The following is a 72,089-nucleotide window of genomic DNA, read 5'->3' as shown; positions in this document are numbered from 1 at the left end:
TACATTATCCTTGGCCGGAATGCGTGCAACGATTTCGTTGGGAAGGGTGTTATATAGTTGTATTCTCTTCTAAGGAAAGTTAAGCTACAACAGTTGTAGTTGATCCTCGATATTCTGGATATTGGCACTGTGCTGTAGTTGGCATCCGAGCTAGTACCGTGCATGTTTCATCATCGACTGACTACAAATCGTGCGCCCAAAACCCCTCTACTACTACTACCAGAATCCGTCTGGCCAAGGGAGTATTTCAGTAACATACAAACAGTTGAAGGAGAGACACATTATGTTTGTTTACAAGTAGTGTCCTGTTCAGATATGGTGCTCATGAGAGGGTGAGACCTCTGTGACGAGGAGATGCTAAGTCAGAGTTTCCTAGACCATCACCAGCGGTGACATCGGCTCATTTATTTATTTGTTACAATTGGTTCACTATCTATATAATAGTTTGTGGCCAGTATTATTACTAATACAATTCTGCTAACACAATTACTAATGTGACAGTGTGTTAACAACTGGAATTTCTTTTTAGTTCTTTGTTAATACAAAAACAGGTTACAAAATAAAATACGAAGACTGGACAACATAAATAAATAATGATTGAAGAGAATGCAAATAGTAATGAAAGGTTTGAGGGACGTTAGTGAAAGAGAAAATTTGATCCTGAAACAGCTTTATAGGTATTTGGTTTTAAAACTGGTAACTGTTGCTTTACAGAAAGTTTTGGCTTCATTAATTGTGTTATTTGAATTAATCCTAATCTAATGTTAACTACACAGTTTTTATACTATTTTATTTGTTCTATTGTCAGGTTCTGTTATATCAGTTTGGTCTTTCGGTTTTGTAGGGATAATTACATTAATATTTGAATGTCACGTTCACTTTCTGTATCTGTTGTTTCATCCGATTCAATATCAGTGTCAGTTTCATTGTGTGTTTCGTGCCACGTGTTTTGTGGTAGTGCTCGTGTTGCGTTTTGTAGTGTTCTTAATATGGTCTATTTTGTCTGTAAGCTTCACGGGGGGTTTGAGATAAGTCTGTTCAAGATGTACCATTTGTTCTGATCTCTTATTTTCCTAGGTCTTGTAACTCTACATTCGGTCTTATTCACCACATACAATTTATTTTAGACCTAAACGATGGAGATGGGCAGCATATGGGCCATGGGTTATTCCTCTTGTGGGGTCAATGTATTTTTGTCTCACGCGTCCTTATACATTAGGGACTAAAGAGCAGACACGTCGTCCCTTGTTTGTCTGGTCCCATTCCTCCTGCCATGTTTCAGTCAGCCATATGTTGAGCTGTCTTCGGACTGTTACGTTCCGTCCACGTATGTCCTGTATTGTGTCTGGTATGCCTTTCTTTAACCACTATGTCGCTGCTCGGCGAGGAATAGTGATATCCATGGAGCACGCACACGACCACACACAGTGCCCCTATGGATGTTGTTCTGAAAGCTCCGGATATTCTGATGATCACGCTCGTTCGTTCGCGACTTACAATGGTTTTATATGTGGTCAGTCTGAGGCGGTGTGCCCAGGTGCTCGCAGCAAAACAAACTGTTGACTCAAAGAGTGCCATGTGATAGATAGTATGCTGAGGAAGTCTAAATTGGGTCGTGTTAAGTCTAGCTAATTTATGCTCTATTCTCATCACTTTGTCGGTAATCAGTCTTTGGTGTTCGTTGAAGTTCAATTTATTGACCAGATGTATTTCAAGATATCTAGTTACTTCCGTGTTCTTAATTGAGATATTGTTTTGTCTTATTACAGGCTTCCCTTTAAGACCCACTTTAATAACAGGTACAATGTTTTGTTAGCTGTTATAGAAAGTTTATTATTTGGACGCCAACTGTTAATATAATACTTTCAAGGAGTTGTGTGGCCTTTGTTCCTAATTATAGTGGTCGTTGGCGTATGCCACCACCTCTTTTGCTCTGAGATACTCATTGATTTTATTCAACAGAGGTTCGCTGGCAATGTCCCAGAATGTTGACCGCAAATGGACCCTTGTGGACAGCCTTTATTAATGGTTTGATAACCTTCCTGTGGCCAGACTTCCATTCAACTATTCCGTGGTTGCAGTAGTCTGCCAGACTATTATACAAAGCTGATGGAGTCCCTATATCTCTTAGTCTTCCGAAGAAAGCCAGCCACCAGAGACTGATGAAAGATCCAGCAATGTTTATCAATATAGCCGTTGATATTTGTCGTCAGTTGTCTATATTATTTCTGTTACTTTGTTTATTGCGTCGTCTATAGATCTGCGGTGTGCTGTGCCGTACTGTTGGGGATTTAGTCCGACTAACTGTCTGACTGCGTTGGCAGTCTTCCATAATTTTGGTATTCTTCCCTGCAGTAATGCGTCGTTTAGTAAGTCTGTTAGGTTAGGTATAACTTGTGGCGCGGCGTTTTTGATCGTTTCCGAGCGAATGCCCTCTGGGCCCTAGGCTTTCCTATTGTGTAATTTTCTGATTGCCAAAGTAATCTCTTCGAGTGCAAAAGGGGCAGTGACTCAGTTAGTTGCGTATGGATCAGTTAGTTGTCTGCGTAAGTTTGTGTGTTATCGGTTGTCTTGTGTATAACTGTCATCGGGAAGGAGTTCACTCAAAAGGTATTGAGCAGAGCACCCCGAACCTTTTGTGAATGTGCCATCCGGTGTTCTAAGCGCTGACATTACAATTGGACGGTTTCAATTTTCTGTTTGTATCTTAAAAGGTGCCCACCAGATGTTTTTTTGTGTGTTGGTCTTTACAGATTTGTCCCAGTGATCCTGTCTGCTTTTAGAGTTCGTTTCTGTATCGTTGTTTTGCGTCTAAGTAATATTGTAGTCTAATGGTTCTTCCCTGAGCTGTCTTAAGTTTTTCGTAGTAGTGTCGTTGGTCTCGCGTTTCTTTTCTCAGTCTTGTTAATGTGGTTAGCCACACTACAACTTATTTTTGTATGATTTGTGTTGTTGGGATTGCTTGCTTTTGTGCTTGAGGTAGAATATTTGTTATGCCTGCTCGGTAATCGATACCGCCTCGAACAATGGTTAGAGGTGAGGTCTGTTTCTTTAAGTTTATTCCAGTCTGCTTAGTTTAAGATTAGTCGTTTCTGTAGCATGTAGTGTATGTTTGTGTTACTAGTTCTCAGGTGTATTACAACTGCATTGTGGTCACTTTGCGTTACGTTGTCTGAAACTTTCCAATCTGCTATATGCGTAATTGCCGTAGTCTTTTCATGTGAGGGGTCTATGTTAGCTTTATTTCAAATGTTATTGCTGTAGGTCGACGGTTGAGCAGGTTTATTTAGAACAAATAGAGTGTATTCATTTATTACGTCCACCATTACGTTTCCTTTTTAGTCCATTCTATTTGATTATCAGAGAGTCACGTGTGCTGGAATCATTAGTCGTTTTCCATTTCCAAATCGTGCTAGATCTTTCATTCTGTCTACGAAGTGTTCTAAGTCAAATAAGTTTTGTGTATATATTGAGAAAGTCACCCAATAATTATTCCCTTGTGTTATCTCAACTGTTGTAATATCTTAAAAATGGATCTAAGCACTATCGGACTTAACATCTGAGGTCATCAGTCCCCTAGACTTAGAAATACTTAAACCTAACTAACCTAAGGACATCACACACATCCATTCCCGAGGCAGGATTCGAACCTGCTTCCGCAGCAGCCGCGCGGCGGCGGACTGGAGCTCCTAGAACCGATCGACCGCGGCGGCCTGCCGTAATATCTTCCGAACATGCTTGTATGATTAGTGTAGCTGTGGTTTTATGTTATATACTATGATTATTACCTTGCTGTCCGATCTCTAGTCTATCGTCATATAGTGTTTTGGAAGGTCAGATATTTTGCCATTTTGCCATGGTTCTTGTAGACACACTACGTCAGCCTCTACTTCTTCCACAACCTTCAAAAGATCTTTAACGTCTATGGCACTTCTCGTGCAGTTTAATTGTAAGAAAATCACTACGACCGCATGGTTAATACAAAACATCTAGGACCGGTCGACTTATGGTCCAAGTATACTCATCCATGTGCCCTTACAAGGTCTTTGTACGCCTTGTCCAAGTTCATTCCTTCATTCCTCCTATCACGTATCTGTAAGAGCCCTTTTTTGTCTGTCGGTATATTTTCAGGTCGTAGGATCATTCGGTCAGCTTGCTCTCTCGTCGTTTAATAATATAAAAGGTGATTATAGTTAAAGTTAAACTTTCAAAACGCAGTAGAAATAACACCCCTGATCAGAATAACGTCAAATTGCAACGGAATATTATCGGAAAAGGGGGAAAAACGTATGGCAAAAGAAAAAAAATAGTGTGAAATGGTTCAAATGGCTCTGAGCACTATGGCACTCAACTGCTGTGGTCATTAGTCCCCTAGAACTTAGAACTACTTACACCTAACTAACCTAAGGACATCACACACATCCATGCCCGAGGCAGGATTCGAACCTGCGACCGTAGCAGTAGCACGGTTCCGGACTGCGTGCCTAGAACCGCGAGACAAACGCGGCCGGCAACATAGTGTGAAAATTGATCAATATACGGCGGTTTATGTGTCAGAATGCGTCAATGAAAACATCTGTAATGCGTACGACCCATTGAAGTTGGTATAAACCTGCCGGGTACACGGCTTTTCATCCTTTCGCATCTGCGACGTTCTTCACGACTGTCTCAATGCAGGATCGCGCTCTGCTGTATTACAAGAATGATGACTGTGCACACGTCGCTCTGCAGAAGTTCCTGAGACTGAAGGGTTCGAAAATAGGCTTTGGTCCGATGACTGCCATGGGTCTGGAGAAAATAATTCGGAATTCGAAAAGACAGGTTCTTTTGGTGTGCAACCTAGTAGAGGGAGGAAACAAATTGATTCGACGTCAGTGGAAGCAATGGCCACAGCAATGCAGGAAGAGACGAGTGGCGGTGTGCAAACGTGTAGTGGACGGAGAATTACCCGAACGTTGGGCATACCCGTGAGCACGGTGCGTAAAATCCTATGAAACTTCCTTCTTTGTATCCTTTCAAAATTACCCATGTGCACGAGTTGTTTCCTGTCGACCTGCCAGCAAGAGACCTTTGATTTAGAATTTCTTGCTCGCATGGAAGTGGATAATGATTGGACGTGGAAGATTTTGTGAACAGACGAAGTCCACTTCCATCTCAATGGATATGTCAATACACAGAATAGTCGAATATGGGCAACGGGAAATCCACACGCAGATCAACCAGTACCACTTCATCCTGAAAAGGTCAGTGGGTTTACGGCATCATTAACCCTAGGTCCATATTTTTTCGAAGAGACGGGTGCCCCGGTCCTGTTACATGTATCGTCACTGGTAAGCGCTAAGACTGTCTTTTGGGCAACCACGTCATTCTAGCTCTCCAACATCATGGATGTGTGGATGCGATCATTTTTATGCAAGATGACGCACCTCCGCACTTTGCAAATCCAGTCAAGCAGCTGTTAAAGCGCCATTTCGGGAATGCTAGAATTATTAGCCGCCATTTCCCTGCTGCCTGGCCGTCCATATCACCTGATCTTAAAACAGTGTGACTTCTGACTGTGGGGCTACCTGAAAGATGTTGTGTTTTCCGATTGCAAACGTTGCTGCACTGAAGGCACACATTCTGAACGTGTCCCTGGAAACACTTCGATCAGTTGTCGAACATGTTGTTTCTCGATTTCAACTTTTTGCAGGAAACAGTAGACGACAGCATCTCGGACATGTTTTGCGGCAGTCACACGGAGATTAATAATCCAGTTTGATTTTGAATGAAGCGTTTCTTGCGTCTTTTGGGTTCAAGAACGGTTCAAATGGCTCTGAGCACTATGGGACTTAACAGCTGAGGCCATCAGTAACCTAGCACTTACAACTACTTAAACCTAACTAACCTAAGAACATCACACACATCCATGCCCGAGGCAGGATTCGAACCTGCGACCGTGACGGTCGCACGGTTCCAGACTGAGGCGCCTAGAACCGCTCGGCCACCCCGACCGGTGCGGTTTTGGTCTCAGGAAAATTAAAAACCGATGTGATTCATTCTTTATATGCGGTTTTTTCCTCAAGACAATTAAAAACCATTCTTCCCATCCGATGTGATTTGACCTTGCCGCGGTGGATGGGCTTACGTAACTAACAGTATCACACCTGTACACCCATGCACACTGCGTTGCACAGTTTGTTTAACTTCAGGCGTACATCTTAGGCATTTTTGTATGAACCATTTGTCATTTGTAGTCGACCACTATTAAATTATGATACTTACAGCCCCATCTATTGCTACGTTTTATGACTATTTATATTTCTTCTGCCATATGTTTTTCCCCTTCCCCGATAATATTCCGTTGCAATTTGATGTCATTCTGACCATTGGTGCTATTTTTAAAGGGATTTGAAAGTTTAACTTTAATTGTAATCGCCCAGCATACTGTCTCCATTTTCATGATTTAACCTCTCTATGTTCCAGTCTACAAAGATGGATGTTATTTGCAGTGTTACTGTAGCCTATTGTTTGTTCTTTTAGGTTGTCTGTGACATTTTTGTCCGTTTCTTTTAGTTCCTTTTTTTTCTAGAGTGGACCGGGGGGGGGGGGGGGGGGGTCAGACATGTTGTCCATTTTCTGCCTGTATAGTGCCTGTTTTGTCTTCTGTGACTGTATTTGTGTCTCTTCCTTGCACTGCCGTTTCTATTTTTGTTTTTGTTAAAAAATGTGAAGCGTGTAGGTTTAATGTACTTTCACATTGGATTGTGATATATTCTCGTTTTGTTGTCGTCATAGTTTCATCATTATTGGCTTTTTTATCTTTACTTGATCGATTTTGTTTATGCTGCTCTAAATGTTTTGAGTATTGTAACGTTTGCGAGCTAACATCCCAAAGATGTTCGGGCTCACAGGCGGTTCCTTTTCGTCGAAATGTTTTGGCTCTAACTCGTCTAGGGGTTGAGCCGCACGTGTCGCATTACACACCCTAAATTAGACACTTGTGACCCTTTGGTTAAAGTGTCTGGCTGATTGCAAGTTTGCGAAATACAAAGTCAACATAACATATAACAGTAATAATAACATCGGGAACTAAATTAACGACCCATAAATGATGTAGGTCATTCAGTTGCTATTGGTTAGATTAATGTTTATTCTGAAAGCAAACTAATAGCGAAAGTGGTCGTATTTAGAATTACGGTTATACTCGAGCGCATATCCATTTGACACAGTTCGATCATTCACAATCTCATCCCGAAATACAAGTTATTTACGCGTAACGTTAGAGTTCACACCAGGCGCGCGGCTGCTCACCCCTCAGAGACAAAGTCCCGCAATACCACACGACGTGAAATTTTCTAAGTTGTTTCACTTCCTAGCCGACTAAATAACGACCATCCATTTTAGCGTCTGCATCCGAACTGTACCCTTTGGTGCTTCCAGCCAGACTGTCCGCTTTCGGGTCTACACCAGCACTCCCTCTGCCCGCACCGGCCGCATTTCCCGCGTGCCGAATATCTTCGCTCAACTGACTAGGTCACTTTTCTTTTCTGGAGCCATCTATCTGATTATTCTACAGCTTATTCTACAATTCTTTATATTTTAAATATTTAAATTATCAAAGCTTGACCACTTTCACGTTCTAAATAAATTAACAGTAACATACATTACATAATAAACCTTAAATTCTTTTACACAAATCCAATATCCTTCTTAACTTTGAATGCCACGGCCAGTAGCTTTGCACCAATGTGCTTTCTCATAAATAAATAAAGAACAAAAGTAACTATAATGCACTAAACTTTACAACAAATATTCTATTACCTAGTGATTCAATAAGGTGTCATGCTGTCATCGTTCAACGTGTTCTGTTTCGAGGAAATTGATGGTTCCCGATCTTCCCCCATAACCGAGTCCACCAACATGAGGTAGTAAATATGAGATAGCCAAGGAGGTGGAAACGTGGGTTCTACTATCCCAAGACTACTTGGAAGCCACAACAGGAAAACACAATTAATTAGCAGAAGTACAGAATAAGAAAGTATTTATTACTTTACTTTGTTGTAGCCCATGATCTGCTTGTTGACAATTATAGAAGACGCGACTAGACTTCGCGTCTGTAGAATGACATAATTTACAAGTCACTAATCTTTCAGTGACGAATTAATCTCTCGTAATCTTGAATGCCGAATCCGGTGAATTTGAAGACTAACTTGGCTGTCGACATGACAGAACGTAGAATTGTTTATAACTGCCAACTTAGTACTGTTAACGTTACTGTAGTACTATCACGGAACTTTACAACTGGGCTACAAAGACTTCATGGCAGCGACAGGGCTGCAGACGATGACTGACCAACATCGGCGCTGGCTGACCACTGAGCGCGGCTACGGACTGTAGACTGGCACAACTGCACTACTCTCCTGCTGCACATGAAGTGGCCTAGCGGCGCCTCGCGGCGAGCATGAGTACTGCGACTGCCTGTGTTCTCTCTGGCTAGCACAGCCGCTCTTCTGTTCCGCTTAGTGAGAGAATCGCATCCGGCGGATCGCCCTCCCAGGCGGTGGTTTGGTCGTATGACTGACGACATCACAGAAATGATGATCTGATGCTTAACTGTAAATGCTGATAATTTAAATTTACCATGTCTTTTATCCAAAAAATAATTACAGAGTTGATATTTACAACGTTTCTCATTTTAATGATACGTTTCTATACGAAATGTTGATCGTTAAGTTCGACCATAACGCTCAGATTTTAGCATTCAGGTCTTTCTTACAAAACTTGTTAATTTCACTTGAACAGTAAATCCTAAACTATTATAGATATTTTCAATATTCAAGTTTTATTAGGATCACCATGAAAATTTATGGAGGATGGCAGATTAAAATTACCGTGGCTTGATTCCTTGCATTACTACAGAATTAAATAGTTTTCATAAATGTTTCCCTTTATGGTCGATCTTAGGTCCGCCATATTTAACACTGCTACGTCTCCTTGGCCACAAAGGGCGTCTACTGGGTTTCCCTCTGACGCAGGTTCTTTAGTCTGTCTCAGTCGCACACTTAGGACTCAACAGACAGTAGACACTTATGAGTTTCCCCATCTCGAGAGAAACTTGCGCCATTTGCGGCACGCGGTCCTGGACGACAGGGTTCGTTTCACAATTCCTGTAGGCTGACTCTTTCGGTCATATATTTAAATGAGAGCGCAATACTCGTTACCTCACACGTTTCTTGTGTATTTCTTTCATTGGAGCGTGGATGACTATGTTTGTGATAAGGATCCTTTGTGCCGTTTTCTGTGTTCTGTATTACGTCCTCTTCTATTTCTTCTACCCTCATAAAACAGCTGTTTGTAAAATTATTCATTCAAAAAATCTCATCTTTTGGGTGCCTTGCCATAGTATTGACTATGACGCCCGCCCAGTTAGCCGTTCGGTCAATCATACTGCTTTCTGGGCGGAAAGGCGTGCTAGTCCCCGGCACCAATCCACCCGGCGGATTAGTGTTGAGGTCCGGTATGCCGGCCAGCCTGTGGATGCTTTTTTTTGGCGGTTTTCCATCTGCCTCAGCGAATGCGGGCTGGTTACCCCTTATTCTGCCTCAGTTACACTTTGTCGGCGATTGCTGTGCAAACACTGTCTCCACATACGCGTATAACATAATTACTCTACCACGCAAACGTTGGAGTAGCATTTGTCTGGTGTGAGACCTTCCCATGTGTGTGTGTTTGTATGGGGGGAGGGGGGGGGGGGGGCGAAAACCACACAACAACGCTGGGTTCGGTGTGGGGCGGTGGTGGGGTGAGTGGACTGCTGTAGCCTGTTGTGGGGTTGTGTACCACTGAGGATATGGCGGGGACGAAGCTTCTCCATCGTTTCTAGGTCCCCAGTTCAATACAAAATAGTGCAATACAATAGGCCATGACACCTTGCAGACATGCGTCATTTATGAAATCAACAGTATGTAAATATTTGCTCTTAATAAATTCACATGTAAGAAGATGTGCAAATTCCATGTCATTTTCTAATAGTCCTCGCTGTTTTCTCAATGCCACTACTCGCCGTCAGGTACTTGTGCTCGTGGATGGAGGTTTGTATTCGTGTTTTGATCTTATTTCTGGATTGTACTCTAGATAATTACCTTTGATATTAGCAGGGGATGGGTGTAGTAGCCTATCGTTTTTGTACTGCTTAGCACACATTATTGGAGACGTCATATTCAGTACGTTATATCTGCCTTTTATCTAGTTCTTTACAGATCAGATTCACTCGACCTACGGCATTATCTCAAATTCTATTCTTGTACTTGTAAGGGATGCATCCCACAGCTTTCTCCTCACCACATTCGGATTTCTTGTGGCCTGGCTTAGAACATCTTCTGTAAACTGGCTCTTTATCGTAACGTTTGGTCGGGTGACCATATTCCTGACTTTTAAAAATTTCTGGACTGATACAATGTCTCTGACGTGTAATGACTCAAACTGTATGTACACTCTATCGGCTTGTAAAAGCAAAAACCTGACCCTTGGTGTAACCTCAAGATCACTGTCCACAGTTCTTTTGGCTCTAGGACCTGTCTTAAATCTGATGTTGACTTGTTCCGGAAATTTCTCAAAATGGTTCAAATGGCTCTGAGCACTATGGGGCTTAACATCTGAGATCATCAGTCATCTAGAACTTAGAACTACTTACACCTAACTAACCTAAGGACATCACACACACCCATGCCCGAGGCAGGATTCGAACCTGCGACCGTAGCGGTCGCGCGGTTCCAGACTGAAGAGCCTAGAACCACTCGGCCACACTGGCCGACGGAAGTTTCTCTTTTGAGCAATATGCTCACTAAGGTTATTTCATAAAGATCGTCAAGGTATTCTTCATCAGTTAGTTATGTAGGAACTTGATTTACTGTTGATAGTGGCCTACATTTTTGTGGCTGTTGGCATCGAGTGTCTTTTCATTGTGCATTTGTGGCAATAATCTTCTTTTTGTCTGCCAAAGATCCTGTTTCCGGAATCAACGTGCTTTCTGTCGCTCTGATTGCCTTGATCTTTATCTTATCCTGCTTCGGTTTTTTTGATAGTATCTTGAACACGTCTGGCATCTTTATTTTTTTATTATTTTATTTTATTCTTTTCTTTTACTGGAAACATAGTGCACTTATTTGTTTAGCCTTTGAATATTGGATATTTTCTTCCATCTTACTTTTTGGCTTGACCTTTTGACCTGATGCTGCTACTGCGGCGAATGACATGGGAGCAGTTTTGCACTCATTACTTAGTCTTCCGTTTCCTGACGTGAGTTCAGCAGTTTCGTTTTCCAGACGTCTTCTTTTGTCGAGAGCATCAGTGTTGTTCGCTACTCCTAGGTCCCTGCGCAGTCTGTGGTTTTCAGTTCGAAACTTTACGTTTTTCCCATATAATCTCGCCTTCCCATCGCCGAGGACCATATCTTGCTTCTAAAAGATGCTCCTATTGCAGCCGAAACTTGTTTATTTTTGAGATCGTCCTGCAATTCTCCCAAGATGTCATCGACGACTTGTACCATTTTGGCCTTCATGTTGGCACTTTTTGTTACTAGATCTTCTGACAAATTAGTTTGACAGCACGTGATGTTCTACCAGTCGGCATACACAATATTTCCCCACACCTTCTGGCAACGCGTAACACCGGTGTCTGTCCACAATATTGGCAGAACGTGTTCTCTGCCTGAGCACCACCATACTCGGACAGGACGATCATCTAAAGCAGTGGAGAGCCGAGAGTCATCGCTGAAGCTGATGTGGCGCCACGCGTCAGTAGTCCATGCTCTATGTGCATGAAATCACTCGAAACGAGACGATCTGTGTTGCCATGTTAACGGCAGCCTACGTATAATACAGCGGTTTAATAGCCCACCTTCTCCTAATCTGCGAACAATGATGCAGTGTCACACGGTGTGTTGTGATGAGTCCTTTATGTGTTCCCAGATGCAGGTCCAGATGTGGAGAACTTAAGATGTGTTAGGCGAAAACTGGTTCGATTCTCCCTTGGTGTGGTTGTACTCCATCGAACAGAATCCTGATGCCTGTGGTGACGATCTCATTCTTATTTCGCACATGTGAAAGCCCAATACGAAAAAGAATAAGATACTGCTTTATTCGACTACGCGGCCACATGTAGACCCTCCCCCCCCCCCCCCCCCCCCTTGTTAGAGGCAATAAGTAAAACAGGGTGGATAAGTTAGTTCACCAGTGGAGGATGGCAACAACATACGACCTCCACTTGCACCATAGTTAAGAGAGCCGAGTGGTGCTCAACCAACTCACTGTGTGAGTGGAGTATTCCTCTTCTTGTCTTACGCGTCTTCTTGAAACACAACTTAAAAATCTCTATTATCAGACTAATACGTATAATTTTCAGCTGATTTCTAGTTTCTAATTCACTAGTCAAATTTTGTAAAATCGTTTTGCCAATTATTAATTTATTTTATTGCTCCATGATTTGTGGGTGTATAATGTTCAGTACTTGGTAAACGTAGTTAAATTCTTTGGTTCCTGGAAATTCTTTTTTTTTATATATTTCTACCATTATGCAGGCGAATATGGTAGACAGGTGACAGATATAAAAAATTAGTGGATTAAGAGCCAGAGAACTACATTTCACCCCCGAAACCTTGAACAATGTATAGTACACTACATAATCGAAGGCTTTCGAACAACCTTTAGTGGAGATAAACACGGGATCTGTTCACCCTTCGCCTTCATGACTGCTTGAACTCTGCGGCGGACTCTTTCAATGAGGTATCAGAATGCCTGCAGGAAAATGGCAGCCCATTGTTCCTTAAGAGCCGAAACCTGAGAAGGTAATAGTAACAGACACTGAGCTCTGGGCTGAAGTGGACGTTCTAACTCATCCAGAAGGTGTTCCAGAAGATTCATATCGGGACTCTGGGCAGGCCAGTCCTTATTAGGAATGTTATTGTCCACAAACCGTTGGCTCACAGATGCTGCTTAATAACAGTATGATTTGCCATGCTGACACAAATTTGTCCTCATTTTTCCAAAGTTAACGTTTTCTTAAGCACTATAACTAACAATAACACCCCAACCACGAAAAATATCCTCATAGGGGAACACCAACTCCTTTCTACTTTTCTGTTGTCACTGCACGTTGTAACAGGTAAGGTGCTCCAGGAATTTATCGGACCCAAACCCTTTTATCGGCTTGTCAAGGTAATAGCATGCTTTATCACTACAAATCACTCGTTTCTAGTCGCTCACGGCCCAGTGGCGTCGCTCTATTCACCACCTCAACAGTCGCTTGGCACTGCTATAGAAGTTTGGGGCTTATGACCGTTGTACGTCAGTATTTCAACTCCCCCCGCACAGCCATTACGCTAGCTGGACTGCTGGTAGAACTTTGAACTCTTGAATGATTCCTTCCACCGATTTCATGAGATTATGTACAATTAGCCTCTGCTATGTTCCACGATCCCTGTCTGTCAGTATGCGAGGTCTGCTCTGTTTTGCCTTACCTGTGACTGTTCCTTCGCAACACTCCTCGCCTCCTTTTATACTGGCGGGTCTGTCACTCGTGACATCTGCGGATCAGTTCTGCATTAAAGAGGCGTGTCCGATTACTTTTGCTTGGATGCCTTATGTGTGAGCAGAATGATTTCAAGACCATTCTGCAACATGATTACGCCAGTCTTATGACTATTACAGTTCATGACCAAACTGCTGTGAACAATTTCGCAAATGAATACAGGCAATCATGAACGAAATAAAACTTAACGTACCTGCTAATTGAGGTAAGGGGTAAAACTTATCTGCATAGTTGTTTCAAGTGCACGTTGAAAGTCTACGTTAATTATCAAAAAATTTCTAATATGTTCATTATACCTATTGCGCTGCGTATGTCTGCTTTTCTGGCAAGTGTGACACTCCAGCCATGTTACCTTCTTCATAAATACGTTTTCTTCGAAAAGAACGACCCCTGTATTTGAATCATGTAGGTAAATCACGGAAAACCTAACTCTGGAAGTGTGGACGCGGATTTTAGGCGCAGTCCTTCCGAATATTGTCTCACCACTTCATCGCCTCGCTCAGGAGCTGTACGAGGATTTGGAAGTTCATTATCAGAGATATTCTTGTGGATATACTTAATTGATTGTGAATTTCTCGAATTCCTGTAGGCAATGGTTGATGTCACTATGCTCTTTCAATGGTGGTTTCTAGTTTGAACTATGGAATATGTTTATCATTTGTACCAAAGATGACTGCGGATCTTATGTCAAATGAAGAGAAACCACTGTTGCACATCCTATTTCCCGTCCAATGAGGTAATTACCACGTACGTCGGCATGTTTCACAATATACTGTTATTGCATTCCTCACTTTTACTATCGAAAATTATGATCAATCAACTGCCGCTACGGTGCGAAAATAAAATTATTTAGAAACTATTTGTTTGCATGCTAAAGAGTATGGTACTAAATTCTGACTTAACTTCAAACGAAGTCACTTCGCAAATTTTTTAAGCTCGAACTTAAAATATAATGCACTTATTGGTGACTGTTGCAGTGTAGACGTACAAGAGCTTCAGTCATCACTGGAAGTAATCTAAATAAATAAAAATGTAAATGTTTGTTCGTTCAAAATTTAAACATCCGAAAAACCTTCACCGATTGCTCTGAAATTTTTACATGGCGTTTCATTCGAATATGCACGTTTTTATATACCTACTGAAGCGTCGTAAATAATTATTTAATACAGGAAGAGGAAAATTTTGTGACAAATTGACTTGGAATTTTTACAGGACGCTCTAATATATCTGACAGCGAGAAAGAAAAAAGCTGTACCTTGCTCTTCTGTAAATACTTCTGGTTTTCTCTTCTTTCTCGCAGTTGCTTTTAACTGCGATAGAAGGTCATTAAAGTGATCATAAAAGTACGACATTGCAGTGCCTGTGTTATACCGAAGTACGATGCAACGTTTCGACTTTCAGGTAAAATGTCTCCCCTGTTAGCAAATATGCTTAAATGACGCATAAGTACAGGTTGTAGCCACATGGTTGACAACATATGGAAGTTTGGAGGACGCAATGCTGGCCTAGCCGCGGAGCTCGTCGCGATTGTGTCACGTCGTCGGCCGGGTGTCGCTGTAGCTTGTGAGTGCAACGTAGCCATCCAGTTATGGAAGCCCAGATTAGGAAGTCTACGTTAAAATTTTCGTTCCATTTCGGGTATGACAGGCCGAAAGTTTATGAAATCGATGACTGGTTGTTCGAAAGGACAGGTTTACAAGATGATGACTTTCACGGTTTGGCATATGATTTCCTTGATTATGCAGTGTATGTTTAAGTGCGAGACGTTGGAACATGTACCCGATTCTGACAGAAACAGGTGGTTTGGCGAACTTTCTTCATTGCTGTGGTGAACCTAGTTCAACCTCAATCAGCTAAGCCTCAATTGCGATCTGTGAACATAGTCAACCTTCCATTTGAACTGAAGTTCCATCTCATTAAACAAGCGTTAACACCTTATGGAGTGGTTTTGCAGGTAACTGGTAGAAACAGACGGTCAACAAACATTTTAATGTTCACAAGAGTGTGCGAAATGTTAGAATTGATCTTTATAAGCATATCCCGTCGTGTATTATGGTTCAAGACTTCAAAGCCTTAGTTGTTTATGATGGACAACCAGGGACCTGCGTAGTATATGGTTCCACAGATCATCTTAAGGCAACTTGTCCCCGTGTCAAATCTTTGCGAAGGGAAAACCAGGCACTCACCTCCGCGGGCGATGTGCGTTATCAACAAAAACTGCCGTATGCGGAGATCTTGTCAGCTACAGCACAGGAAACTGGGAATGGGCAGGGCCCTTACATATTACTTCAGGGAGCAAATGAACGAAATCAGGATTCAACTGCAGGTAGCATATTGACAATTGAACAGATCTCAACGGTTACTCTGCCTAAATGTTCGAATCAGGCCTCTTCAGGAGAGGCTAATACCTAGACCTTAGACGGTAGCAAGGCATCTGGAATAGAAATTACTATGCTGTTAAACATCCCGAGGTACCACTACGTTGCAATCCCGATGATGTTCCAGTGTCATCAGTAGGTAGTGACATGCTAGTTGACGAGGACACAAATCCAAACAACCCAACATGCAGCGATCAGTCTGATCACCCACTATCATGTAAGGACAATTCAAAAAAGTCGTCTAAACAAATGAAACGGCCCCCTAGAATACAAAGTCAGGAAGAGACACAGGAATTAGAAAGGAAAAGATCGTACACAAGAGAAATCTTTAAGAAATCTCAGACAGGGGAAATGGCGGTGGCTGGTGCAATTAGGGTAATGGCTCCCATTCGGAATGAGAGCATTCAGATGAAGTTAGACAATCACGTGAATACAACCCTGTTAGCATCTTCCGAGTCTTATCCGGTTCCGAGTACACTTTGGTGGTAAGTTACTCAGCAGTAGTAAACAGTTATATGAAGACTAACAAACTGACTACAGTTAATGGCCGGCCAGAGTGGCGAGCGGTTCTAGGCGCTGCAGTCTGGAAGCGCGCGACCGCAGGTTCGAACCGTGCCTCGGGCATGAATGTGTGTGATGTCCTTAGGTTAGTTAGGTTTAAGTAGTTCTAAGTTCTAGGGGAGTGATGACCTCAGAAATTAGGTCCCTTAGTGCTCAGAGCCATTTGAACCATTTTTACATATAATGTTTCTCGGATAAGTTCGGCGGAAAAGTTACAAGGGTTGAAAGATTATCTTTATGCCGCTGACATACATGTTGACATGTTACAAGACGTTGTAACAACTAAAGTAGTGGACGAAACAGGCTATAAAGCCATCATCAACATCGGAAATGAAGGAGGAACAGCAGTTTTATTCAAAGACGGTATCGTGTATCGAGCTCAAGATATTTTAGAGACTGGTCGGGGTATAACTGTCCAGCTTCATGACCTCATTTTAAGTAACGCATATGCACCGTCTCGGAACAATGAAACACGGCACATAAGTAACTTTTATCGGAATGAGACAGTTGAACTGTAAAAGGACGTTGGGGCCACCGACATGCTTGCCGAAGATTTTTACTGTGTGTTGAGACGTGAAGACCAGACGCCCAATTTTAACCCTTGTCAAGAGCTACAAACGTTGATGACAGAATTAGACCTATAAGACACCTGGACTTTCTTGAGTCCACACCATACCGGATATACTCATGCCAGTAGCAAGCAGGTTGGACAGAATCTGTGTTACTAAAAAATTCATGCGCAATATTGATGATTGTGAGATATGGCCTATAAACTTCTTCGACTATTGTGCATACCATATTTCATTCACGTATATCCGACAAAAGACTTTTCGTGGCCGTGGGGTATGGCAACTTAACGTCTCACTATTGCAGGATGCTGAACTTTATCAATAGATAGGACAGACTTGGCGCAAATTCTCACGCTCCCGAACGAGGTATAGGGAACGGATCATTTGGTGGACCGAATATGTAAATCCAGTATTTCGTAAAGCCATCACGCAGTATGCAAAAGCCCAAGAATATTGGCGCGAACAAACGGCGGAGTATTATTTTTCGTGTTTGCGAGACCTTTATCTACAGTTTCGGCTAACATACTCAACCCTGCCCCCCCCCTCCCCCCACCTAGAACCCAGGGCCTCCCAGTTGGTGGGGAGACTTGCGTGTCTCCGCGATACAGACTTCCGTACCATAGTGCAATCACAACAGAGGGATATCTACGGAGAGACCAGACAAACGTGTGGTTTCTGAAGAGAGGCAACATCCTTTTCTGTAGTTACATGGGCAGTAGTCTGGATGATTGACTGATCTGGCCTTCTAACATTTAACAAAATGACCTTGTTGTGTTGGTACTGCGAACGGCTGCAAGCAAGGGGAAACCGCAGCCGTAATTTTTCCCGAGGGCATGCACCTTTACTGTAGGGTTAAATGATGATGGCGTCCTCCTGGGTAAAATATTCCTGACGTAAAATAGTCCACCATTTGGGTCTGCGGACGTGGACAATTTAGGAGGACGTCGTTATCAGGAGAAACAAAACTGGCGTTCTACCGATCGTAGCGTGGAATGTCAGATCCATTAATCTGCCAGGTGGGCTAGAAATTTTAAAAACGGAAATGGATAGGTAAAAGTTATATGTAGTGGGAATTACTGAAGTTCGGTGGCAGGAGGAACAAGACTTCTGGTCAGGCAGGTGATTACAGGTTTATAAATACAAAATCAAATTGGGGTAATGCAGGAGCAGGTTTAATAATGAATAAGAACATAGGAACGCGGATAAACTACTACGAACAGAATAGTGAAAGCATTATTGTAGCCTAGATCGACACGAAGTCCACGCCTACCACAGAAGTACAAGTTTATAAGCCAACAAGCTCCGCAGATGATAAAGAGATTGGAGAAACGTATGATGCGATAAAAGAAACTATTCATATAGTTAAGGGAGAGGAAAATTTAATAGTCATGGACACTGGAATTCGATAGTAGGGAAAGGAAGAGAGTGAAAAGTAGTAGGTGAATATGGACTAGGGGTAAGAGATGAATGAGTAAGCAGCCTGGTATAATTTTGTGCTGAGCATAACTTAATCATAGCTAACACTTGGTTTAAGAATCATGAAAGAAGGCTGTATACGTGGAAGAGGCTTGGAGACGCTGGAAGATTTCAGTCAGATTATATAATGGTAAGACAGAGATTTAGAAACCAGGTACTAAATTGTAAGACATTTCCAGGGGCGCATTTGGACTCTGACCACAATCTATTGGTTATGAACTGTAGACTAAAACTGAAGAAACTGCAAAAAGGCAGGAATTTAATGAGATGGGACCTACATAAACTGAAAGAACTGGAGGTTGTAGAGAGTTTCAGAGAGAGCATTAGGGAACGATTGGAAAATACGGAGGAAAGAAATACAGTATACGAAGAATGGGTAGGTTTGAAAGATGAAATATTTATGGCAGCAGAGGATCAAGTAGGTAAAAAGACGAGGGCTAGCAAAAATCCTTGGGTAACAGAAGCGATATTGAATTTAATTGATGAAAGGAGAAAACATAAAAATTCAGTAAATGAAGCAGGCAAATAGGAATACAAACGTCTCAAAAATGAGATCGACAGGAAGTGCAAAATGGCTAAGCAAGGATGGATAGAGGACAAATGTAAGGATGTAGAGGCATATATCACTAGGAATAAGATAGATACTGCCTACGGGAAAATTAAGGAGACCTATCCAGAAATGAGAACCATCTGTACGAATATCAAGAGCTCAAATGGAAAACCAGTCCTATGCAAAGAAAGGAAAGCAGAAAGGCGGACGGAGTATATAGAGGGTCTATACAACGGCGATGTATATGAGGGCAATATTATGGAAATGGAAGGAGGACGTAGATGAAGATGAAGCGGGAGATTTGATACTGCGTGAGGAATTTGACAGAGCACTGGAAGACCTAAGTCAAAAGAAGGCCGTGGGGTTAGACAATATTTCATTATAGCTACTGATAGATTTGAGAGCGCCAATCATGACAAAACTCTACCATCTGGTGCGCAAGATGTATGAGAGAGGCGAAATGCTCGCCAGGTGTGTAAATTACCGAACTGTCAGTTTAATAATTCATGGCTGCAAAACACTAACGCGAATTCTATACAGACGAATGGAAAAACTGGTAGAAGCCTACCTCTGGGAAGATCAGTCTGGATTCGGTAGAAATGTTGGAACACGCGAGGCAATACTTACCCTGCGACTTACCTTAGAAGATAGATTAAGGAAAGGCAAACCTACGTTTCTAGCATTTGTAGACATAGAAAAAGGTTTAGACAATGTTGACTGGAATATTCTCTTTCTAATACTGAAGGTGGCAGGGATAAAATACAGGGAGCGAAAGGCTACTTACAATTTGTACAGAAACCAGACTGCAGTTACAGGAGTCGAGGGGCACGGTTCAAATGGCTCTGAGCACTATGGGACTTAACATCTGAGGTCATCCGTCCCCTAGAACTTAGAACTATTTAAACCTAACTAACCTAAGGATATCACACACATCCATGCAAGAGGCAGGATTCGAACCTGCGACCGTAGCGGGAAGCAGTGGTTGAGAAAGGAGTAAGACAGGGTTGTAGCCTATCCCCGATGTTATTCAATCTGTATATTGAGCATCCACTACAGGAAACAGACAAAAAATTTGGAGTAGGAATTAAGATACATGGAGAGGAAATAAAAACTTTGAGGTTTGCCGACGACATTGTAATCCTGTCATAGACAGCAAAGGATCTGGAAGACCAGTTGAAAGGAATGACAGTGTCTTGAAAGGAGGATGTAATATGAACATCAACAAAAGCAAAACGAGCACAATGGAATTCAGTCGAATTAAATCAGGTGATGCTGAGGGAATTAGAATAGGAAATGAGACACTTAAAGTAGTAGATGAGTTTTGCTACTTGGGCAGGAAAATAAATGATAATGGTCGAAGTAGAGAGGATATAAAATGTAGATTGGCTATGGTGAGGGAAGCGTTTCTGAAGAAGAGAACTCTGTTAACATCGAGTATAGATTTAGCTATGGTTAGGGAAGCGTTTCTGAAGAAGAGAAATCTGTTAACATCGAGTATAGATTTAAGTGCCAGGAAGTCTTTTCTGAAATTATTAGTGTAGCCATGTACTGAAGTGAAACATGGACGATAAATAGTTCAGACAAGAAGAGAATAGCAGCTTTCGAAATGTTGTGCTACAGAAGAATGCTGAAGATTAGATAGGTAGATCACGTAACTAATGAGGAGGTACTGAATAAAATTGGGTAGAAGAGAAATTTGTGGCACAACCTGACTAAAGGAAGGTATCGGTTGGTAGGACACGTTCTCAGGCATCAAGGAATCACCAAATCAGTATCGGAGGGAAGCGTGGAGGCTAAAGCTCATGGAGGTAGACCACGAGATGAGTATAATAAGCAGATTCAGAATGATATAGGCGGCAGTAGTTACTCGGAGACGGAAAAATTGGAAATAATGATCTTACGGCATTGTTAGCCGGGAGGTCCCAGTCTCGTTCGGCCGCCAAGTGCAGATCTTATTTCAGTTGGCGCCACACTGGGCCACGTGCGGCCGGTGATGAGGATGAATTGATGATGAGAGCAATACAATACTCAGTTCACAGGTGGAGAAAATTTCCAACCCGGCCAGGAATCGAACCAGGGCCACATACATGACAGGCAAGCAAGTCACCACCTAGCTAAGCAGGCGGACTCGGAAAGGAAGAGACTTGAGGAGGATAGAGTAGTTTGGCGAGCTGCATCAAACCAGTCTCTGGACTGAAGACTACAACACTCAAACTGCAACGCTTTAAGTCGAAAATAGCCGTCCCAGCCGTGCGGCGTCTGGATGGGGTGCGTACGCGATCTCGTGGCAAGAACGATCTTATGCAGGAACGTACGTCGTTATACCATGTAATAAGGAAGACACGTAGATGTAAACAGAGAATAATAACCACGCTAGTGTACGATGACGGAGGACAGTCACTACTCAGATCACCATCACACAATATGTGAGAAGTATTATAGGGACCTCTACACAGGAACGAAAATATATAGACCGGACGGCGGACAACTTTTAGGAAACCTTACAAGGGGAATAAGTGAGGAGGATAATTCCAGTCTAATCGAACATATATCTCAGGACGAAATAAAAACCATAATTAACGACGGTCCGAGGAACATGTCGGCTGGTGCCGATGGGCTCCCGGTCGAATTTTATGTACGCATGTGGGACGTAATAGGGAATGAGCTCTCAGACACGTACAATGTGTTATTAACTAACCAGACGTTCCCTCCTATATTTACGGAGGGAATGATTGTACTCATTCCTAAAAAACCAAACAGCAAGAGGATTCACGATTTAGGACCACTCACCTTACTCACCGCTGCATTTAAGATTCTCACTCGCATCCTGAACGGAACGATGAAGCCCCTTCTGCAAAATGTCATAGGTCATTGCCAAACGAGTGCAATAAAGGGTAGATCAATGCTAGATACCTTATGTGAGTATAGGGACGTCATAAATTTTACTTGGTTACGTGACAATAATCTTTCCTTATTGTTTTTTGGATTTTTATAAAGCCTTTGTTAGGATCAATCATGACTTCTTATTCAGCACGAAGCAGATGATGGGTTTCAGTGACCATTTTATAACTGCCATACACAAATGTATCAGTAGTGTTTTTTAAAGGATTAAAATCAATGGACAGCCGACTGAAACATGTAAGAATGTCCACTGTCTATGATATTATATGCGATCGCGGTGGAACCTTTGCTTTCGACAATAAACCAGAAATTGAGAGGACTACAAATCTTCAATATTAGGACAGTTTGTCACTGATATGCTGACGACGTAAGCGTTATTGTAAATTCGAATAGTGAGGTCACACTGGTTGGATGTAACTGAAGAGAGACTCCAACTCGGATTGTGGATAAGGGCGAATCCCAATCACATGGCTACGAGCAATTGCTAGGGAAACTTAATGTACCATCAGAGCCTTCCTGAAGGACCACAAAATGCGATCGTTAGAACTGTTTCAAAAATTTCAGTTTATAAATACATTCATACTTAGCAAAATATATTATGTCGCACCAGTCTTACCGATACCGCACATCACCGCACAAAAATTAGTAGCAGCACCATGTTAGTATATGTGAAGCTAAAATGTCTTCAAAGTAGCCTTCCACACAGCGACTTTGCTGGGGCATAACACGAGACTTGGAATTGAAAATTTTAAATCTAAGTGTGACAAACTGTTTCTAACTCGTGTTTTTAAACTAATACATAACATAAAGACAGGCATCACGAAGTTTCTATTCTTCTCGTTATATCATGGGGAGAGGAACGCTACTGTTAATGTAGCACATATAGATGCCAGGCTATATTACTTCCGAAAGTACTATTTCGATTGGAGCTACACTACGTGATCAAGAGTATCTCGACACCTGGCTGAAAATGACTTACAAGTTCGAGGGGCCCTCCATCGGTAATGCTGAAATTCAATATGGTGTTGGCCCACCCTTAGCCTTGACGACAGCTTCCACTCTCGCACGCATACGTTCAACCAGGTGCTGGATGGTTTCTTGGGGAAGACAGCCCATTCTTAATGGAGTGCTGCACTGAGGAGAGGTATCGATGTCGGTCGGTGAGGCCTGGCACGAAGTCGGCGTTCCAGAACATCCAAAAGGTGTTCTATATGATTCAGGTCAGGACTCTACGCAGGCCAGACCATTACAGGAATGTTACTGTCGTGTAACCACTCCGCCACAGGTCGTATATTATAAACAAGTGCTCGATCGTGTTGAAAGATGCAATCGCCATCCACGAATTGCTCTTTCAACAGTGGGAAGCAATAAGGTGCTTAAAACATCATTGTAGGCCTGAGCAGTGATAGCGCTACGCAAAACAACAAGGGGAGCAAGCCCCCTACATGAAAAACACGACCAACCCTTAACACCACCGCCTCCAAATTTTACTGTAGGCATTACACACGCTGGAAGATGACGATCATAAGGGATTCGCAATACCCACATCCTGCCATTAGATTGCCACACTGTGTACCGTAATTCTTCACTCCACACAACTTTTTTCCACTGTTCAATCGTCCAAAGTTTACGAACCTTACACCAAGCGTGGCGTTTTCTGGCATTTACTGGCGTGATCTGTGGCTTATGAGCAGCCGCTCGACCATGAAATTCAGGTTTTCACCTAACTGTCATAGTACTTGCAGTGGATTCTGATGCAGTCTGGAATTCCTGTGTGATGGTCTGGATAGATGTCTGCCTATTACACATTACGACACTCTTCAAATGTCGGTCGTCTCTGTCAGTCAACAGACGAGCTCGGCCTGTAGACTTTTGTGCTACACGTGTCCCTTCAATTTACCACTTCACTACCACATCGGAAACAGTGGATCTAGAGATGTTTAGGAGTGTGGAAATCTCGCGTACAGATTTATGACACAAGTGACACCCAGTCACCTCACCACATTGGAAGTCCGTGAGTTCCGCGGGGCTCTCAATCAATCTCTCACGATGTCTAATGATTACTGAGCTCGCTGATATGGAGTACCTATCAGTAGGTGGCAGCACAATACACGTAATATGAAAAACGTATGTTTTGGGGGGGGGGGGGGGGGGGAGTGTCCGGATACTTTTGATTGATTTATTTATTTATTTACACGTCAAGTTCCGTATGGCCAAATACAGGAACAAATCTCCAAGGGCATGGAACGCGTCAACACATGAAAGTGCAACATAAAAGTAATAACAGACAAAAATAAATGTTTATGAACCCGAAAAAAGTAATTCCGTAAGTTTAAGTAAACGTAATCAAGAATGCAACAAGAATCATCTTAATTTTTCAAGGATCTCCTCAACAAAATAGAATGAGTGACCCACGAGGAAACTCTTCAGTTACGCATTTGAAAGCTCGTGGATTAGTGCTAAGATTTTTGAATTAGAATGGTAGTTGTTTGAAAATGGATGCTGCAGTATACTGCACACCTTCCTGTTCAAGAGTTAAGGAAATGCGATTCACATACAGGTTTGATTTCTGCCGCTCATTAACTAAGTTAAAGATGCTTATTCTTGGGAATAAACTAATATTGTTAACAAGAAATGACAGCAAGGAATATATATACTGAGAAGCCACTGTCAATATACCCAGAAGCGTGAACAGGGGTCGACAAGACGTTCGTGGACTTACACCACATATTGTTCGAACCGCCCTTTTCTGAGCCAAAAATATCCTTTTAGAATGGGAAGAGTTACCCCAAAATATAATACCATACGACATAGGCGAATGAAAATAAGCGAAGTAGACTACTTTTCGTGTTGTACGATCTCTCACATCAGATACCTTTAGAATAATAGAAATGACAGTATTACGCATTTGAACAAGATTCTGAACGTAGGCTTTCCACGACAGCTTACTATTTAGCTGAACACCTAGAAATTTGAACTGTTCAGTTTCATTAATCATATGCCCATTCTGTGAAATAAAAATGTCATGTTTTCTTGAACTGTGTCTTAGAAACTGTAAAAACTTAGTCTTACTGTGATTTAGCGTTAGTTTATTTTCTACAAGCCATGAATGTATGAATCCTGCCTCGGGCATGGATGTGTGTGATGTCCTTAGGTTGGTTAGGTTTAAGTAGTTCTAAGTTCTAGGGGACTGATGACCTCAGAAGTTAAGTTCCATAGTGCTCAGAGCCATTTGAAACATGAACGTAGGCCACAAACTGCACTGTTTGAAACCGAGCCAATGTTGCACACAATATCCTTTACTACCAAGCTAGTGTCATCAGCAAACAGAAATATTATAGAGTTATCCATAATACTAGAGGAAATATCATTTATATAAATAAGGGACAGGAGAGGCCCCAACATTGATCCCTGGGGCACCTCCCACTTGACAGTACCTCACTCAGATCCCACATCCCAGCCATTCTCAACATTGTGAATAATGACCTTTTGCTGTCTGTTGCTATAATAAGAGGTGAACCAGTTGTGAGTTACTCACCGTAGTCCATAATGGTCCAACTTCTGGAGCTATATTTTGTGGCAAACACAATTTAATGCCTTAGTTAAATCAAAAAATATGCCAAGCATTCGAAACTTTTTGTTTAACCCATCCAGTTTCGCACAGAGAAAAGAGAATATAGCATTTTCAGTTTTTAAACGACTTCTGAAGCCGAACTGTACATTTGATAGCAAATCGCGTGATATAAAATGATCAATTATCCTTACATACACAACTTTTCAATAACTTTTGCAAGCACTGATGGCATAGAAATAGGTCTAAAATTATCTACATTATCCCTTTTTCCCTTTTATAGAGCAGCTTTACTACTGAGTACTTTAATCGTTCAGGAAACTGACCATTCCTAAAGGAAAAATTACAAATATGGCTAAATACAGGGCTAACATGTGCAGCACAGTACTTTAATATTCTACTAGGCACTCCATATAACCATGAGAATCCTTAGACTTAATTCATTTCATTACTGAATCAATCTCACTCTTGTCTGTATCACTGTGGGGTATTTCAGACATCAATCTCGGAAAGGCATTTACCAAGAAAGTCATGTGTTTCCCTGTAGAAACTAAATTTTTATTTAATTCACCAGTAATGTTCAGAAAAGGTTGTTAAACACTGTACATATATCTGATTTATCAGTAACAGAAATATTTTTATTGCCAACTGACTTTACATCGTCGAAATTGTGCTGCTGACGAGACACTTTCTTCACAACTGACCATATGATTTTAATTTTATCCTGTGAATTAGCTACTCTATTTGCATACCACATATTTTTCACCTTCCCAATAAAATTTTTAAGCACCTTACAATACTGTTCATAATAGGCTACTGTAGCTTGATTGTGACTACTTCTAACATTTTGATATAATTCCCGATTTGTTCTACAAGATATCTTTTTCCCGCTAGCCAGCCACCTGAGCTCCCTATTACTGCTAATACCCCGTTTAGAACGTTCTAATGGAAAGCAATTCTCAGAGAGCATCAGAAATATGTGTTAGGGAAAGCATTATATTTGTCATCTACGTTATCGGCACTATAAACACCCTGCCAGTGTTGTACCTTGACAAGATTTAGAAAACTCTCTATTGCTGTTGGATTAACTTTAGCACATAGTTTATATATATATGTGACATTTGTGTGAGTACAATAGCCTTTTAGTGTTAAAATTTGTGCATCATGATCTGAAAGGCCATTCACCCCTTTACTAGCAATATGCCCATTCAGTAATGAAAAATGAATAAGAATACTGCCTATCGCTGTGCTACTCTTCCCCTGCGCCTCCATTGGAAAAAACACAATCTGCATCACTTAATATACAAACCACATTTAACTAATTTCTGGCACTTCCTGCAAAGTGAATCAAGGATCCTCTCTAGCTTGAGCAGAAATGCTCTGAAGTCAGAGTTAGGGGACCTATAAACAACAATAATTAGAAGTTTAGTTTGACTAAATTCAACTGTCCCTGTACAGCATTCAGATATTTATTCAGTGTAGTGCAGTGATACGTCTATGGGCTCAAATAGAATATTGTTTTTTACGTATATAGCTGCTCCCCCACTCTTCAAGGAACTCCTTCAAAAACAGCCAGCTAATCTGTATCTTGGTAAAGTAAGCCTCTAAATTGTCAAATTATTTAAGTGGTGCTCTGAAATACCTATAATTTTAGATTCAACATCTATAAGCAGTTCACTAACTTTTTCCCTAATACATCTTATATTTTGATGAAATATGCTAATTTCTTCTCTACTTGGAAACATTACATCCTCAGAAGATGAGCACTTATTGGGACTTCCTTCAAGCAGGTATATCTATCAGCTGACTTCAGTCTAAAAAAAGGTGCAGGAATTTTTCATGAGTGATCCCACCACCACCACCCACTATACTGTCATCTGTAAGCTTTCCCAGCTCCCCTTCCGATACCTGTTGAGGTGCAGGCCATGCTCAGTGAATCCTGATCTACTGATAGACCCAACTGGCACCACTGAGGTGTGACCCATGCCCTCTGCCATCAGCGCCCTCCGCAGTCCCATGTTAACGCGCCTAACAACCGCATTAAGATGAGGCCGATCATGACCCTGAAACAGTTGCACGAAATGCACATTAGTCCACCAGTTTGAGTAACTATCTTTACCAGGTTACCACCTACATCATATTCCACGTCCCTATCAAGACTGTTCCCTGCTCCACCCACCATTACTAATTCCTACATAACTCTCCTATGCTGTCAGTCACTTGAGCCAACCTTGCACTAGGCTCCACAATGCTGATGACCTGGTACTCACTCCCTAACACTTCCTGCAACTGCTAGCCCACACCTCTGCTGTGCGAACTACCTATCAGCAGAGCCTTCTTCTTTCTGTTAGACTTTGCAGCTAACCTAGGCCTCCTAACTGCTGAGGACTGCTCCATGTTCCCTACATCTATAGCTACACGAGGCTCCTCTCCACTCAACTCTGACAGTTGGTCAAATCTACTGCATATACGCAAAGTGTAACAGTCTGAATACCTCGTCTTCCTAGCTGCCTTCTTGCAAGTGCCAGTTCTCATTCCCCACCACCCAGCACCCTCCTCAACCGATCTACTTCCTCCTTTAAGCATTGTAACTGCACCCGAATGGCACAGATCTTAATCTCAAGCTCTTCTATCAACTTATTTCTACTACAGGTTCTGCATTCCCAGGAGAGGGTCTAGTTATAACGCCCACTGGCTTCCCCACTACAGTCCCCCCAATGGAAATACTTTGGACAAATCCCACACCATGACCCACTACTCACAAACCTGCGACAAAGCCCACACTTCTCACTCACGGTAAAATCTTACAGTTACTGGAAGACACTATACGTCTACATTATCGAAGTTCAGTTACACCAGTAGAACTATTTATAGAACTGACAGTAGTGGTCTCGAAATTCTCTGTCTACTAAGAAAGCAACTGCTTGTATTAATACTACTACACCACAGTTAATACCAATACCAACGGAACTTCACAAAATTATTATCTAAAATCAAAAATTCTGACGGCTACTGTGACATTCAACGAGGTTAAAACACTGAATGAAAATTTCACTGAAATATTTCACTAGAAACAATAAGAAACGTCAGCTGAAAACTAAAGCACGAAATTTACTAATCGACTTCAACGCACAGAATACTCTAAAAAAGACACCGAGCGAAAGTTTCCAAAAGTTTATTAAATCGTTATTTTACCACAAAAAGCACGAAACAACGCAGAAAACAATTAAATTTAATAACTGTATAACAATGCACAAATAAGTTTGTCAGTACTTAGCTTTATAACCACTACATCTACAGTGGACGCCGCAAAATGTAAACACATTATCACTTCCACCAGCACAAACCAACACTAGAACCGTCTATGATTATATTACCAGAAATCGTCTCCACAACTCAATTCAGGTAAAATATCCTGCTAAAAAGTGGATGAACATTTGGAAAAATGACAACAATAAAATTCTACCAACTAGAGAAATGAAACCATGCACCAACGATGATTTAGTGGCTGAATTATTCATTTCTAATAATCACTGTTTCCATCATTTACTCTAGCTGACTCGTCAGTGGTAATTAAATTTTTAATCGACTCTGCGGAAACGGAATGTGTACGCCATTAGATTCACGTCACATAATAGCAAGGCGAGACATTGCGAAATGCTTGTGCTAACGAAAATGTCAAAGCCCGCAATGAACTGCTTTCCAGCTGTGCACAACACTTCGCGCCAAGTTAGTTCTAGCGCGAGTTGCGATCCTGGCAACTATCCCAAATCTTAATGAGATCTGGTCGGGACTAATAATAATTTTTCAACAATAATGCTTCTTTGTAAGCTTCAATGATCCGAAAAATGACGTGAATGACTGCCTATATTGAAATTACGTTCAACGTATCAGTCATTTCATCTCAGGTACTCGACCTATTACATGCAGCAGCTTACAGCAATATATGGGACGAACAATTCCGTTAAAGACCTAGTTTAAACGGTAAGAGAAACCTGACTTTGTTCCATCATAAACCTTAGTTCAGTCTTAAGGCCTTTATTCATCTCACCGACCACCGTTGTAGTGCCAATTAACAACGATTTTTTTAAATATTGACATATTCGATTTTCCAAAGTCGAAAATATGTAGGTCATTTGAGTTATCTTTAACATAAAAAAGTTTTTTAACAATAGCTTTCACTAAATAACAGCAATAAGTGTATAGGTAATTATTTATTTTATGGGACCTCTTGTATCCACTGACACATACAAAATTACAACATTGACTCAAACCACTGAAATTACTGATCAGATGTGTGAAAACTGAATAATTTCTGACGCGTCATTTCCTAACTCATTCCACAACTGTAACTTAATAACTCTTCAAAGAAACCATACTAGCAGAACTACAAGGTGATTATAATTAAAGTCTCAGTTTCAAAATGCTGTAATATAAAAATAAAAAATAAAAAAACTGCTGCTGAAGATGACGCCAAATTTAAAAGGAATATCATGTAAGAAGGAAACTGTATCGAAACAAAGAAATTAACGATAATTTTACCACAAGATAAGCGACAGAATACGTAAGATGGAAGGTTTGGGGTACAAGGGTGTTCCTCAGCATGCGTCTGCGGCGTTCGGCATGACTCTCTCAATGCGCGATCGCGTCCTGCTGGTAAAACTCTTTTACAAGAACACTGACCGTGCGTCAGTAGCTCCGCAGAAGTTCCGGTAATTAAAGTGTATGACAAAACGCGTTTGACCAATGTCTGCGAAGGGTTTTGAGAACATGATTACGAAATTAGAAAAGACAGGTTCCTTTGAAGTGAAATGTGGCAGAAGGAGGAAAAAAATGATTCGACGTTACTAAAAGACGTAGCCACAACTCTGCAGGGCGGGGTCGAGCGATGGTGTGAGCCGTGAGCTCTCCAAACCTCTAACGAAAACTACCAATAACTGTCGTTAAAGGTGTGAAGAGTCCACGTCTGCTTGGAAGTTTCAGAAATATAGGGTAACCAGTTGAAAGTAGCGAGCGATCACTGTAATAGCACAAACGTTTAGATCACATATTTATCTACGTGTATAGGCGCCTGGTAATCAAGAAAAACATTCATGAAATTATGCCTGTCGAAATTTACTTTCTTCAAGTGTATTTTTCTGGTTTATTTATTCCTCGTAGTATACTTCCAGTTCTGTTGTCATCATTTTCTCCACGTTTTAATGACTAATAATGCTAAATCTAAAAATTTCTGCTGTTCCCTTTAACAAAAAAATTGCTGGTGTAGGGAGCTTCCTTTCTTCAACAAAATAACTGCCTTTTTACATATTTAAATCACGAATCCTCGTCACTCCTGAACAGTATGCAAAGAGAGCCACTATTACTTCGCTATGGATCCTCACTTCCTTTCCTACCACAGCCAGCAACCACTCCCATCCGCTACCATTCACTGCTCTCTCGTGTACACACACATACACACACACACACACACACACACACACACACACACACACACACACACACAAACAAACACAAACACAAATTGAGACAGGCCACCATAAATATTTCCAGAACGAGAAAATACATCAAGATGCGGTCGCTGAAGTCCTTTACGAAGTCTCTCCCGATTCCACGAAACAAGTATATGGCTGCATTGAAAAGTCATTTTCATTATTCGTTATTATAAACGTCAAAAATTAATAGCCTATGTCAAAAATTCTCTAAATTGTCCAGTATAGCTTCGCGGGAACCTCATTCAAAATATTTACTCGTTTGGATATTTGGAATATTGGCAATTTGTGGTCAGGTCTTATGGGACCAAACAGCTGAGGTCATCGGTCCCTAAGCTCACGCACTACTTAATCTAACTTAAACCAACTTACGCTATGGAGAGTACACACACCCTTGCCCGAGTTAGGAGGCGAACTTCCGAATGGGGAGCCTCGCGGACCATGACAAGGCGCCCTATTTGGATATTTCTGGGGTGGATCAGTAACGGAGCTGTCAGAGTTGAGGATTTATCTTTATGACAGGACTAAAACTGGATGCGCTCAGCCTCATGGGTGACTGAGAAATTAATTGACTGAGAAGTAGTGGTTCCTGGGTCTGGGAAACAGGTAACGGTCGAGAGAGCTGCGTGCTGACCCAACTCGCCCCCATACTGCATCCTGATGACGCCATATGGCATGTTAAGTTTTACTGGAGTGATTGAAACAGGACGTAGTTGAATAGCTCGTGGTAAATATTTGGATAATGAAATAACTGTGGCTTTTGGTATTGGATTACTGCTTAGCAGACAACACATATCCCCGTGTAGCCTTTGTCAAGTGTGCATACTGTTCCCTTCCGTTGTGTTTTAAACACTTAACTGAAACTTCACGTTATAAGGTAAAAATTCGCTACAACATAGTGGTATATATTTTGGAAAATATGACAGTGTGCATACAGTACTTCAAGGAAATATTTATTCGTTCGACATATAACTCTTTATTTATATCTCTTTTGAATCTGCTGCTCAAAATTGTCTTTTGTGATCTTTAGAGCCGCTAACTTTCAAATATCGATTGTACACAAATGCAGTTTTATTAGATGAAAGACACTGATGGTTGATATATCTGATATACCTTCTAACAACCCTACCACAAGATCAAAATTTAATAATGATTGTGATGTTGCACACGCTGCTAAATACTGCATTTTCGGGCAACAACAAAGTTATTATGTGGCAGGTGTCATTAGAGCACAGTTAATGAAGTCATTTCATGTAATAATGAATAAACTAGGCACTCATTTTTTCGTGTTTCGCGCGCTGGTCTCGATGTAAAATCGTGGCTCAATCGTCGAAAATCTAGGTGGTGATGATTCAAAGCTCGGATGCAAAGAGGCCTAGGCTTTATTCTGCTATATTCAAAAGTTTTATAGATGTGTTTCACAAACCATTCTTGAAGATTAAACCTTTGAAAGTTAGCACAATGGTGATGTAAAAAAAGCAATCAGCACTCCGAATTCAAGTTAAACTTCTTTTTTATTGCTTTTGTTGCAATGGCATGTAACACACAAAACATCACTTCACAATACAAAACATACTTGAAAACATCGTCCTCACTGTTCAAGTTCACATTGTATAAACTGGCTACAATATACGTCTTTTCAACATAACGTCCAAGACTTGACCTTCTCAAGGTCCGACTCTCTAACTAATTAATAACCGCTTACGCACCCAAAAATCAGAGTTACAAGTACGTCAAAGATCATAGTGACAAAAGAAAGAATACACATAAGAATAATATCATTGCAATACAAACATATCGATGTATCAAAGTACCTCTACATTAATGAAATCAAATCTGAATTTTGTCTCAGAAATATGTCAACTACTTTACAGAAACAGGAGAATATTGCTGGTATCGAGAGGTTCAGTTGAGGTGCCGTAATGGTTACGTAATTCAAGTACCATTACAACCTCCATGTCTTAAAATTATTTTCATTCGGTTTTTGCTGTTCGAGCTGGGTTAGTTCTCTTGTTGGTTTCATCTATCCTTAACCTACTGTCTATGCTATGTTGCATAGCAGAATAGTAATTAAGTGTAGCAACAAAATTTTGTTGGAACCGAATTGGACTGTGCAAAGTGGAGTACGTCCGTCGAGTATGAAATGATGGCAAACGTATGTCAACACTAGAAGGAACTGAGATCCTAACAATGAGCGCATTGTCTCAGAACGTGCGAGAGAAAACGTCAGGAATACCAGATTCAGCACTTAGACCACAGTGGAGAGCAGATATAAGGCAGTTTTGTAATGTGATGACGTGTAATAACTTAACCTAGGGATGACACAAGATCGCCTTTCAGGCTGCAAACTTTGAATAAAGGAATGCTCTGAAGACATGAAGTTAAACATTAGGTTAGCCAAGATGGCTGACAGGCTCAGAGCACATTCTGTCACCTGTGTGGGGTAGCTATTTCATCGACTGTTATAAAACACTCGCCCTCCTTCCACTCGCTCTCAGAGCTTGGCCACTCCATCTGTATAACTGATTGCGATGAAAGGGCACTTTTGTTAGTTACAGAATAACCTGATGAATTCTACGAAGTGTCACCAGCCGCCTCCAGCTACTACGAGTCTGCAGCCTTTCGGCTGTGGAGTGAACTTCAAAACTGCAAGCTGCACTCCAGCTGGTCATACATGCGACTACCATAACATAGGGCCGGACTGATCTTCCATCGACGACGCACCGATCTGCCCGTCTATGAGCTACTCAACCTGGCTACAGGGCGCCTGCACTGCCACTCATGGGCAGAACAACAGGCGGTATGCTGGGACCGCCTCTCGGGCTGTCCGTGCCACTTTTGGGTCTGCCGTCTACACGCGATCTCGACAATCGACAACAGCGGTATGCAGATTTCTGGGGCCGAGCCTGGTGCGGCTTTAGTCAGAGAGAGCGCTGAGGCTCCAACAGATGTCCACAGCCACACCAGCGACACGTCGGCCGCCGTATCATCCTGGGGCACCAGCAGATTCCTCGCCAGCCGCTAACGTACTACCGTACACCTCGTGCAGCGCATGCTCAGCACCGGGAAGAAGACAAGATGATTGTAACACTCCCGGAATTAAATGAATGTTACTCTATGATATCTCATTAGCACCCCGACGCTCTACAGGATATCACCACCGCACCTACGCTAGACTATCGTACACTCACGTAGGAGGCCGCATCTGGTGGGCTCTTACAGCTAACCGTGCTGTCCATTATCTTCTACGAGTGCCAAGTCGTTAGCGATTCTTAGAATTGGAATCTGCTCGCTTGTGCTGTGTCTTCCTTCATTACTTCCTCAACATACATAGCTGAGACAGAGCAATATGATCACTGCCCACAGCGAGACTTAACGCCACCTCGTAGCGCTGCGTCTATGTGACTTGTCAAGGGAAGTATTTAAGGGAAGCAGAGACGAATCGGGTATCATCTTAGCGACGATACGGACAACAAACAGGGCAATCCACGGATAAATTGGACTTTGACTGAATGCAGTGACCAGTTGTCTGGAAACTGTCATTTTGGAAACTGAAGCCGGTCCACTTTCGCATGATACCGGAACTGTCCTAAGAATCTGTGGAAAGCGGCTGAATGACACTGAAAGCACGACTAGTTGACAAGGTGTTGGGCTACCTGAACACGTCTCGTCACAGAGCGTAGACGGTGGAGGCTTGCCAACTCTGTAAAGCAACATGGATGCAAATCTGTGACAGATCTGACGACAGAGCACACTGCTGGTGCAGACGTAAGTGTTTCGGAATACATCGTTTAGCGCATATAGTTGAACATAGAGTTCCACAGCAGATGATCCCTGCGTCTTAAAGTGGTTCAAATGGCTCTAAGCACTATGGGACTTAACATCTGAGGTCATCATCCTAGACTCAGAACTACGTAACGCTAACTAACCTAAGGACATCACACACACCCATGTCCAAAGCAGGATTCGAACCTGCGACCGTAGCAGCAGCGCATTTCCAGACTGAAGCGCCTAGAACCACTCGGCCACAGCCATTACAACAGATCAATGGTCGCGTCCGTATACGCCGACATCCAGGTTAACTATTGCTCGAAAGATGCACCGCGACAGTGACGCAGACTGGTGGGGACGGTATTATCCTATGGGGGACATTAATCTGGCATTCAGTGAGAACTGTGGTAGTAGCGAAACCACAACTACAGCTGTGGACTACCTGAACATTATTGTGGACCACCCTTATCCCTTCACGCTTGATGTCTTCCATCAGGTTAGCTGTCCATGAGACTGGACCTCAATGGTGTTGCAGTGATTTGAGCGCCATTGCTGTGATCTCACGTTAATGTCTTGATAACCAGAATCGTTTGATCTGAACCCGGTGGAACACATATGGGGTGCGATCGGGCGCCAGATTCGCACCCACACTGCAGCCGATAATTTACCGAAATTACGTGACCTGTGCATAGACATCCGGTGTCACATTCCTCCTGAAAGGTGTCAACGACTTCTAGAATCCGTGCCACTCACAATGACTGCTTTATTTCATTCCAGCAACGCAATATTATTCAAATAGGCATACTATTTTGGGTCATTATGTGTAAAGTCTTGAACCATGATGATAAATTGTAATCTGTAGCACATATTTACGAACACGATTATGTCTTTTGATTACTTCTACTTGGTTCTTGTAGGTACTGTAGATTACTTGTATGGCACTTCTTTGTTTAAAAATTTGAGCATTGGTAGTTTGGTTCATCCGTATTTCACTCTTAGAGATTCAAAATGGTTCAAATGGCTCTGAGCACTAAGGGATTTAACATCTGAGGTCATCAGTAACCTAGACTCAGAACTACTTAAACCTAACTAAACTGGCCGTAGTGGCCGAGCGGTTCTAGGCGCTACAGTCTGGAACCGTGTGATCGTTACGGTCGCAGGTTCAAATCCTGCCTCGGGCATGGATGTGTGTGATGTCCTTAGGTTAGTTAGGTTCAAGTAGTTCTACGTTCTAGGGGACTGATGACCTCAGAAGTTAAGTCCCATAGTGCTCAGAGCCATTTGAGCGAAACCTAAATAACCTCATCACACACATCCATGCCCGAGGCAGGATTCGAACCTGCGACCGTAGCAGCAGCGCGGTTCCGGAATGAAGGGCCTAGAACCGGTCGGCCACAGCTGCCGACACTCTTAGAGGAAATTATTCATTACTACGGTTCCAGTGCATCTGTATATGTATTTTTGTTGTTTAATTACTCGTCTATATAGGACACGTAGTTTATAACACATTTACAATTTACACCCACCAAAAAGAGGAGATCCGTATTCGCGATTTAGTATTTACGTGGAAGCAAAGCAACGCCAAAATCACAGTATCCGGCAGCCGGCTATCTGCTTCATCAATTTTTCTTCCAATCGTCTCAGAATTTCCAAAATCTTATTCAGTGAAAAAAAGGTTTGTCTAGATCATATGATACTTTGACAGCCACTCTTTTAAAATTTATCTGACCATCGACGTAAATCTACTGTCTTCAGTAGATATCTAAGAACAATATAGTATAACCAGCAGAAGCCCGAATCTTTAAAGAATCGAACCCCCACGTATAAGAAAGCTTCAAATGCCTGATTACTTTACCAATGACGTAATGTGCGAAATATTTTATATTAAGCAGGTAAGCGAGAAAAAGTTTAGAGGTTTGAAATTATGATCAAAGTTTGTTGGAAGTTGATAAGTGCTCCCATTATGAAACATTGAATGAATATAGTCTGGTAATTTGCGCTCCATTTTAAGCAAAAGCAAGTTATTCAGGCGTCTCGGTGTTTATGACGTCATATCTCCTGAACTATGTGTTATACAGCGATATAATTTGGCGGGTATTAAGTGGCATATGTGGATACCGTCTGGAAACTGTGTTAAGAAACGAGTTGGTAATTAGGAACCAACAAAAAAGGTCAAGTCTGGTGCTAACGTTTGACTGCATGAACAACTAAAATGTAGTAAGTGATAAATTTCTTTCCTCTGATAATTTTGTAGGTGTGTCAACGAGAACAAGTTTTGTAAACGTTTGAAGCCCTGTATTAAGTTTTTTCGAAGTCACTAAGTGCTCTCATTCTCAAATACTGGGTGACTTGATTCCGGGTATTTGCAGGCCGTCAGTTGCGCTGCCTTAAAATGAACTCACAGTCTCTAACCGTAATAATTCGCTTAATGTGTTAATCATTTAACTTGAGCTTATATCTCTTGATGAGTCGTCTATAACAGCATTTTAAATTTTTACTTTCAGTTAATAACTACGCCGAGTATTGAAAGTCAAATTTTTGTTGCCCAATGGAAACCGGTAGATAGGCAACCAACAACTAGCATTGGATTAAAAGGAAGGTCAGCGTTGGCCGTAATATTGATGTTTTATTGATAGCAGAATCGATTTTCGATCACATAGTGATCATCTTCAGCGCTGTGGTGTACAAATTAAACTCAGACACTGGTATCAAGTTATCAATAACCAAAACTGAGAAGCGATCACAATGAGTTATTGCTATTCTGCTATCAATAAAACATGAATATTACTGCCAACGCTGACTTTCCTTTTAATTTAAGATATATGGTCGTTGAGCACACAGCACTCCATGCAGTCGCCTATCAACTAGCATTGGGATCCAGGTTCCAAGACAGTCGCTTAGTAACACAGATATGCCATGCCTCGTCAATTACTGAAATAAAAAAAAATTCGTAAGGTCATTGCATGCACTAAGGAAGAGCATTGCGTCTAATATCGCGATGTTTCGAATCTGAAACAGTTTGTGAATCTTAAAATCAAGGTTGGGAATTTCTACACAAAGTTACTTTGCACTTCAGGGAGAAATTCATTATTCCTTAAGTACTTGAAAGGTTACAGACAGCATGCTACCCCGAGGACTTCAACACACCAATGATTCACCATGATTTAATTCTGAAGGCGAGTTGATGCTAAGTTCGAGTGTCAGTGCGACAGTGAGTAATGAACGCATTGTGCAGAGGTGTGTAGAATTTACTGTATTTGGTGAAACTACAACGCTGCATGTCCATTGCGAATACAATGATCGTCTGCAGTAAGCAGTGCAACATGTAAATTCTAAGCACGAAATCAGCGTTACAATATTTACTTAGCACGTTTAGTCGCATACACATTCCAAGGTGTAATTATTACAATTCTGGAATATTGTTCCTGTGTCCTGTTTACTGAACAGGAGAAATAATACAGAGAGACAGTGGTATAGTAACAACTTACAGTTTAGCCCACTTTTCTTTGCAGTGGTAAATCATGTAATCCAAAGTAGTATGTAAATCAAAGGTTGGAAAGTTTTATTTCTGTCTGACTAAGGCCGCTCGTCCAACATAGACAGATATCGACCACTGACACTTTTTTTATCGTCCTGGAATTCCGCGCGGCAAAAAACGGACGCTGCTGCGTAAAGTTGCAATCAGGGAATACTCTAAAGTGAAATGAGTTATCTAATCGCGGGGGAGCTGGTCGTTGCCGTTTCAATGGTCACACAAAAAGAACAAAGTGGCGCAGCGCTTCTGCGGACGACATCTGGCTGTGATACGTCAGCCCCAGACCGTGTAACGCAAGCACGGTTAAAGCGGACCGACCCACCGAAATGTTCCGCTCACTTCAAACGAACGAAACGCAATGCGCTCTGTTTCCCTTTGGCTTCGGCATTACAAGTGTCAATAAAAACAGCGCTTTATCTTTATGAAGGCTGATATCGAATGTCATTTGCCTCCTTCCGCAACTGTTATTGAGTATAAAATATAGGCAACCTCAAAACAGCCCTGCGAAGCACTTCAAATGTAGCCAATTTCCGGGTACATTTCTTTTTTACTTCGGCTGTATGTTACACAGCAATCCTTCAGTGCCCTCAGGAACTACTATGGTCGTGCGGTAGCGTTCTCGCTTCCCGCGCCCGGGTTCCCGGGTTCGATTCCCGACGGGGTCAGGGATTTTCTCTGCCTCGTGATGGCTGGGTGTTGTGTGTTGTCCTTAGGTTAGTTAGGTTTAAGTAGTTCTAAGTTCTAGGGGACTGATGACCATAGATGTTAAGTCCCATACTGCTCAGAGCCATTTGAACCATTTGAACCTCGAGGAACTACTAGGACCCTACAGGGCAACGTTTCATTTATGTAGAAAACTGAGCGAGGCGGTGCAGTAATGAGACATTATACCCACATTTGTGAAGACGATAATCCAAATCCCCGTCCGGCCACCCGTATTTATAATTTCTGTGATTCATTTAATTCGCATAAGGTATTTCCCAGGATGATTCCTTGGAAAATGACTCAAACTATACAGAGCCGTTGCTAGGTGTTTTGCTGCCCCAGGCAAGAACTGAAATAGGCCGTCACCTCTTTTTTTGCTACCATCTATCTCACTGATACCTCCCCTCCTCCACCATCATCGACATCCAACGGCAAAACAATGCAAATCTCCTATTTCACTTTCAATCATTAAAGAAGGTGACCCGGCGTACATGTTTTCTGGGGACGTCCTCATTTCAACTGACACATGACAAATGACCTGCAGAGACCAAAACAAAAGTTGGAGCGAAGGAAGCATAGTATGAAGTCGCAACATGATCGCAAGCTGGCGCACGAGTCCCGCTCCAGCTTTCCACATAGATGAATCAAGGTCATATTTGTTTCCGTTTCGTGTTGAGTAGCGGCTGCTTTACTTTTGAGGTAGGTAGAGACAATATGTTTACTTTCATCAAAGTAAGTAAAAACTTGTTAAGTAACTGTTCCGTATGCTTTTGAAAACAATTCAGTTTTCTACTTTTTACTCTTTTCCATTTTTTCCTCGTTTTCTCAAGTTTTTCGCCGTTTGATTTAAAATTTTACCTCCCAGATCGGCCGGCTAGTCTTGCCCAATGGTAGAAACGGCCCTGGAACTATATCGTTTCCCAACTCAAGCTTGTGATCCTCCTCTTATGATCCTTTCGGCAGCAACGCAACGTCAAACCCCACTCTTCCTTCCTTTTCTGTAATATGCTGATAGAAGGTAGTTTCATTAAAATCTCTGAAAAGTACGCATTACATTGTAAGACTCTAAATACGGAAGTAGATCATCACACACCATTGTGCCGTGTTCATTTAGGATTTTTTGTCTCACAAAATTACATAGTGCTCCGCCTCTCCTAACAAAACTTAAAAGTTTCAAATGAACATTTTGACAATATACAGGATGCTTCAAAGTCTTTCCTAACACACGCAGGGGTGATGAATCGCGTCATGGGGAACAACTTTTGTTACAGACAAAACACTTCCCGGCGGAGCCAACCACCTCTTGTGTCGGTAGGCATGAGACAGCTTGCGCTACCCAACAATCATGTTCCAAAACTTCGCGCATAAAAACAGGATTCTTCCAGGACTTCTACCTCGGGTTCCGTTGCTGACTGGTAAGTAGGGTCAAGTGTTTTGGATAGCCGTTGGCAAAAGGGACCACTTGTGTACTAAACAGAAGGATCGTCTACGTGTCACTATCCTACAGTAAAAGATCAAAGTATAAATATTACAAACTTCCTCCTGCATCCGCAAATGGAGCAAATTCGTTGGTTCTTTTTGCATTTTATGTCGTCTACCGTGGGACTTTAGGAGCTTATGGACGCACCATTGCCACATGGGCAGCCCGTTGGAAAACACTAAAAAGAAGGTCGTTTTTACCATTTTCTCCCACCAAAATTTAACCACGGATTTCAAGGCAGTTATGGGTAGCAAAATCGCCGAAACTTTTACGATATATTCCTAAGACTCCGATGTCGACCAAAGTTGAAAACTTTCTTGATATCTTTATCCGTTTCCGAGACCAGAGGTTCAAATTTACCCTACTTCTACGTATGAAATACTCTCGTAAAATCCGAGATGAAGCGAAATCTAAATAATAAATAACTGTAGAAAATTGCTCAAGTTTTAACGTTACATTCTCTTGCAATTAATCAAAAACTGCCATTATCCCGTTTCCAAAAAACTTTGTCCGTTATTGTGAAACACCTCAAAAGCATGGTTTTCAAGCACCAAAACCTAGCCGCAGATTCCAAGATAGCTATTAACAGGAAATGAGTATAATTATTACGATAAATTCCTAAGATCTCGGCACAACCTTGAAAATTTTCTTGATATTTTAATCCGTTTCCAAGATACAGATGTTAAAATTACCCTGCTTGTACACGTAAAACACAAACGTAAAATCAGGTGTGAGGCAAAATTGTAGTTTATGAAGTGACGTAGCACGGAGGAATACGCTGTAAAGTGTCTCCGTTATCAATAGAAAATTTCTGAGAACCCCATGTTGTAGTACTGAACCACATGCCAAATTTTTGTCACGTAAAATACGTTTTACATTATTTCAGTTTCACATAAGTAAACTACTACAATTTTAATGACCCATAAAATTCTTTTCATATGAATGATATGCCCTGCTGTGGCATGAAAAATAAGGGAACCAGGGGAAAAAATTCCCTTGTAGGAGCACAAAAAAGGCGAATATGCTCCTTTTTAAAAACCTGACTGCAATGTGGGGAACCAGCTGCTTCATACTATCTCCCTCAGGACCCTTAAGAACTTTCCCAAATATTTTTGCATGCGTACATAGTTGTGCTTTTTTGTGCTGAGAGAGAAAGAGGCAGAGGCACTGGGAAAGAGACAGAAAAGTAATAAATAATGGAAGATAGTAGACAGTGGTTGTGGTATAGAAAGAGGGCTATGGGACGAGGCTGACTGTGAGAGAACAGTGCTAGGAAATGAGTGAAGGAGAGAGAGGCAGGTGGGGAGGAAGAAACAGAAGGAGAAAGTGGAAATGAGTGACAACCTCTGATAGTGACAGACAGAGTCTATGACAATGATACCCAGGAAGAGAGAGATAGTGAAAGCGATCAGATACGGCATCAGTGGAAACGAATGAAGGAGATAGTAACAACAAGATAGAGGAAGAGGGAGACAACCACGGTGAGAGCAGACAGTAGAAGTAAGACAGAACGAAGGAGACTGTGGCTGTAAAACAGGAGACCATGACAGGCAGGAGCGAAGAGATAATAGCAGTGAGTAAGGCTGAACGAGTGAGTGAGATTTGACATGTGGGATTTAATGATTATGAACGAATTACGGCGACGAACTAGTGGGAGCTAAAGGGAGTGAGATGTGAGTTGCGTGTTAAAAAGAGCACGGATACATTCACATGCCAAAATTTGTGGGAAATTTTTTAAAGGGGTTGAGGAAGGTAGAATAAGGCAGCTGGTACCTCGCTTTTCAGTCAGTGTCTTTTAAACAGGAGCATATTCGCCTATTTGTGCTCCAATGGGAGCATTTTTCCTCTAGTTAACTATGCCGTTGAGAAGTGACCGGACGTAGGCACTCTGCGGCGTGTGAAATGCAGTGCGTATTGCCTATAGTCAAGGCACTTGATCCGCATGAAATTTTTGCGAAATTTGTGGTAAGGTCTCATGGGACCAAACTGCTGAGTTCATCGATCCCTAAGCTTACGCACTACTTAATCTAACTCAAACTAACTTACGCTAAGGACAACACACGCACACTCATGACCTAGCGAGGACTCGAACCTCCGACGGAGGGAGCAGCGCGGACCGGGACAAGACGAGGATCAAAAGAAATTGCAAAACGATTTGGAAAAGGTATCTGAATGGTGCGAAAACTGGCATGTGACCTTAAATAATAAAAAGTGTGAGGTCGTCAACATGAGTGCTAAAACGAACCCGTTAAACTTCGGTTACACAAGAAACCAATGAAATAGAAAGGCTTTAAATATTGGAAAAAACACATAGAAAATGTTGTGGGGAAGGCAAACCAGAGATGGTTGCCATTGGCAGAACACCCTAGTACGTGTAAAAGATCTACAAAAGAAACTGCCTACTCTACGCTTGTCCGTCCTCTTTTGCAGTTCACCTGAGCGGATCTTTACCTGATAGGATTAACAGAGTACATTGAGAAAGTTCAGAGAAGAGCAGCACGTTTTGTATTATCGTCAAATAGGGAAAGTGTGTCACTGACATGATACAGGATTTGGGGTGGACACCGGTAAATCAAAGGAGTTTTCGTTGCGGCGGAATCTTTGCACGAACTTTCGATCACCAACTTTCTCCTCCGAATGTGAAAATATTTTGTTGAAGCTGCCCTATATGAGGAGAAACGATCATCGTAATAAAAAAGGGAAGTCAGAGCTTGCACAGCAAGATACAGATGTTAGTTTTTTTCCGCGCTTTTTGAGAGTGGAATTATAGAGAATTATTGTGAAGGTGGTTTGATGAACCCCCTGTCGATCACTTAAGTGTGATTTGTAGAGTACCCATGTAGATGTATGTCTAAGAAGCGTAAATGTGAATTACAATTGCTATGTGTGTTGAACTGGCAACCTTTATTACAGATGCTAATAATTTTACCTGGTGGGTGGTATTAGGAAGGGGGTAGGAGGCACTAGGAGCTGCTTTACGAAAATTCTCCTTTTATCAGTTTTACAAATTGGACTGAAAGTGTTGTAAGGGAACTGGTTCCATTAAATTAAAGTAGGATGGTTATCCGTAATATTCATTGCGTTTCTAGCTTCATCTGTCGTGACTTGATGGAGAAATGCCAAAAATAGTTAAGGTGGGGGCCATTTGAGACACAAGTCCCGTAGACCGTACTAATACGATAACGCTTCGGACAATTCTACCTTTCGTCTCTTCTATTAGAAAAACCAATAAAATTTTTCAGAGTGGTTGGTGCTAACTTACTAATCAGATTAATATAAATTACGGAATAAGCGCTCTTTTGGATTTTTTTATAACTTGTTTGGTCTGAATCGGAGTAAGATAAATTATACCACCACAGGGCTGCTTCGTTTTAATTACATTTGCGGCTGCTTGCTCAGAAAAAGGAAGCACGCAAATAATTAAATTCTGGTCCAGGCAGTGCTATGTTTCTGATGAAACAGGGTCCCATTTGTACGGTTTGTCGTCCTCCAGACGAACATTTTCGTGAAACTCACAGCTTCGAAGCGAGCAGTAGCGCCACGATTTATAGGGAAAGTGTGTGCAGTGACACATGGGCTAAAAGTAAATACGTTTTTCATACCAGCAAACAAGCACCACCCTTTTCTCTCAGCCGTAAATAACGCGCGTAATAGCCGTGGCACTCTGTGAAGATTTGCGAATATGAGAAAAACATTTTCTTGCGTTAATATATAAAACACGAACACCCGTTTCGCCACATATATCGTGGCCTCTGATCAAAATACCCACTTAACGAGAAACAATGATGTACTGCCGCTTAAAAAGTGAGTGAAACGACCAGCAAAAGGTGTAATGTTTATGGTAAGGTAAGCTGAGAAGTCGAGGTTATTATCCGATCTCTATACAGAGAAATAAAATGAAGTACTTTCACTTAAATTATGTAATATGATGCCGAAATTACACAAAAAGTTCTCATTTTAGAAATCATCTTAAATAATGTTCAGATATGCGGATTTCGTTCCAATGTCGGTTGAAATATTATTGCAGAAACTTTTCTGGTTGTCAAAATTCTTTCTTTTATAGTTATCAGGCACTTCTGTTGTTTCTCTGATACAGGAGCACCGATGCCACAAGATTCGGACATAAAAGTGTCATCAAGTGTGCAATTACATTAGGGAAAGTTAACAATGTCGGGGTTTCATATGTGCAATTTATGTTTGTTACTGATAAAATAAAGATGTAGAGTAAAATAAGAGATTCTTTTAGAGATGTTTCCATGATAAAGGTATCACAGAATTTTGTTACTAAGGCCAGTTATGATCCTATTCCAACGAAACCAATTCCGGAAGTATTAAAAAGTGAGGAATTATTTCACGCGAGAGGAAAAAAAATCGCTATTAACAGTCTATTTAAGAAAAATAAAGCGATGTGAAGTACATACTTTTTCACAGCAGCAGTTCCTTTCCTGTATACACCTCTCGAACTCAGCCTGCCTTTCGGATCCTCTGCAGAACTGATTCCTAATATATTCCATTTCATAACTAAATGTTTTTCTTATATCCTGCTAGAATAAACATACATATCTAGAGGTGAAATGTCTTTTCAACCCGTGACGCCGATCGCACCCTGTACAGTGATACGTGAAGCGTCATCTGACTGGTCGTCGTTTGCATTTTTGTGTGTCCAGTCTACCTCAAGATATGGAGCCCAGCTCATGCAGGTATCATTTTTTCTATAGATAAATATAGTCAACTTTTGTGGTAGCTAAATCTGCCACCCATATCCTAGACACAACGCTAAGCTTCATCATAACATTTGCAAATGAACTAGGATTCAACTTTAAGTCCTTAGACCATGATGTGGGACTAAAAGCCTGCCTCAGTATATTTAAGAAATATAAAGCCAAAACAAAAAATTTTTGCACATTTGGATTAAATAAAATCAAGAATGACGAAAATTAATAGCATCTCGTTCACCTTACAGGTGCTCTGAGACTGATACCAGAAACAGTTCCAACAGTCAGACGTTGAGAAAAGACATATTCGTTAACATAAATTAGAGAAGCAAACTCAACCCTACAACAACTCAGAAAAAGTGGATAGACTGGCAAGAAAATTGCATATACTTGTAGCGAGGAACAAAACCAGCAACTGTAAATCAGCAACGTTGTAGTTAGTACATCTCATCTGTATATTTCTAAGTGTGGAGAAAGGTCATGGTGTGGGAGACAGCTGGGACAGACAACTGAGGCGATATTCGTTAGTTTTGTTACATTTTATTTATTATTTGATTTCCCTTTATAACGCTTTTATTTAAAAAATTAACAGTATAATGTGTTAACGAATACAATACAGTTGTACGTACTTGGAATAAATAAAAAAGAAACACACACAAATACAAGTAATGAAGCTGAAAAGTTATCATTATGAATACAGCAGATAAACAAAGGCGAAGAGTTAAACATTCTTAAGTGGAATGAGGTAAGAAAGCGAATAAGAATAAAGCGAAATGTTAAGGTGGGCAGGACGTCAAACGGGCGAACTTGGAGCACAAGAGGCAACACAGGACATTTTGATTTCCACTGTTATAATCTTACAAATATATTCATAAAAATTTGTCGATCAGGAAGGATTCAGGATTCACACTAATAGCAGTGGAAGATCGAAAACATTAACAAAATAAATCTTTTTACATGCGAAATTCCATAATTTTTTTCACTTACTATTGGCTCCATTTGTTGCCATAGGTACACTTTTCTTCGTAAGTACGAGAGATTCTTCGATGAATTTTGCACACCATGCAAACCATACTTACAGGTACATGAAACTCTAGAATTTATTAAATTTATGAAAAGATGGATGAGCTGCTATATTTTAAACTTCATGTTTGGAAAAAACTCAAATTTTATTGTTAATTATCTCCATTTTTGCCACAGTTTTAAATAGATTTGGAAAATTCTAAAGTGTCATACACCTCCAAGTATAGTTTTTATGCTGTGCAAAATTCATCGAGGAATGTCTGTTACTTCTGAAGAAAAGTGTACGTATCGCAACATATGCAGCCAACATTAAGTGGAAAAATGATGAAATTTCGCATGTGAAAAAAAAATTATTTTGTTACGTTTGTTAACTTGCACTGCTGTAAGCGTGAACCCTGAATCCTTCCTGGTCATGGCGACAAAGTTTTATGAATTTATTTGTAAAAGTATAGACAGTGGAAATTAAAATGACCTGCGGTGCCTCTCCTATTCCAAGTCGGTCCGTTTGACGTCCTGACCCCCTTAATTATAACGATCAATGACTTCGTGCATGGAAATTGTTAGCAAACTACAGAAAACCGAGCAGTGAAATTAGTATTCAGTGTCCACCCATAGTCATCTTCTAGGCGCATATACAAGGAGTTAGCGTTTCTAACTGCGTCTCCAATTGCGTTTCCGCAGTATACATGTTTACTAATGAAAGTGGTCATAAATAATCTATTGCAAGAATAGTAGCGCCCACAGTTACAAGACTAGAAGAAAAAATGACCTCCGTTGTTTTTTGCTAACGATGTTAGTGGCTCAAAAATGAATCCATTATACATGGGATTAGTGGTAAAAAATGCGACCTCGTTCTAGGCTAACGCCTGAAAATTATGCAACTAAATTTTCAATTGAGAACAGCATTTAAGGAACATATTGTAATTTATTCTAATGTTCACTACAGGCCATGCATTAAAAATGCATCTGATTTCCGTGCTTCGGGTAGATGACTAAGTGGGTCTTAATATTCAAAAAAGAATTGGTAAATATCACTCATTAAAAAAAACATTGAATTATTTCATACTTATCCTAATTTTTGTCATGATGTGTGTGTTTTCACGGACAGCATATTGCATTTCTTGTTTGATCCAGTATAACATTCAAGTCGGCAGCAGAGAGACAGCCATCTAGATTTTGTGACCAAGCAGTGTTAACTAGAGCTTGATATTATCCTTTTCTTTTCTCTTCTGTAATACGGCTAGAAGATCGGGCAGACTATGTGCTCAGCGCAAAGACTGCTTGGCTCATTCTCATGCGATGGGGTCGTTTGCTGACCCTAATCGATACAGCGCGCCACGAAAATGTAGCGAAATTATTGAGGTTAATGTAAAGCTCTGGAAGCCGTCTTGTGTCCACGTTCCTACCCGCGGAATTTAATATCCGTCGCCATTCGAGCAGCATTCTCCCTCGCACGATAACATCGTGCAGTCGCTTTCGAAACGTGAACTAACGTATCACAATATGCAATAGGCTGAATTCGTTTACGCTTACTGCAAGGTCCTTCCCCCTCCCCCCCCCCCACACACACACCCTCTCCCCCCTACCCAAATAATTCTTGCCACGAATCTAAAATCTTTTGGCCGGCAAAATTGCAAACACCGTCCATCAATTTTGCTACATCTTCAAATACTCCATCACATTCAGCTGAAACGGGCGGTACTGTTCTGGCACAGAGTGAACAACGAAGACACGACAAATTTCACGCTTCTATCCCAACGTTTTTTGACGCAAAAGTTACTGAAAATGTTTTACCAACAGGTAGTTAAATACTGAAACTGCGTAAGTGCTGATTTCACTAATATTACAAACTATGAGGTAAGACAGAGAACCATAGGCTACCGTCACACATTCTCCTCGATCGCTCTGCGATTAATTGCTGAAACCTTAGCATGGCCAAAAATAGAAACGATTATAAAAAACAACAAAAGATCAGAAGATAAAATTGTTTTCAAAGTTTTATGGCAAGGAAATCTAGAAAGCTTTTACGGATGATATGACGTGATATGAACTGCTTTATGGATAATTTCAGCAAGACGAAACAACAAGCTATACCTCTCATGCAAACTAGGCACGATTTCAAGATGTCTTCAGGGAGGAGAAGGTATTCACCGAATGTTATAAGATCTCCAAGATAGCCTGACCTTCCTTGGTGTCATTGTTTTACTGCAGCGCAGGTAGAAGGGTCAGATAATCCCGACACTTTGGAAAAGCGGCGCACCGATATTGCCGCCACCTCTCAAACAGAACTGCTTTGCTTGATTCACTATTCAATAAACTACACACTGTGCTGCATATACGTAAATGGTGGTCGTTTCCACCACTTTCTGAAAAAGGTAATTCCCCGTTTATTAACTAGAGTTCTTTATGCCGTGCCAGACGTATGAACAGTTGCGAGGCTGTACCAGTTTTCTTTTGACTGCCATGTACACAGACACTGGAGAAACAGAATACAAGAGAATTTGTGATTTTTATTACACGTTTTGTTTGCAGAAACAAATTCCTATGAATATTCTAACCATATGTATCGGGAGTAGTCAACAGAATATTTCGTTCACTTCGACATTAGAGTAACCTTTAGAGATTGTAGCGCCTCGATAACAGTTCATTGGAGTTTCTCCGGCTACTGAGTGCAGTATCTTTGCAAAAGCAGTGACTCTGAGCAATATAGAGTGGTGATGGACGTAAATTTCACTAAACTCTAGAAAAAATGCGAACAGACAGTGGATTATTGGTAAGAAGATGTTTCACACTTTTCAGCCCTATCATAAATGTTATGGTGGAAAAATACTTCCAGGAGCCGATTCGAAATTTTTACAAAACAAAACAATTTTATCGGTGCAATTTAGTATTCAAGAAAATAAGAGAATTTATTTGAAAGCATAGTTTCAGTTGTCTTTCCCTTCTTTTTTTAATTTCTAAAAGTTTGTACTGATTCTTATGTCTTCATACGACGCTACAACAAAATCTGATAATGTACTGTATAAGTGACCTTGACTTGGAAGACTTAGTAGTTACCATAATTCAGTTGTTCTTTCTTGGCTTCACGTCATGAGAAATACGACGCTGACAACTCTGCGCACCTGTTGTGCATGTAACTTTTTAACAAACGTAAAAGCAATAAGTATGCATGATCATCTGATCATACGATACGTTAATAGTTATTTATTTTATTTATGCATATATTTCACGTGGTAGTGTTAGGGCCTTAATTCCCTCTCTTACATGTAATGGGTCATCTTTAGTGAAATGATATTAGATTTTGTATGTACATCAGCGACATATAATAATAATAATAATAATAATAATAATAGTCTATATAGTAATTAATACGCAAAATTTAATAAAGGTCAGTCTCACTAAGGTTATGCAACTTCATCAGTATCTTCCTGTCGAATGTGGGTATTGACATCTAGCACATATATGTAACAGTAGAAGATTGTGTTGTGCCTTAGTACACTTTGCAGGCATTCGCTTCTGGTCAGCCGTGTGGTAGAAGGTTAATATATTTTCTTATTCCGTATTTAAATGGTAGTTTTTTACTTTTGTGTGATGCAATCTTTTTCTGAAATAACTCCGCAAAATTAAGTTGTTTATTTTTTCCAAATGTTTAAATGTGCTCTATGGTACATTGCTGTGGTGCACCTAGGAATAAATATTTGATTTAAATTTAAAAACGCTGCACTAGACAAAATATTGCCAGTACTGTATTTAATAGTCGATGAGTGACATTGTTATTCCACTACACACTAATAATCAGTAAGTAAAACCAAATTAAACACAAGTATTATGAAAACCCAATTACAAATTAAATACATATTGAAATAGAAACTATTGGATGTTAACAAAAATTTTCCTTTTAAACACAGGTTATTTTGTTAAAACAGTATAGAAACTTTGCAAGTATTACTTGTTCCATGGTAAAAGACCTTCCAGCCTCAAGGTAAAAGATGGTGCCCAAGTGACGAAGAATAGCTTAAATAGCCACATATAGTTCTCCAAATATACAGCATTTTACTCATCATAAAATTCTGCAGCTGATGAATTAAGAGTATCTTCCTAATACGTTTAACGTTTCACACAACACTTAGATGTGGAGAACTCGAAATACTGACAAATGCTATGCAAAGCACAACTTTATTTCTAACAATAAAAACTGTAAAATATGGCGGACACTGCTAAAGGCGGTCTCTAGAGCACATTCCTGCGTGTGATTCTAAGATCAGTCACTATACTGAACTAACGAACAAAAACATCGTTTGTTCCTAGGTACACTATCCTCTAAGTACAACACTCTCCCCTATAGTTGGAACCACTATGGGGAGGAAGGTGACTAGCCAGAGAAAGAGCGAGAAATAACTGGGTATCATTAGCAAATGAGAAAGAAAGAAAAAAAACTGAAGTAAAAAGAGGCGAAAAAGCATAGATGGCTTACAGTGTGATAGATATAGAGGTTCCCCGTTAACAGAAAGGAAACAGTTGGGGCATAGTGAGAGGGAAACTATGTCTATGATAACAGGTAAAGCGCAAATATCCTCTTCAATGAAGATTTGTTTTGGATATGACGGAAACTGCAGCGTAATTTATTCAACGGACGTTCGGCTGAAATGGACAAAAAGTGATGCAGAAAGGTTTAGGATAATGGAAAAGTGTCGCAGAGGTGTTGGACCTATCCAATCTTGTATAGCACTTATGGAATGATGATAGGTACTCGATAAACTAGAAGAGGTGCTGAGGACACCAGCGATTAAATCAAGCAAAAGTAAACGGAGAGTGTAAAACAATTTCGCCTATCGAGTCCCATCCAAGACAATTAAGTACAGGATGTACTGATGTGTTCTAACAATCGAATGTTGGTAACATGTCTTTCGTAAGTGCTGTCTGCAAATTTCACTATCGGTGCTGCGTTGAACTACATCACAGTATTAATGATAAGCAGCCGCGCGCCTGGTGTGAACTCTAAATTTTCGTGCAGATAACGAGGTGGAATATTAGACTTGTATTTCGCGATGAGATTGTGAATGACCGAACTGTGTCAAATGGATATGCGCTCGATTGTAATGGTATTTCTAAATACGACCACTTTTGCTATTAGTTTGCTTTCTGAATAAACATTATCCTAACCAAATCGCAACTGTTTGGCCTACATAATTTATGGGTCGTTAATTTAGTACAGATTTTATTATTAGTGTTGTTATATGTTACATTTACTTTGTATTTCATAAACTTGCCATCAGCCAGACAATTTTTCCAAAGGGTCACAAGTACTAATTTAGAGCTTGTAATGCGACACGTGCAGATCAGCCTCTAGACGAGTTTGAGGAAACGCATTTCAATGAACAGGAACTGCATGTGAGCCCAAACATCTATGGGATAGCTCGCAAACTCCAGCCAATCGGGATTTTAAGAGGAAATGCATATGAAAGGAAACCTGAAAATAGGAGATGCCAAGAAAGTTGTATCAAGATCAACTAACATCAATGCCTTAATGAATTCGGATACGATTATGCCTTCTGTTAATCTGGATGGTCAATTGGCTGGAAAGTTATTTATTGTGCTGCGAGAAGTTGAAGGTGCTCTGTTTCTATGATTCTTAGGGAATACTTACGTCACGGCAAGCAAGAGTGTGAAAATGGGGGTAAGAGAACTATAAATAAAGTATGGTATGAGCACTGCTTCTGGACAAAAATAACTTGTTTTTTTGTTGATTCCTGACCTGCGTATAAAATCATACTCCTTTAGAGCAAATTATCCCAACAGAGAAGTGTGTTACTTAGCAGTTTCTGTCACCTGGAACCACTGCACAAATTCTACCTCTGGATGTTTGTTTTTTCTGTGCTATGAAATATATTACAGCACTATCTGAAGCTACGCCCTGAAGGATAGCAAGTTTCACAATAAGCTCCACGACAAACTGTTCAACGCCGGACTTTGCGAGTATCGAAATATGTGACATAAATGGCCGTAATTGTAGACAGCATTGACTTAAAAGCTTAAGTTTTTCACACTGCCAATGGATCGTTGATTTTAGTAAGTGACATAAATTTCAACTTGACACCTCTACCAGTTCTTGAGAAAAAGTGCTCTTAACAATCAGACAGACAGTCAGAGAGATACACAACAAAGTGATCCAACAAAGGATCGGTGTTTACCGACTGGAGTATGGAACCCTAAAAATGTTGAGAACAGACCTTCCGCCACAAGGTCACATCATGCTCAAATTTATTTTCAGAGGTGTTGTGTGGTGACAGTTGCCTATGATCTGTTTCACTAAAATATCTTGAAACTTCTCCTTAGAAAAATTTATGAATGACTGTGCGGTTAAACCTCTAACATTATTTGCTTTTCAAACAGCTGAGCAAAACTGAACGTACTCAGACATTACTCTCTTTACTTATTCTGATCAACACTAAACTGACACACAACATTTTTAGCGCAACGTAATCTGACTTTTAATAATCCATACAAAAGAATGGCACTGACTAACAATAACCTATACCTTTCATGAATCACTTACCTCACAAAAATCTTCCTTACTCAAATTACTGCAATGCAATACAGTGAGCGCCAATACTACCAGCTAAATCAAAGATTCTAACTACTCAAGTCACTGACTACCGATAGGCATAGTTAGCAAATGAAAGATTTTGATAAAGAACAAACAATGTATTTACATTAATAGTGTTCAAAATATATATATATACTCCTGGAAATGGAAAAAAGAACACATTGACACCGGTGTGTCAGACCCACCATACTTGCTCCGGACACTGCGAGAGGGCTGTACAAGCAATGATCACACGCACGGCACAGCGGACACACCAGGAACCGCGGTGTTGGCCGTCGAATGGCGCTAGCTGCGCAGCATTTGTGCACCGCCGCCGTCAGTGTCAGCCAGTTTGCCGTGGCATACGGAGCTCCATCGCAGTCTTTAACACTGGTAGCATGCCGCGACAGCGTGGACGTGAACCGTATGTGCAGTTGACGGACTTTGAGCGAGGGCGTATAGTGGGTATGCGCGGGACCGGGTGGACGTTCCGTCGAATTGCTCAACACGTGGGGCGTGAGGTCTCCACAGTACATCGATGTTGTCGCCAGTGGTCGGCGGAAGGTGCACGTGCCCGTCGACCTGGGATGCACGGATGCACGCCAAGACCGTAGGATTCTACGCAGTCCCTTAGGGGACCGCACTGCCCCTTCCCAGCAAATTAGGGACACTGTTGCTCCTGGGGTATCGGCGAGGACCATTCGCAACCGTCTCCATGAAGCTGGGATACGGTCCCGTTAGGCCGTCTTCCGCTCACGCCCCAACATCGTGCAGCCCGCCTCCAGTGGTGTCGCGACAAGCGTGAATGGAGGGACGAATGGAGACGTGTCGTCTTCAGCGATGAGAGTCGCTTCTGCCTTGGTGCCAATGATGGTCGTATGCGTGTTTGGCGCCGTGCAGGTGAGCGCCACAATCAGGACTGCATACGACCGAGGTACACAGGGCCAACACCCGGCATCAAGGTGTGGGGAGCAATCTCCTACACTGGCCGTACACCTCTGGTGATCGTCGAGGGGACACTGAATAGTGCACGGTACATCCAAACCGTCATCGAACCCATCGTTCTACCATTCCTAGACCGGCAAGGGAACTTGCTGTTCCAACAGGACAATGCACGTCCGCATGTATCCCGTGCCACCCAACGTGCTCTAGAAGGTGTAAGTCAACTACCCTGGCCAGCAAGATCTCCGGATCTGTCCCCCATTGAACATGTTTGGGACTGGATGAAGCGTCGTCTCACGCGGTCTGCACGTCCAGCACGAACGCTGGTCCAACTGAGGCGCCAGGTGGAAATGGCATGGCAAGCCGTTCCACAGGACTACATCCAGCATCTCTACGGCATTGCTGCGAAAGGTGGATATACACTGCACTAGTGCCGACATTGTGCATGCTCTGTTGCCAGTGTCTATGTGCCTGTGGTTCTGTCAGTGTGATCTTGTGATGTATCTGACCCCAGGAATGTGTCAATAAAGTTTCCCCTTCCTGGGACAATGAATTCACGGTGTTCTTATTTCAGTTTCCAGGAAATAAGTTCATGACATCCAGTCTTACAAATTTACTGTCTCTGATGGACACATGTCCAGATCATCCGCTCTCAAAACTCCGCCATTTCTCTCCCCACATCCACCACTGCTGGCGGCTCACCTCCAGGAGCGACATTTGTCAACGATATCAGCGTTGCGTTGGTGCTTCTCCTGAACTCGATGACGACACCGTTGACGTTTCTGAGCTCACCTAACAACCGCATCTGTAGACTTCTTACAATCTTATCATTTGTTTTTTACACGGTAATCCCCAGCTGCGCTAGGTGCGACGGTTCAAATGGCTCTGAGAACTATGCGACTTAACTTCTGAGGTCATCAGTCCCCCAGAACGTAGAACAACTTAAACCTAACTAACCTAAGGACATCACACACATCCATGCCCTAGCCAAGATTCGAACCTGCGACCGTAGTGGTCGAGCGGTTCCAGACTGTAGCGCCTAGAACTGCTTGGCCAACCCGACTGGCTTGGTGCGACGGTAAAAGCCCTCTGGGAGAGAAACGATCTTTTGTGTACACCTTATGCATTTATGTTTTACAGTGTATATTTATAATCTTTGCACATTTACTCACCCCCGCCCCTCCCCCGCAATGAGAGGTAGAACGCGTGGCTGTGTGGATTGTTTGAATTCGCAGCTTTGGTGTTAGAAACCTGTAGTCTGGAGAAACAATTTTTCCATCTGGTAGGATGTGGTAACTAGTTCAGACAGTTGGCCTACATCGTCTGCTTGTACGCTGGCTGGGGAACTGAGACTGTTAGGTTTTGGCCGTGATTCCTCTAATTCCATCCTCCAGCCCCATTTCAAAGCAGAAGCAAGCATTAGTTCCGCCTTGCGAGCACTCTGTCGGGGATTCGTGGGAAAAGCAGATGTGTCCATAAGAAACTCTGAAATGAGTTGCTTTCAGGTATTGAAATTGTGCTCAAGTCGATCATAGCGATATTCTAACAATTCCTTTTTGGGTTTGTATATTTCAGAAGACATATCTTAGGATTAATCCATCGAGCAATTTATATGTGTACTAATTATCTCATTTTGTATGGGAGATGCTTTGTTGCTTAAGAATATGCTACGACCAGGTAATGTAGCACAAAGGAGCTTTATCTGTCCGAATCCGTATTCAATAGATTTTAGTGTGTATGAGCAATTTTGTTTTAGTGATCTGTAACGTTGGTCGAACTTGTGGCTTTATCCAGTAGTTGTCTGTGCTGCAAAGATTGTGTCTGAACTTTCAGCTCTCACCATCAGGATTCTGTCCTGATATCTCCCATAGTTATTCGGCAAGTGCACCCATTTCTCTAGTGACCCATTTCTGTGAATTACGCTAGTGGTCTAGCTTTAGCAAATCAAACCAATCACGTGCTGTTGTCCTATGTGTAACACATGAACAAGTTATTTATTTACACTGTACGTGATCCTATTATTCTGATGAATACATAAATGTGTTAATGACTTCTTTTGGTTTTGGAGTTATCTAATTTAACGTGTTTCCCGTGTCTAGTCCATCAGACCAGCCACCTGCTTTCATCCTACTTGTAATGCATGAACCGACGTTTTCTTAGAATACCATGTGACCTTAACGTTTTAATGAATAGCTAAATGTGCAGGGAATTTCCTCCGATTTGGAAAAACATGAAATTACCAGATTTTTGTGATTTCACGTTGGCCTATAGAAGATCTCATTCTCTCTCTCTCTCTCTCTCTCTCTCTCTCTCTCTCTCTCTCTCTCTCTCTCTCTTTCACTCTCTCTGTCTCTGTAATGGGTGCTGGACTCTGTAGATAGATTTTGTAGGAACTCAGTCTTTTGAAAGCGCGGCAGGTGTGCCTACAGCTAAGGTTCTGAGTCTGGGGTTCGCTGATACTGCTGGTTTTAAGGGATCCGAGGTACCACACAAACAACTACGTTTCATTCATAAGCAGGGTTTTTCACCGACAAACTTTTGAGCAAATCTATTCAAGAGTTTGGTTTGTACACAAGTTGTCTAAAGATTAATCTAGCTCGTAAGACTATAAGGCATAGTTTCTTGTATATCCCACTCGTCCTTGTTTGTCAGTTATGCGAAAAGTAATCACGAAACAAGAGGTCAGGAGATGGAACCAAATGGTCGCTGGGCTTCCCGATACCAATCCTGGCAGTGAAATTCCAACCTGCACAGTCTGGAGCAGCAATAGTGTAAGTATTTGACGTTGAGGACAAAACTGAAACAACGATAAAGAAATTAGAACGGCAGACTGACGTTCGTCAACCAGCAAATGTCATTCATTCCCAGTTTCTGTAATGTGCCTGTATCTACGCTTCAGACACCATTAACATTAAATCGCGTTACATGTATGCCCTGCACAGTAGTTACACGATTTACTATGAAGACTTTATACACACTTCCCAGAATATAACCCACGTAATGGTGGTAGTAGGGATATATTATCTGTCTACACGGGTGGAGTCCTAGAGTTGGCTTCCGCTAAACGGGAATAATTGATACAGACATGTAGAGACAGAACTGTAAAATGGACGTTCACTGACCAAATGAGATAACAGTTGCATGATACGTAAAAAAGATAAGATAGTAGGCTCACTTCAATTTAGATTTATGTATGATCAGCCAATGGCGAATGTGATAGAGGTTGTAGTAAACTGTACTAAATATGCACCCAAGAAATTTTATTGATAAAGGCACAGCACTTGTGTCACTAAGTAACTGCAGTAATTAGGTTTAAGAGAGTTTTTAAGCTCGTGAAATAGTGGCAAGATATTTCTCCTCTTACTCCATAGTCCACAGCCAAGAATACAGGCGCAAAGATCTTTTATTTGTCTATGCACCAGTAACTGAGAGAACAAAATGGTTGGTTCCTATGTCCTTCTATTCAAATATTCCACTGTTTCCAACGATATGAATTTATTCCTGGAACACATGCTGTGCTTGTGTTAACACACATTTGTTACTGGGATAGTAAATTTTAGCACAAATTGTGCTGAAGCTGTATCTTTCTCATTTTTAGAGATACACTCCAAGGACGGTGCCATGAAGTACAGCTTCTCATTTGATGTTAAAAGGACTAACTGAAACTATTACTGCCGGCGACGGTGGCCGAGCGGTTCTAGGCACTCCAGTCCGGAGCCGCGCTGCTGCTACGGTCGCAGGTTCGAATCCTGCCTCGGGCATGGGTGTGTGTGATGTCCTTAGGTTAGTTAGGTTTAAGTAGTTCTACGTTCTAGGGGCTGATGACCACAGCAGTTGAGTCCCATAGTGCCCAGAGCTATTTGAACCATTTGAAACTATTACTAAATATGTAACATCCATAAACAGATGAGTACCCATTTCCATTAACGTAAATTCAAAGCAGAGCAGCCTCTACTACTCGCCGGAATTACAGAACTTTGAGAACACTACAGTTAGTGGGGTTTGAAGTTATGGATAGTTACTAGACAGGTCTGTGATACACCATGTGATCAAAAGTATCCGGACACTACCAAAAACACACATTTTTCATATTAGGTGCACTGTGCTGCCACCTACTGCCAGGTGCTCCATATCAGCAACCCTAGTAGTCATTAGACATCGTGAGAGAGCAGAATGGGGCGCTCCGCGGAACTGACGACTTCGAACGTGGTCATGGGCTTTGGTGTCACTTGTGTCACACGTCTTTACGCGAGATTTCCACACCCCTAACCATCCCTAGGTCGATGTGATAGTGATGTGAAAAAGTGGGACACGTACAGCACAAAAGAGTACAGGCTGACATCGTCTGTTGACTGACACAGGCCGCCGACATTTGAAGAGGGTCGTAATATGTAATAGACAGACATCTGTCCAGACTATCACACAGGAATAGCAAACTGCTTCGGGATCCACTGTAAGTACTATGACAGTTAGGCGGGAGGTGGGACAACTTGGATTTCACGCTCGGCCGGCTGCTGATAAGCCACACATCACGCCGGTAAATATCCAACGACGGATCGTTTGGTGTAAGGAGCATAAGCAATGGACGATTGAAAAATGGCAAAACGTTGTGTAAAATGACGAATCACGGTACACAATGTGGCGATCCGATGGCAGGGTGTGGGTATGGAGAATGCCCGGTGAACTTCGCGTCGTCTGCCAGCGTGTGTAGTGCCTACAGTAAAGTTCGGAGGCAGTGGTGTTATGGTGTGGTCGTGTTTTTCATGGAGGGGGCTTGCACGCCTTCTTGTTTTTCGTGGCACTATCAGAGCACAGGTCTACATTGATGTTTTAAGCACCTTTCTGCTTTCCACTGGTGGAGAGCGATTCGTGGATATCGATTGCATGTTTCTGCACGATCGATCACCCGCTCATAATACACGGCCTGTGGTGGTGTGGTTACACGACAATAACATCCATTTAATGGAATGACCTGCACAGAGTCCTAACCTGAATCCTATAGAACACCTTTGGGATGTTTTGAAACGCCGACTTCGTGCCAGGCCTCACCGGCCGACATCGATACCTCTCATCAGTGCAGCACTCCCTGAAGAATGGGCTGCCATTCACCAAGAAATCTTCCAGCACCTGACTGAACGTATACCTGCGAGAGTGGAAGCTATCATCAAGAATAACGTTTGGTCAGCACCATATTGAATTCCAGCGTTACCCTTGGAGGGCACCACGAACATGTAAGTCATTTTCAGCCAGATGTCCGGATACTTTTGATAACCAACAACACCAAAGCAACGCGAAAAATATGGGAAGTAGAATTTCGTAAATCGCGCAGAATTTCAACGAGGCCTATTCACCATCGATTTATTCCATTGTATTATTAAACTACGGTATGGGATTGATTGTCTACCTTGTAAGAGGTCCATGATTAAAGAATTTGTTGCTAGCGCACTCGAGCATACGTAATTTCGATTCATTGCTCACGTGCTGCCTGCGATATGTAAGCTGTAAGAGAATCTGAGACCAAAGAGCAGTGTTGACTGCAGTAGGAACTGTGTAGCAGTAAGTAGTAGCTAGCAGTCTGGTTTATCGTGTTGGCTGGGCCGGTCGTGGTGGAGCGATGGCGGAGCCTGAGCGTTGTAGTATAAGGTAAAAGCAGCCTCGCGCATATGTAGTATTGTTATATCAAGTCCCATGTAAATGTTTTAAAAAATCTCTTAATAATAATCTTTCTCATAAAAAGTAACTTTTGACAATCATTCATTTCAATTTAAAGAATTTACTAATTTCTCCAGTCCTTGGTTATCCCGATTATTGAAAAAGAAAAATCAGTTGTTTCTTTTTATACATGACAAATCTATCGGCCAGCATTGCACTGAGCTGCGCCAGAAAATTTTCTTATAGGAGCAGATATAGACGCGTTATCCGGCGACCTAATTGAGGTACGATTTTTCAGTTTATTCAGAATGATCTTTCAGGGCCATGACGCAGTACTGCTGACGTCTAAAATTTACCAGTTTAAATTCACACAGTCAATTATTGAAAGGTTGTAAGTGAGTCACATTTTTTATTGAGAGATTAGTCATATTTTATTATAGATAGGTTACGCAATTTATTTATTGGGAGCTTACGCTAAATGTCAATGTTATAGTCATATTTTTTACTGTTGGGAGGTTTCGGAACTTATCTGTTGGGCAGTTACACTGAATGTGAATTATAGGATTATATTTTTTACTGTTGGGAGGTTGTTACATAAATATCTTTGGAAAGTTACAACCTGAACGTCATAATCCAACGTACAACTGGAGCAGTTATTCACAATGGAGAGGTCAGTCTTCTCAGTAGTTGCAGGCTAACTGTTTGGATTATTCACTACACTGGCCTTGTAACATGGCCATGCTATGCTGGTACGACGAACGGCGGAAAGCGAGGGGAAGTTAGAGTCGTTGTATATCCCCAGTGCATTTTTTATAGTTTAATGATGACATTATTCTCTGGGTAAACTATTTCGGAGGTAAATTACTTCGTAATTCGGATCTCTGGGCAGGAAGTAATCCACAGGACGTTGTCAGCAGAAAAAATAAGACATCTAAAATTCTCCAGGTGGTAATGTTCGATCCCTTAATCAGGCAGGGAAGTTAGATAAATTAAAAATAGAAAAATCTATATGCGTTGAAGTTAGATATAGTAAGAATTTGTAAATTACAATGGCAGGTGATTACAGGTTGTAAGCACCCAATCAGATACATAAATGGTCTAACGGAGAGGCTGAGCAATAATCTGCGGCAGTCTACAGATGATGCTGTGGTGTATGGAAAGGTGTCGCAAGTTGGTGTGATGAATGGCAGGGCGCTATAAATGTATAAAATATAAGTTAATGTCTACGAAAAACAGTCTCATAATTAATTGCGAATTAAATGTGACAATCACTACGAATACATGTCTAGGAGTAACGCTGAGAAGCGATAGGAAATGGAACAGGAAACATAGCAGGGAATGAGAGTGGTCGATTTCAGTGTATTGGTAGAATTTTAAAGAAGTGTACGGGACAGGGATAGAACACTACTGTGACCCATTCTTGAGTACTGCTCGAGTTTGTAGGATCCTAATGAAGTCGGATTAAAAGAAGACATCGAAGCAATTTTGAGGTGTGCTGGTAGATTAGTTACCAGTAGCTTCGATAAATATGCAAGTATTACGGGGAAGCTTTGTGGACTCAAATGAGAATCCCTGGAAGACGTTGTTTATGCAAAACACTACTAACAAAATTTAGAGAACCGGCATTTGAAGCCGGCTGCAGGACGATTCTGTTGCCGCCAATGAATATTTTGCGTAATGGTCATGAAGATTAGATTAGAGAAATTAGGGCTCGTGCAGAGGGGCGTAGACAGTTTTCTTCCCCTCGCTCGACTTACAAGTTGAGCAGGAAAGGGACTGACTTCTAGTGGTACATGGTACCCTCCGCTATGCACCATATGGCAGCTTGCGAAGTATGTATGTAGATGTAGTTTAAGATTTAGAAATAGGGGTAACAGAAGAATACGACTAATAACGAACATGAAAACAGGAATGCGGGTGAGCTACTATGAACAGCATAGTGAATGCACTATCTTAGGCAAGCCAGATTAGAGTCCAAGACCAGCCACAGTAGTGCAAGTACGTATGCATATTAGCTTCGCAGATGACAAATCGAAGGACAATGATAAAGTGATAATGTAACAGACATTATTTAGATCGTTACGGGAGATAGGGGAATGGATTTCAATTAAAGGAAAAGGAAGACAGCGAAAAAGCAATAGGTGAACCTAGACTGGGGGAAAAGAATTAAGGTGAAGTCGTCTGGTAGAATTTTACTCAGAAAACAACTTCATCGTTGAAAAGACTTGGTTTAACATTCATGAAAAAATGCTATAAAGTTGTTTCCAGATTTAGAGAAAGTTTTCGTTAGTGTTGACTAGAATGCACTCTAGTGAATTCTGAACTTAGCAGGGATAAAATACAGGGCGCGAAAGGTTATTCACAATTTGTATAGAAGCCAGACAGCAAATACAAGAACCGAAGGATATAAAACAAAAACTGTAGTTGAGCAGAGAGGGGCACTAAGTTGTAACGTATCTCTGGGGTTATTCAATGTATACATCGAGTATGCAGTAAGGAAATCAGGAGACATTTGGAAACGACTTAAAGACTTGAAATAGAAACCGAAACTTTAATGTTTGCTGATGATATTGTTATTCTGTCAGAAACGGCAACGACTTCCAATAAAAGTTGAACGGAAAGGATAGTGTCTTAAAAAGAGGTTATAAAATGAATATCAAGAACAGTAAAACAGAAGTAATGGAATATAGCCGATTTAAATCAGGCCATGCCCAGGGAATTACATTAGTGAATAGAACAGTGAAAGTAATAGATCTGAGCAAAGAAAATAAGTGATTATAACTGCAATAGAGAGGATTTCAAATGCAGCCGCTCAATAACAAGAAGAGCTTTTCTGAGAAATATAAATTTGTTTACATCGAATATAAATTTATGTGTTATGAAGTTTCTGTCTGGATTGAAGCCTTGTAAGGAAACAAAAGGTGGCGATAAAATTTTCGGACTAAAACACATTTTGAAACGTCAAGGAATAAACAACACCGTAATACAGGGAAACGTCGGCAGCAAGAGCTGCAGGAAATCAAGACCTGACTACCGTCAGCAGGGTCAAGTGAATGTAGGTTGCAATAGATACGCAGAGATGAAGAGCATTGCTCAGGAAAGTCTATCGTGTAGAGCTGTATCAGACAAGTTTTTCGAACTGAAGACAACAACTGTAACAACGTCTGAAGGCATGGCAGAAGGAATAACTTCAGGAAGAAAGAACTAAATTAAGTTGTGACGCATAGTGTACTTCGGGACTATCAGTTGTAGCTGTACACGAATCTACATCTGTACTCCAGAAGCCACCGTACCGTGTGCAGGGTGAAGTATACAAAGTGTTTCAATGTTTGAATGTGATGCAGAAAACACATTGTATTGCTTCACGTATCAACAGTCACTATTTTACGGTTAGTTAATTAATTAGTTAGTTTCGTGTTCCATGGGCCATTTGCACGGTACATCGTAATGATGTGGAAACAGTGATTTTACACTCACATCGCAAATTAATTAGTTAATATGGCTATACGCTGAACATTCATAAGTTTTATTATTATTATTAAATATACAGTCTGAGAGAGTAATTCCTACCACTGCCAACCACCTTTCACGTATTACAATAATCGAAATTGTCCTACGGAATAGAAGGAGTTGTCATTTCCCAGGCTGTTTTTAAATCTTATGTTTTGTCTGTCAGACATTTTGTAACACTGGGTAAATTATCAAAAATTTTTGTTGTGGCACTGTGCACCCACTTTTGTGCAATATGCAACGTTAATGGGGAGTAATGAATGTTTTTTCCTTCCTGTTTTGTAGTTATGTACATCAGTGTTGTTTTTGAACTGCAGTGGTTCATTAACAAGAACTTCATGGGTAAATAAATTTACTGTGAAGCAGTCGTCAGAATGTCCAAATCCTTAAACAGATATCTAAAGATGATCATGGGTGAGCACAGTATATTAACCATACAGAACATTTCCGAGCAATGAAAACTTTCTTCCTTATAGTGAGTTACCATACAACATTAGTCCATATGACATTACTGAAAGAAAATATACAAAATATTTCCACTTACTGATGTGTGTTTGACCAACATTTAGAATGGTTCTAAGTGCAAATGTAAATGAACTAAGTTGTTTTCAAACATCCAAAATATGCTATTACAGTTTAAATTGCCATCAACATCGACTCTTTAGAATTTTGAAGTTTCCACCATATTCGTTATTTTCCCTCCATGTGTTACTCTTATCACTGGTGTCGTACCACCAGATATGGAAAACTGAATATATTCTACCTTTTAAAAATTGAGGTAGAGACCATTCGCAGAAGAACGTTCAATTGTACTTTCAAGAAGCTTGTTTATCATTTCTTCTGTTGCTGTGCCTATGCTTGGCCTGATTACAACGCTAGTGGCATGTGCAAAGAGAACTAATGGTTCAAATGGCTCTGAGCACTATGGGACTTAACATCTATGGTCATCAGTCCGCTAGAACTTAGAACTACTTAAACCTAACTAACCTAGGGACATCACACAACACCCAGTACAGAGAACTAATACTTCTAGTTGTTCATTAGATGGACGATTGTTTACATGCTATATGAAGAATAATAGTGGACATAAGATTGAGCCTTGGAGAGTTCCAAATTTGTTTCCCCAACAGTCTCCAGACTATGCTGGTTGAATTAGGAAGTACAACTTTCTGAATTCTTTTTTTACATATAACATTATCCATTGTTTGGTAGTGAAACAGGCCATTAGTTTTTAACATCCCTCCTGTCACCTTTCTTAAAGACGGCCCTAGCTACAGGGTACATTAGTCTTTTTGGAAAAATAACTTGCGTTAGTGATCCATTACATTGATCATATAAGACACGGCTTATTGTATGGTAATAAATATTTAGTACTCTACTGCAAGAACCATCAATTGCAGATGAGCTTTTATTTTTAAGAGAGATGATCTTATGCTTCCGAAAAATGAGAAGGAACGTACTGAATGCAAGTGATCGCCAAATTTCATGGAAAACTCTTTAATCTTAATTGTTTTCCGAGCGCCCACTACGGAATCAAAATGACGTTAGTAACAAGTAGATCTCTTACAAGTGTAGTGAGTTTTTGATAACTTTGATAGAAACAAGAGGGAAAATTAAAATTCGTACAGCGTCCGATCTGTCTCCAAGTAGGGTACTAAGCGTGCCTTTTTTCCGTTTTCTCTGTGAAGACTTAATAGAGTGCTGCGAAACTGAAGACAGTAGAGGTCTGCTAGGGGAACGATAGGACGATATACGAGTTTCTAGACTTCTCTATCAGTGGTGGAACATGGTCTCATTGTAAAATTCTCAGAACTTGGTGCATCATTGAAAGTAGCCTACAGGTTAATATTTATGACTATAAAAGCAGTATTGTACCTTAGTAGAAGCATTAGCTTATATGAAATGACGTGAGCTCGTATACAGGTATACAGGTAAGTGTACGAACCTTGTGGATAGATTGCTGAAAATTTCAGCGCGTATTTAATATTACAGAAAACATGTTTGGAAAAATTTGGTTTGTAGATTACGAGTTCAAAATACAAACGAAACTTCTCATGTTTCTAGTGAACTATTTTTTGTGCCGTATTGGCCACTGTCGTAGACATTGAACTGTCCCTTATGCTATGATAAATTTTCTTGGAGTCGAATAAAAATGTAAGTGGCCGTCAAATGAAAAGGAAATAGATTGAAAGAAGGAACTTAATCATCTTTTATTTCAACAGTAGTAGCCATAAGTTAATACATTTATCCCGCTACGCGGCAAGACGGTTAATGCGCACATGGAAAAATGTTTATGGTAGCCTACGGAGGTATGATTGCATCCAGGCGTTCACCTCTTCGTCCTAAGCAAATCGACTGGCACGAATGTCTTTCTTCATGGCTATCTGAGGAGCCCTATACATCCGTAAAATAGCTCTAAAATCTCCTCATATGATTTCCATATTACACAAGAGAGATATTCGTGGCCGCCGATTTGGTTCCGACAAAGAGGTGCACGCCTTCGCACGATCACTGCTCTGTAGGCTAAAGTAAACGTTTTTCCATGAAGGTATTGACCGTCGTGTGTCACAGTGGGGTAAGTGTATCACCAGGTATGGCGACTTCTTAATAAAACTTCTCTTACTTTTTTACATTTGTCTCCTTTTTTTTAACTATCCCTTCAATGTTGTACTGTTGTTGCGACACATTTGTACATCAAGTTTTAAAACCAGCAATTGACATACGCTACGTAGCTTTGGTTATCTGTTTCCGTGCGAGCAACTTGTTCTTAAATATGTACATTTATTTAAGACTCACACCGGATAATTTCGAAAGCTATTGTGCAATGCACAACAGAGTCTGCTTCGCACTGTTCCTATCCAGTTTCATCTGCGAACGAGTTGAGGAAAAATACTCCGAAGGAAATCAGGTTAGGCTGTAGGGCCCTGACGACGACGAGGTATTAGGGATGGAGTAAAAGGGCGTTTAAAACAAATATTGCGAAAGAAATTAGCCATATTATTTTCAAACGAAAATGCACAGCATTCACCTTAAGTAATTTACGGAGGAACTAAGTCTGGATAGGCTGATATGTCTCTGTAAGAACCGTTATTTGATATTTTGCACAGTTTACCTTGTAATATCATCTCATGTTGGCACCTCTAATTTTCGGCGAGCTTCTTAACTTACCCTTAGAGAAGATTTAGCAGTGGAATACTTTATTTCAACTATAGTCAACGTTGAAATGCAAGTGAAATGTCCTCTGCATCAATTTAGAACTTGTTTATGTATGTATAATTATTTTACATTCTTTCCCACGTAACCCATGCGTCTATTTTCCATTACTTGTGCCTTATATTCCTATGTTCTTTCCTTTCCATTCGTTTTTAAATGAAAGAGCCAGTGAATGTGAGTATCTCCTAGTTCCAAATTATTTGTATTGTTGTGCTTTGGGTCTGCTGCAGCGACAGTATGACCATCGTTGAGTAGCTTGACCAGCAAAGAATTTTGCCATCACTGAGTAAGTCGTTGGACTGCTGTTAGGATACATTAAATGTAATCGCAGTTGCGAATGTGGGCAACCGTCAGCTTTAGAATGGAATGACGACAGTGAAAATTTGTGTAGGCGGTTAAATACGATATTCCAGTGCCTGTGTTATTCTGAATTACAGTGTAAAGTTCCTCTGTATCTACATGCATATCCAAAAGAACCTCGCATCGTACTTCAGAGTAACACAGGCACTGCAATATCGTGGTGTCAGGATAGCGGCGGAAAGGACCCCTTTGGTCCCTTCCGTTAATCTGAGTGGCTCTATGGTCAGTAAGCATTTTCGGGCTCCCTGTTGCTGTGTCTTGGTGATTGTATATCATCAGTTAAGCGCAAGCTTTGTAATTTAGAATCGTGATAATGTTGCTTAAGTCTTCAGCCTAACTGAAGTATTTAATTAGTCTGTGTTGCAGCTTTGATTTCGGAATCATATTCCATGACTTATTTAGAGTAGTGAATGGTAGGATTTCCATAATTTATTGATAGTTCAGGGACTTACATTATTCCACTGGAACTCTTGAGAGATGGAAGTGTGAGATACGTTGTAAGATGAGAGAATAATAGGCTCTTTAGAGTGAACGCATGTATACGCGCGCGCGCTCGGTCGTGTGTGTGTGTGTGTGTGTGTGTGTGTGTGTGTGTGTGTGCGTTTAATTACTTTTATTTCTGTAGCATCTACCTTTATTCAAGTTTTCTTTATACCCTCTACTGGATTCACGTGTTCGTATTTCGTTCAATGAGCCTTCAGCTCCATGTTTTCGTAATTCCAATCGTAATAATTCACTACATCGGATTCCACGTTTAAAGTGATTTTTCCGTGTGAAGCGTTTCTGAAACTTTCTTCGTTCGTGCATATCACGTGTTACTACGAACAAGTCGCGTGCTCAACTCTTCCTATTCATTATTTAATCGGCACCACTGCTTCTCACTTAATTACTTTCGAACTTGTGTTGATTATTTCTTCACATCTAAACCGTTTGTGATAATACGCGTGCTTTCTACCTTTATTAAATTAAACAGGGACGTGAGGTCTTTCTTTCGTATTTGCTTGTGAACATTGTTCGGATGGCTGATTAAACCCAGTATTTGTTTGTTTTATTTATTATTAATTTTGCTATACTTCTGTGTACAGTGATGGTCTAACTACTACCTATCTTTCATCTTTCGTATGTCAATCCCGTTACGAGTGTGTTAACCCACCTATTGAGCGAATAAAATCCTTTTTGGCACCTTTAAGGATTTTAGGTGAATTTTGTCTCATGAGTGTTCAGCCACCAGCAACCCTTACCATTAGGATGTTCTTTGTTGAGTATTACTGCCAGTTTTTATGAGAATAAATGCTCTTTGTAAAGTTTACAGTTTGTCTCATCACGTTAATTTCTCCAATCTTTTCATCTGAGTTTCCTAGGCACCACTGTAAGCGTTTCTGAAGCACAGGCATGACAGGATTAGTAGCTTATGACTTTGTGCGAATTTAGAAGAAACATTTTAAATGTGCTGCAGGAATCAGTGGTTTCAATGGCAATGACGAACGTTTACAGGACACTGATAAACTAATTTTCTATGTACCTCTCCCCCCCCCCCAAAAAAAGGCGTAGTAATAGATAACCAGATGTGTTTTGGTAAATTGTGGCTTACCCTCATAAGCTTTTGTCACTGAGACTTTTCTGCATTGATATTTGCTTCCTATTGTTTAATTTATGCAAGTTGATGCCAAAATCATATGAGACAGTAGGCTGTGGATGGATTCATCACTCAATAGTTAGGTTTATTTCATTTAGTTTTGGAACCGTCAGTGACACATATTGCAGCCCACACACACTGACTACTTTTGTATAAGTAACCAGTTTCATATAACCAACTACTCATAAATAACTACCACTTTCAAGGTATGAATGTATTTGGACTTAATTCGTCCAGAACACGAGTCCAGTTTTAACAACTGCACCACCTCATTTGGTGCCAGTGTCCTCGAGGACAGTCCAGTCTTCTTTTTCCCCCAGTGTTTCTTCCGTCTATTTAAGGTCCGCTAGTTCAGGATTTGACAAATTTTGTTCTGTTATTTAACTTTACGGTCGGATGATTTTCCTTACGCCAAGTCAAGGTAGCCTAAAGGAACAACATAGTGAGTGCCTTACTTCTGTAATAGTATAAACTTTGTTTTATGTGTTATCGCCTTTTAACTGTTTGTGTGACATGTTATCTAAGGCGGAATTTGGGGACTAGCCTATCATTTGTCTAAATGAGCGTGGGAAACCGCATAAAACCCACACTTAAGCTGGCTGGTGTAAAGACTCACGATAGTTAGCCCATCGCGGAGATAACGATCGGTATCTTGCTCAACTTACTGTCTCGCTAGTGAGCGGTTACCGCCACGTTACACGACCAGTTTCCACAAGAACCTTCCTCTATGTAACGTATTGTGAAGTCGACACAAAAGATTTGGCGTATTCTAGTAGTTTTTAGAAAACGATGAACAAGCGCAGTTTGGCCAGGACGGACGACGAACCGTCTCAGTCTTTTATAAAGCATAATCTTAATGTTTTTCAGGTATGATTTGTGCTGATCACTGAGAGACTAGAAACTGATATCCAGGTGGGTATATGCTCCCACCGTTCCTGAATACAAAATGTCTCCCATGATCTTATAAGATCAATCACTAATCGTATCACGCTGTGGACTCCAAATGCCTTGACTCTGTTTCAGTCCCCCACTTTTGGTTAGAAGTGTTAGGTAATCTTGATGTTGAATAAGATTCCTTATCTCATTGTTATTTTGCTTCAAAAGGTGTGTTGCAGAAATATTCCTGACAGTTCATGTCATTATCGGACTGAACTGGAGATGTTATGTTGAGCAATATCACTCTGAGATTTTTGTCCAGTCTATTCAGTAATCACTTAACTCTCACGTGTTATCACGTGAAGCAGAAGAAATATACGCTGTTACTTAATACTTTAAGCATCACAATGATAGTGAGTTAGATGCTATATATGATGTCAGAGAAAATAAACCTTATAGGGGAATGGATCTTGGTTCTAGAGAGCCGTCGGAGATCGGCCCACGTGACAGAGGAAGGTGAGGAACTGTTAAAAGAACTAGTGAATGAAATCCAGATAGTTCTTTTGCTATCCCGAAGAACGCGACGAAACTTTGCAAGCATCTGCAGTTTGCCACTGTAGGGTGGCGGTTAAAAACGCGGAGAGCACGTCTACGTGCTCGAATTGCGTCGCGGCATGCCTCAGTTCACCAATGGACTGGGAAACGACGTGGTAGAGAGGAAGTGCGGGGGATGAAACGTTCCGCAGCAGTAAGGATAACGCTTGTGAGATATTCGACCTGGGCATCACAACTGGGGAAATCTTGTTCTTCAAAGGTCACCAGGGAGGAGTAAAGCTGCCTGTCAGCCCTAGAAAGCTGCCATTTAGGCGTGCACGTGGATGGGATATGGGTCAGCAAATGGATAGTACACGGGAAATATTCGTTCGAGTAGGTGTCAGAAAGAACGGACCACTCAAGGCGATGGGCAAGCTGGACAGTGCAGTGGGATAGGTCCAAATCGGAAGAGGTGTGCGAGGAGTCAGAAACAAAAGTGGGTGTTCCAGTTTTAAGGCAGAACAGGTTAAGTAGGTTAAGATGGCCATCCAAGAGGGCACCTCTCTGACAGTTCCTGGAAGAACCCCAAAGGGGATGATGTGCAATGGAGTCACCGAGTAGCAAAAATGGGGGAGGCAGCTGCCCAGTAAGTTGGAGGAAGTCTGCCCTGGTGACAGCGAATGATGGAGGGCAAAAATCAGGTGGGGAAGGAAAAGGCGAACTGCCACAGCTTGAAGATTTGTAGTCAGCAAGATGGGCTGACTATGAATGTCATCTCGTATGAGCAGCATGACGCCCCCATGAGATGAAATGCCGACCTCAGGGGGAAGGTCAAAATGAATCAGTAAGAAATGTGAAAGCTCAAAGCGGGCGTGAGGACGCAATTTCGTTTCCTGAAGGCAGAGTGTCCAAGCACAAACCCGCCAAAGAGTGGCGAGTTCCCTAGGGGGTAAAGTGTGTGTGCAGTTATTGGTTGATAAGATTGAAAATAAAGTTAATGTAGAAGGGTGATGCTGTGGTTCACGCAATAGTAGTCCTGCTAACTCATTAATAATAACAACAAATCCCCAAGTGTAACGATATACACACATAATAACAATAATAATAATAACAATAAAGTATTTAAAGATGAACGAAATACTGACTGATATTTCCAGCACAGCTCAAAACCGCTTCTTGCCCGGTAGGGGGTTGAACAGACATTTTAAACGGGGTACACAATTCCAGCAAATGCAACACGTTATGTTGGTGGACTCAATTACGAAATGCATCTTCTTACCATTCTGCTGCACTGCCGTTATTTGTTGAGCTATATTCCTCCTATCTACAATCATACGCACCTCCTTTATCATGCCATTCCATTCTTGATGCAGAAAGTTGTGAATACATTTCTCTGATAGATGTTGCAACAAATAGACTTGCTAAAGTTTTCTTTGCCCAAGGCAAGCTTCTCGCCAATTGAACACAGGAGATGTAGGTGGTGGTGGTGGTGGTGGTGGTTAGTGTTTAACGTCCCGTCGACAACGAGGTCATTATAGATGGAGCGCAAGCTCGGGTTAGGGAAGGATTGGGAAGGAAATCGGCCGTGCCCTTTCAAAGGAACCATCCCGGCATTTGCCTGAAGCGATTTACGGAAATCACGGAAAACCTAAATCAGGATGGCCGGAGACGGGATTGAACCGTCGTCCTCCCGAATGCGAGTCCAGTGTGCTAACCACTGCGCCACCTCGCTCGGTGGAGATGTAGGTGTATGTACAGAGGGCGAAGAAATGAAGGTGTTCACACAATGAAATGGTAAAGAATTAAAACTGCTCGTAGGGTGAGGCCGACCTTGGTCGGAACTGCTGTCGACAAGCACTTCTGTGACGCTCAGGGGGTGGAGAGAAGAACGCGGGGGTGGGGCGTCGAGGGGGTGTGGGAGGAAATTCCAGGAATGCTGAAGCTGATGTCATCGAAGTATAAATGCTGATGTCATCATTCACGTAAATGTTGTTGCTGACATCAGCAGTTATGACCATGATGCCTACTGATCTCTACAGATGGGACGTAGGTATGTAAGTGAAGGCTGCACTACATCCCTCATCTGGAGCAGAAGGGGTGGGGAATGATATAACTGATACAATAGGCAAACCTCAGCAATAATTTTGTGGTGCAGAAGATGATTAAAAATGCATGACATACATGTGAATTCTTCGCGCTGTCTTTTCTTTTCAAACTACACTTCCCTATTGATGTCAAGAGGGCCAAAGTAATGAAGTCCGTAACACCATGCATATCGTCGTTAGAAGGAGGAAGTAAACAAGAAGTGAATTAATGGATGCCGTGGCCAGACGGGAGTGAATGCGGCGGGGCAAAAACGTGCGCTAACGATGACCGAGGAGTGAGAGTAGGCTCCCGCGCTATGCAACGCTCTACTTAAATGAACAGTGACGGCTTGTCTTACTTATACTGGGCCTGAACAGACTTGGCCGTGGGCCGAAATACGTT

The sequence above is a fragment of the Schistocerca gregaria genome, chromosome X (genome assembly GCF_023897955.1).
Source record: "Schistocerca gregaria isolate iqSchGreg1 chromosome X, iqSchGreg1.2, whole genome shotgun sequence".
In the NCBI taxonomy this organism is placed as follows: Eukaryota; Metazoa; Arthropoda; class Insecta; order Orthoptera; family Acrididae; genus Schistocerca; species Schistocerca gregaria.
The sequence above is the reverse complement of the archived record's forward strand: the minus strand, read 5'-3'. Positions refer to the sequence as shown.